The 70,459-nt window shown below is 32.8% G+C and overlaps 9 protein-coding genes and 1 long non-coding RNA gene across 18 annotated transcripts; 3 read left to right on the top strand and 7 right to left on the bottom strand.

Moving 5' to 3' along the window:
• Positions 1-2,460: 2,460 nt before the first annotated feature.
• Positions 2,461-3,551, top strand: LOC7488102 (uncharacterized). The gene has a single exon (XM_002323355.4). It carries the CDS (start codon positions 2,723-2,725, stop codon positions 3,428-3,430), a length of 708 nt encoding a protein of 235 aa, XP_002323391.3. The 5' UTR covers positions 2,461-2,722; the 3' UTR covers positions 3,431-3,551.
• A 5,972-nt stretch (positions 3,552-9,523) lies between these two features.
• On the bottom strand, positions 9,524-10,648 carry LOC7488101 (NDR1/HIN1-like protein 10). Its single transcript, XM_002322759.4, has one exon. The coding sequence runs from the start codon at positions 10,400-10,402 to the stop codon at positions 9,734-9,736; it is 669 nt and encodes a 222-aa protein (XP_002322795.2). The 5' UTR covers positions 10,403-10,648; the 3' UTR covers positions 9,524-9,733.
• A 10,364-nt stretch (positions 10,649-21,012) lies between these two features.
• LOC7488100 (NDR1/HIN1-like protein 1) lies at positions 21,013-22,194 on the bottom strand. Its single transcript, XM_024587844.2, has one exon. The coding sequence runs from the start codon at positions 21,900-21,902 to the stop codon at positions 21,273-21,275; it is 630 nt and encodes a 209-aa protein (XP_024443612.1). The 5' UTR covers positions 21,903-22,194; the 3' UTR covers positions 21,013-21,272.
• Positions 22,195-28,773: 6,579 nt separating this feature from the next.
• On the bottom strand, positions 28,774-35,734 carry LOC18106183 (uncharacterized). 6 transcript variants are annotated; one of them, XR_008057591.1, is made up of 4 exons: positions 35,249-35,734; positions 31,250-35,019; positions 31,082-31,166; positions 28,774-29,596 (listed from the first exon to the last, which is right to left on the bottom strand). It is a non-coding gene; the product is annotated as an uncharacterized LOC18106183 (long non-coding RNA). The 6 variants fall into 6 exon arrangements; XR_008057592.1 differs by having other exon boundaries at positions 28,774-29,587; XR_002978384.2 differs by lacking the exon at positions 28,774-29,596 and having other exon boundaries at positions 30,954-31,166; positions 31,250-31,468; positions 31,756-35,019.
• A 2,127-nt stretch (positions 35,735-37,861) lies between these two features.
• On the bottom strand, positions 37,862-38,683 carry LOC7488098 (NDR1/HIN1-like protein 10). Its single transcript, XM_002322756.1, has one exon. The coding sequence runs from the start codon at positions 38,681-38,683 to the stop codon at positions 37,862-37,864; it is 822 nt and encodes a 273-aa protein (XP_002322792.1).
• Positions 38,684-39,225: 542 nt separating this feature from the next.
• On the bottom strand, positions 39,226-40,772 carry LOC7488097 (uncharacterized). Its single transcript, XM_024587186.2, has 2 exons — positions 40,641-40,772; positions 39,226-40,232 (listed from the first exon to the last, which is right to left on the bottom strand). Exon 2 carries the CDS (start codon positions 40,222-40,224, stop codon positions 39,586-39,588), a length of 639 nt encoding a protein of 212 aa, XP_024442954.1. The 5' UTR covers positions 40,225-40,232; positions 40,641-40,772; the 3' UTR covers positions 39,226-39,585.
• Positions 40,773-43,302: 2,530 nt separating this feature from the next.
• LOC7469953 (exocyst complex component EXO70A1) lies at positions 43,303-48,710 on the bottom strand. 2 transcript variants are annotated; one of them, XM_024587538.2, is made up of 11 exons: positions 48,426-48,701; positions 48,231-48,326; positions 47,929-48,134; positions 47,364-47,612; positions 46,556-46,694; positions 46,259-46,471; positions 45,350-45,555; positions 44,981-45,178; positions 44,792-44,891; positions 43,833-44,083; positions 43,303-43,704 (listed from the first exon to the last, which is right to left on the bottom strand). In XM_024587538.2, exons 1-11 carry the CDS (start codon positions 48,582-48,584, stop codon positions 43,587-43,589), a joined length of 1,935 nt encoding a protein of 644 aa, XP_024443306.2. In that variant the 5' UTR covers positions 48,585-48,701; the 3' UTR covers positions 43,303-43,586. The 2 variants fall into 2 exon arrangements, with proteins under 2 accessions (XP_024443306.2, XP_024443307.2); XM_024587539.2 differs by lacking the exon at positions 43,303-43,704 and having other exon boundaries at positions 43,839-44,091; positions 48,426-48,710.
• Positions 48,711-51,685: 2,975 nt separating this feature from the next.
• LOC7488096 (nudix hydrolase 27, chloroplastic) lies at positions 51,686-54,065 on the top strand. 3 transcript variants are annotated; one of them, XM_002323354.4, is made up of 6 exons: positions 51,690-51,979; positions 52,077-52,127; positions 52,567-52,659; positions 52,812-52,906; positions 53,487-53,601; positions 53,679-54,065. In XM_002323354.4, exons 1-6 carry the CDS (start codon positions 51,740-51,742, stop codon positions 53,817-53,819), a joined length of 735 nt encoding a protein of 244 aa, XP_002323390.4. In that variant the 5' UTR covers positions 51,690-51,739; the 3' UTR covers positions 53,820-54,065. The 3 variants fall into 3 exon arrangements, with proteins under 3 accessions (XP_024443099.2, XP_002323390.4, XP_052303701.1); XM_052447741.1 differs by having other exon boundaries at positions 51,779-51,979; positions 52,094-52,127; XM_024587331.2 differs by lacking the exon at positions 52,077-52,127 and having other exon boundaries at positions 51,686-51,979.
• A 102-nt stretch (positions 54,066-54,167) lies between these two features.
• Positions 54,168-56,817, bottom strand: LOC7469952 (protein CHROMOSOME TRANSMISSION FIDELITY 7). Its single transcript, XM_002322753.4, has 6 exons — positions 56,532-56,817; positions 55,942-56,215; positions 55,750-55,845; positions 55,527-55,595; positions 54,833-55,182; positions 54,168-54,438 (listed from the first exon to the last, which is right to left on the bottom strand). Exons 1-6 carry the CDS (start codon positions 56,705-56,707, stop codon positions 54,297-54,299), a joined length of 1,107 nt encoding a protein of 368 aa, XP_002322789.2. The 5' UTR covers positions 56,708-56,817; the 3' UTR covers positions 54,168-54,296.
• Positions 56,818-58,630: 1,813 nt separating this feature from the next.
• Positions 58,631-61,717, top strand: LOC7488095 (mediator of RNA polymerase II transcription subunit 27). The gene is made up of 7 exons (XM_002323353.4): positions 58,631-59,156; positions 59,347-59,512; positions 59,650-60,115; positions 60,889-60,948; positions 61,026-61,094; positions 61,204-61,247; positions 61,329-61,717. The coding sequence occupies exons 1-7, from the start codon at positions 58,835-58,837 to the stop codon at positions 61,510-61,512; spliced, it is 1,311 nt and encodes a 436-aa protein (XP_002323389.4). The 5' UTR covers positions 58,631-58,834; the 3' UTR covers positions 61,513-61,717.
• Positions 61,718-70,459: the final 8,742 nt, after the last annotated feature.

Here is a 70,459-nt window from a genome sequence, read left to right as displayed (position 1 = left end):
ACTTAACTACTTCAAAACTTAAACTTTTTGTTCATGGAAAGTTCTAGACTTTTTTATATTTGTTTATTATTAGAAAAGTTGGTTAATGAAAAACATTTATAAATCAAAGAATAATTTGGTTTGGTTTTCATGAAAGTGTTTTTCTTTTATTTTAAACGGAATATACTTTTCAAAAGTTGTAAAAAAATATCTAGTTATTTGTTGATTATATCAAATTTGATCTTCAATCTTTTGATTTTTATATTTTTTTAATCCTTTTTATTTATTTTTTTCAATTTCATACCTTTGATTTAATTTGATTTTTATATTAATTTTTTCCTTATTTGTTTTTCTCTTATCATTTTCTTAATTGAAATTTTTTTATTTATCAAATTTGGTCCCTATTCTTTTTATTGCTATTTATTTTATTTGAAATAATTTATGACATTAGATTTTTTAAATTTCATTATCTTTCATCTTTTTTATCTGTCATATTTGATATTCATTCTTTTTATTATTATTTATTTTATTTAAAATAATTTATGAAGTTGGGAAAAAAATTTCATTACATCCTCCTTGAACCTTTTTTATTTGTCAGATTTGGTCCTCATTATTTTAATAAACTTGAAAAAAAAATTGAAACATAAATGAGTTATTTTCCAATTCATTTTTCACCATATAGTCATTTTAGTGTATATGTCTTGTAGTCAATTAATTGGTTACACTTGGAATTGACTTTGTTTATATATTTAATTTTAATAAAAGCTTTATTTATCTTTAATATTCATCAAATATTTAATTAATAAATTTAATATTTGATTAATAAATCTAGAGTAAAAATAAAGTCCTTGGAACAAAAATATTTTGCAATGAAAATTATAAAGTTGTTATAATTATAAGATTCTTATTATATCAAAGCATTGTTTCTAGTCAGTACTTTATTAAGACTAAACATTAATTAGAGCTATTGAGACTGATATATATTATATTCTTTTTTTTATAAAAAAAAGCAGTTGTTCTTATAAATTGAGGTATGAGGGATACCTAAAACTAATGTGTAGGTTTTTTTTTCTGATAACACGTACACTGAACTGATCCTCATGAAAATCTCCTATGGAGAGATTACTTGCGTCTATGAAAATACTTACGTGATAATTGTGCAAGTGATCTATAAACTTAAGATCACTAAGTTATCTTATATAAGGAGTGTTATGCTTTGATCTTGACTATACATTGTCTTAATCAAGGGTAATAAACAGACAAATATTGAGTATAATATGAACTATATGAATGTATTTCAATAATCAATAGAGGATTCATGACCCTAAGTGAATTAAGAAAAAATGTTTCATTTGTTCACAAATAGTATTGATTGTAAATCCTTGCGTAAGGTGGAAGGAAATTTGAAAATAATTTCAAATCTTATTCAAATAACCAATGAGTATGATGTTAAGAACAAACATGATTTGACAAAATAGACACACTTCATGCTATAATGTCTAGATTAGAATATTATTAATGAAAGAATAATAATTACACTAAGAAACTAGTCACCGAAATGTTAAGTCAAATCACTTATGACTTTCCTAATATTTTGGGGATCATGACAAGTTGTTAGACATTATATTGATCTTCAAGTATAAATCAATAAATTGTTGAATTGATAATAAATTATTTTTTAAATTTATTTAATCATATTTTATTTAGGATTGTGATTTATATTTTAGTAAATTTATTAGGGAACCTAATGGACCACACACATAAGAATCATTGATCATAAATTAAAATGAGATGATTAATCAAGTGTGACTTGATTGTAAATAAGTTTTAAAAATTAAGGACTAAAGTGTAATTTATATAGGGAATCACAATTCTAAACTAAGAAAAATCAAGTTCGAACTTTATTGAATAAATTTTTAAAATTATCCTAAAGTAATACATATAATATTATTCAGGGAAAATTAATATTTTATCATTTATTAGATTTTCAAATTGTCCTATAATAGAATGTTATACCTCTTGTTTTCTGTATAACATACAATAGTACATAAACTATTTAAATTACAGAACAACTGAAAAATATGGAAGAAAAGAGCTAACACTCAAAGACATAATAATTTTTCTCTCTTAAAAAAGTTTAAGAGATTTCTCATTGGTGGTTTGTGTGCGACTTGTGAATTGTGACAATTCAGTTTTGAAGCAATTTTTCAAAGTTAAAAAAAATATCTTATCTTCGAGTAATATTCCTATAAACTCTAAACAACTCTAGATTTATATAATATAATTTTTAAGATTCCTAAAAAACTTTTAAATTTATTATTTTTGTGAGAATATATATTTCTAAAAACCCAATAAATCAAAAAACATTTTTTAATTTATTTTTCACTATAATAATAAATATAAAAAAATAACCTTTTTTTTTTAAAATATAACTTCCAAAAGTTAAATTGGCTTAAAATAAGGCAAATCCGCCTCATGAATCACCGTCATCATTAACTCTCCCCAAATTCAGTCCCTCTCACTTATGTTTCCAAGAAATTAAACACAACAACCACCAAAACTCCTCTCCTAACACCGGCAACTTGTAATACCAACTCCTTCTCACCTCTCGTCTCTATCTTTATCCCTTAACACTCACCGGCTATAACCGTTGAAACTTATCCATTAAACAAGATAAATTTATTGTCGTATCTAATGTAGTACTATTATTGTCGCTGTTTTTATCCGGTCTTCGCTGTTAGCTATGAATGCTCTAAACAATCTAGGAATAGTGCTCACAGTTGTCTTCTCGGTCTGTCTTGCCGCTCTGGTCTTCGAGATCCTTTACGTTCTCTGGCGCCGAAGAAGATTCCTCCGACGGAGTGTCACAAGTTCTGGTGCTGACGGGGAATTCAGAAGTAATAGCGATTCACTCTACACGAAGCCGTCTAAAGAGCTTCTCTACTTCTTCTGCTGGAAAAACCAAACGACTCGCATCGAACCTGACTCTACAACACCACAGGAAGCCTCCGCGGTGGCTCCGCCAGTTCCAGCAGACGGTGCAGATGCGTTGGTGGAGGAGATGTTGAAGTTGCAAGGGATGTACGGACCATCGAGAGTTTTGTTTACTATTAAGGAAGAGGAGATGGAGGTAACTGAGAACGACGACTCGTCGATAGAGAACGAGCTTGTTAAAAGCAAGAAGAGGAAAAAGAGTAGTAGTGATTTTTGTTTTGAAGGAGCAGTTGCTAATGATGTGGAGGTTGAGGTTGAGGTTGATGATGTAACGACGCCGTTTTGGACACCGTGTGCATCTCCTCAGTATTATTATACTCCCTCACCTTCTCCTCCTCGTGATGGAAATCTATCACGCAAGAACTCAGGGACTGAAAATGAAGTCAGTGTCGTCGTCTTAGGTGATTCTGGTGAGAATACGACGATGTCGTTTGTTAGCATAGAAATTCATAGTTAGGAGTAAGGAAGCGGTGAAAATGTGACCGGCTGTTTAGCGCGTAGCCGGAGTAATTATTATAAAATGGTATTTATATGTACTTGTTTTAGAAAAATAGTAGCCCTCCTTTATTTATTTGTTTTATTTTGACTCAACAAATGCTTCTGATCTTGCCACGTTAGCATCAAGCTACTAAAGCAGGAAAACGATATGACGTGGCAAGATCAGAGAGGAGGCTGGACATAACTTGGATGTTACTGCACTTTCTTCCATTGGAGGACGAGGCAGGGAGGGCAAGCAGAGACGATAGTTGGTGAATTGGTACCACCTAGATGCTTGCCGCTTTGGTCAAATATTTTTTTTGAAAAACTTCAAATATTTTAAAAACACATTAAAAAATATGTAAAAGCATTCATGACATGTTTTTTATCATAAAGAAAAATCAACCACAAATTTAAAATCTAATATATATTAGATAACATTCTTTTTAAATACTAAAATAATGATACATAAACAATAATTTTTAAAAAAATATTGAAAAAATAATATATTAGATTGACATGAAACAATAACTTCCATAATCCACGACTTGAATCATGAAATTCTGAAAACCTTATAAAAAATAAAATAAAAACTCAATTTTTAATAAGCAAAAATGTTAAAAGACAAAAAAATCACAATTGTTATGAGAATGAGTAGCAGTGATTATTTTTGTTTCGGTTTGGTTTTTATATATAAAAAAAGTAACCAAACCAAAATTTAAAAAAAAAAAAAACCGAAACCGGTTCAAACAGACCAGTTTCGGTTCGGTTCGGTTTTTTAGGACAAAAACCGGTTTGATTCGGTTTTTTCGATTTTGGCTCGATTTTTTCTGGTTTGACTCGGTTTTTTTCCGGTTTGGCTCAGTTTTTTTTTCCAGTTTTTTTCGGTTTAGGTTCGGTTCAGTTTTTTCGGTTTCAAACTTATAAAATCGAAACCAAACCGGTCAGTTTTTTCAAAATTTTAATCGGTTTTTTTCACGGTTCGGTTTTTCCAGTTTTTTTTCTCCAGTTTTCTCGGTTTAATCGGTTTTTCAGTTTTTTTTTCTCACTCCTAAGAATGAGATACCTTATAAAAACAAATTAAAACAAATTTACTAAATTTAGCTCTCAATCAACCCATTGTCAAATGACAAAATAAAAAAAATTATAAAAAACAATACTAGTCAACTCGGGTTTATCTGGTAAGCTCGCGATCTAGGTCATAAGACTAGAATAACTTAATAGAAAGAAAATATAAAAAAATCATGAAACTTAATTCTCAATCAACTAATCCGCAACACAAGTCATGAGAATGGGATTAGCCCTTAGAAAGTAATTTGAAAACAATTATGAAATCCAATTCTCAACAAACTTATAAATAAAATTAAAAAATAAAAAATTTGAAAACAAAAAAAATCATGAGTCAACCTGGGTTAACTCGGTAAACTCATGACTACCATGAGACTATAATAACTTAATAGAAAGCAAATAAAAAAAATATCATAAAACTCAATTTCTAATCAACTAAATTTGCAACTCATGTCCTAAGAATAAAATCACCCTATAGAATGTCAATTGAAAAAAAAATTATAAAGTTCAACTCTCAACCAACTCATATTATTAAAAGATAAAATTGAAAAAGAAACAATTAAAAAAACCCTGCAAACCCACAACCTAGGTCATGAGATTATGATAACTTAATAGAAAACAAATTTAAAAAAAATCACAAATCTCAATTCTCAACCAATTAAATATTGAAAGCTAAATGACAAAAAAATAGCTCGAGTTAACCTAGATAACCCTCCAAACCCGCGACCTCGATCATGAGACTGAAATCACCCCATAGAAAGTAAATCGAAAATTTTTTTAAAGGTCAATCCCTAATTAACTCAATGTTAAAGGATGAAATTGAGAAAAAAAACAAAAAAAAGATAAAAAAAATTACAAATAATAATCAAAAGAATGAAAACTAAATTTGATATAAGAGCGAAATTGACCAAGCAAGGCATAAAACCCAAGGCTAAGAGAGAGAAGAAGAAAAGAAATGAAGAGTGTGAGACGCCAACGACACACCACCGCTTATCCTCCACCATGCACCACCTCATCGTGTAACCCTCACCAAGATGATTTAAGATACATGGAAAAATAACTCTTTTGGAGATTGAAGAGGCCACATGCGCCTTCATAGAGCGGCAACACACCTCACTCGCTAGCATGTGCAACACACGCGCCAGGCATTCAACAACAGCCGTCCAATTTCATCACTGCTCTTGTTTTAGTTTCTAATTTGATCTCTCAAGCCTTAATTGTCTTAAATCAGTAAAATGAAATTTTATTTTGTGACCGAACATAAACAACACCCCAAAATGTTTTCTTGATATTGCAAGATCCTCATAACTAGACAATTAAAAAAATTCTTAAGTCCAATCCCAAATGAAACTTAATGTGGAATGATTGAATTGAAGAAAACATATTGATGGATTAAAAAAAAAGTTGAACTTTCCTATGTCTTGGCATTTCAATTCTTAATTCTAGCAAGAAAAATAGGTTGAATATTTATTAATTATTCAAATTTTGTTGTAATAGCTTTAATTGTTTTAAATCAATATAACTTTACCAAATCAAGCAACAAGTTTTTTTTCTTAACACCACAAGATTCTTTAGCATAAGTAACCAAAACAAACCATTAAGCCTAATCCTAAATAAATACAGTATCAAAGGAATAAATTGAAAAAAAATAAAAGTTGAGGGATCAAAATAAAAAAGCTGAAGAATAAAAAAAAACAATATGAAATACTATTACAATTCCTAATTTTTCTTTCCTGGTGAATAGTAAAAATGCCGCACTCTTTATTTTTTATTCTTTTAAAAAATGTAATTGTAATGTGATTTAATTTTTGTCGTACTAGGCGGTGTGTGTAAAGCAAAAGATTGGAAGTAAATTTTCAGGGCCGTTGGCGTATAAAAGAAAGAAGGGAGAGTGCAATTAATTGTCACGTGGTGCCTCTGGAAGTAGTCTGATTTTGAATGACTGACTAATTCAATTACAGTGGGTCTTTGTTATTCGCTGCATCGTTCATTCATTAAAGCCTGGAGAGTCATTAAGATTTCCATGGGCCTTTGTGATGGCCCATTAAAAACAGCACCTACCCCTACTAGCTACATTTGTCTTTCCTAATTTACGTAGGCTCGTTTGGCTATGTGACTAGTACGTGCTTTTATAATATATTTTTTTAATTTTTTTTAATTTTTTAATATGTTAAAATAAAAATAAAAATTTAAAAAATATTAATATTTTTAAATTAAAAAATATTTTAAAAAATAACCACTACTATAATACTAAATATTATATTAGTTTAATAAAAATGAGGGTTATGGCAACAATTAACTAGTTTCCAAACTATAGACTGTTCCTTTGGACATTGCCCCTGAATCCTTCTTAATTGATTTCAAACGCTAATTGCAAAACTCCTAGATGATCTTATATATATATATTTTTAAATGGATTTGGCTTACGGTTACCCTTAAAACACTTATTAGTGTTCTTAAATCATTAATGTATTTGTTTGTTTATAATTTATTGGAAAAATTTAAATACATTGTCATATAAAATAACAATTATTTAATGTATTTACTTAGTGTCATTGATTTTTATTTTAATATTTTATTTTCATTTCTTTTCGCAACACAATTCAAGTCTAATAAATAAATGTATTTAAAAAAAAACAGATTATAGTTTTTCTCGTTGAATTAGGAGTTAAATATGCAAAGTTAGAGGTAGGGTTACAATTAAAACTTTTCATCTACTTTGATTAATTTTTAAGATTTTTTAATCTTTTAACTAAGCACAATTAATTTTTTTTGATAATATGCATTAGTGAGATTCAAAGTCTAATGAACATAAAAAAAAAAAACGTTTGAGTAGTTTTTATTTTATTTCTTTTAATCTTTTTTCTCTTTTTTAAAAGATTTGGAAAGAAAAAATATTTTCAACTTGCATGTGTTTTTCGAATTACGTGAATTGTTTTTAATTATTTAATTACCGTAAAGTTTTTCTTATGTATAAAAGATATTACTTCATTTCTAACATTTCATGTGCATTGGAATGCAAGAGAAACATCTTTGACTGACTCAAGTACCTTCAATTATAATGTTATTATGAAAAAAAAAACCTTCATGTTTAGAATAATATAATATAATATAATGTGTAAAATTGTTTTAGTCCCTATATTTTTTCTTTTAAAAATTGACAATAACGTAAAACAACAGTAAAGTACATCTGATAGACTGATACAGTACAAGTACAAATAGTGTCTTAGCTCAGGAGAACAATAAATTTGAGCCTACAAGCATAGTTTTGAAACCCGATCCGGTTCGGTAGGTCGATCTAGGACCTGACCAACCCGGAGCTAGAACCGGGCCGGATTGAAAAAAAACAAGAGAAAAAAAAAATTCGGTGTGACCTGACTGACCCGGTAAAACCCGATCAAAACCCGGTTGCAAACCCGTTGACTTTTATTTTTTTTGTTTTTTTACTAAAACGACGTCGTTTTGATTTGAAAAAAAATAACTGACCCGGCCGATCCGGTGACCCGGTCAAAACCTTGAACCCGGGCCTTGGACCGGGCCGGCCACCGGACCGGGTCTTAAAACTATCCTCCCAAGGTCTTCCATATTCCAGGCCGTTAGCATAAATGAAGAATTTCTTAGCTCAGATGGTAACCCTCTTTTTATTAGAGTGCCTGTGAGCCTAAAACGGCTTGGACATTGACTGTATTAAATAGTCACATGGCCCATCTCCATTGCTACCTACGGTTCCCAGCCGGTGATAATCAGTGCGTTTCGTGAGTAGTAGAAATTATTTTTAAAATATTTTTTATTTAAAAATATTTTTTATTTTTTAAAATTAGTATTTAAAAAAAAAATAAAAAAAAATAGGTTCAATGACATTGCCAAACCGTCATTTAGTCCATGACCTCCTCTCTCAGCCCTTAATTTATGATAGTTTATTTTTTATTTTAAAAAATATTAAATTAAATTTTTTAAAATTAAATTGTTTATAATTTTAATGTTGTAATATAAATATTTTTTTTAAAAAAATATTATTTGATATTTACTTTTAAAACTAAGATGCACCAAACACATTAATTAAAAAGGAGACAAGACTAATATTATTTGAGCGCTCTCATGTTCGATTCGTAAGGTGGCTTTAAATATATGAACAGTAGCATGCGGCGTAGGTTGTCCAAACTCCAAAATATCTCATGTTTAATTTGCTGTCCATAATATAAAATAGGAAGATCTGGGGAATACTAATTTATCTGGTTTATTATATATCTACTTGGCACAAAAACTCAGCAACGCAATTGATTTGACTTCAAAATTAAATATAAAATAAAGAATAAAAAGAGGACTTTTCAAGCACATTTGATTTCATGACTCCAATTTAGCATCAAAATATCTCGTCTTTATTATTAAATCACAATTAAACATCAGCAGCCTCTGCAAATAGTTGATCAGAAACATGAAATCGAGCTGTTCTTTCAAAGGTCAATCCATCTTTCTTTCTTTTAGCATTAATTACAGCTGCATGAATGCCTCCATCGCAGAGCATTCTTTTCAGTGAGCAATTAAGATTTAAGGCATCCATGAAGATTGTTTCAAATTATAAAGCTTGAAGAAGAAATCATCACTAATTACTTTGTTTCTGGCACCTCCTGGTTGAATCTTTATGGGATGCGGGTTTTTTCTTCAGCCAATTGTTAAAATGTCACGCATGCTCATTCCATGCGATTGCCAGCACTGATCATTTGCTATTTTTTATTGAAACCTTTTCAAGTAAGGTTTACATTAAAAAAAAAAAAACAAAGAAAACAAGGGCCGATTAGCTGAATTGTTCAAGGTAAATATGGTGTTTAATTATCATAATTATTTCCAATCCGAATGTGATGGTTAAATACATAAAATTAACAATGACTTTGGAGAATTCGGATTTTTATTTTAGTAAGTGGTAAGTTAGTGTAGCTAATCCCCAATCCTGTTCCAGCACAATAGTCCACCAAGACATCAATTTCTAATCAAGATCACAACGAGAAAAAAGAAAACAGAGAGATACTATATTCATTATTTATCATATACATCAACATAAGATACGTAATTCAATGAAAAAAGTAATCCAATATAGTCTCTGCCTATGAGTATGAACATAAGACATGGTAAGGGTAAAAAAAAATAGTACTCCCAAACAAAGCGAATCGAAGACTCAATCAAACATGAACATGAAGTCCCGGAACCATGATCATCATCAGAACTTGATCTTGCACTTGTTGTTACTCTCAGCAACAGAAGGCCCGTTCAAACGAATCTTCAAGTCATCACACTCAACCTTGGGCTTGAATCTTGCAGTCTTGACCTTACCAAGCTTGAACTTAACCCTCAAAGACAACTCCAAGGCAATACTATAAAGCCCACTTGTTTTTTCGCTGTTAAATTGCTTCAAATCTTCACCTTGAAGGGTAACAGGTTGTGTACCAGTAAAAACCACATTCAAGACAGTAGTGTTCTTGTGTCCTTGATAGAACGGAGTCAAGGAACTATAACCAAACCTCTGGCCCTCATAAAAGGCTTTGGCCTCTACCCTGTTATAGTAAATTCCAATCTTCTTGTTGGGGTTGCGGATGCTGACGTTAAAAGCAAGGTTGTAGCGGAGCATGGTGTTGTTGGTACTGTAGTTGAACTCGGTTAAAGCAACGTCCGTGACATGAAACTTGACCTTGTTAATGGGACGGAATATGAGCCAGACAATAAGAACGAAGAGGCCAATAAGCGTGAGCACGGTGATGATCACTTTGAGGAGGAGGGTCACGAGACAGCAGCAGCCACAGTCAGAACCACGGCCAGGGCGGTGGTACTGTTGTGTAGGTGGGATTTTTGGACCATAATAGGCGCCATTCAGGCCTTGTTTATCTGCCATGACAGAGTTGTTGGGCTTGATCAGAAGGCGAAAAGAGAGTAGACAAATATGCTTCAAAAGATAAAAACAAGTTCTATGATCGATATTGTTGAAATATGAGTTGGTCTGCTTGTATATAAATATATATATATATATATATATAGGAGGAGAACTGCCGTAAGATGATTGGTTGGTTACGCGTGAATCTATATTAGTTCCAAGAAGGACACGGAAACTGAGAGATTTTGGCCGCGTTAATCAACGCGGTTACTTAGAGGGACTGGCGTTTTTTTTTTTTTTTATATATATATATAATATAATTTTCGGCTATTTCTAAGCCAGGTACATTTTATGTGGGTGGAGACTTTTCAGATGGTACCCGGTAATTTACGTAAGGGATTGATTTTGATAGATTGTGCTTGGAAACTTCAGCTCTTATTGACTTACGTGTACATGGTTCCCCTTTCAAACTCGGACAAGGATGTTTAAGCTGACAAAGCATAAAAATATCTAACATGCTTCTAACTTCTGTGTAGAACATCTATCAAATATTAACATATTGCTTAGCCTATAGTTTTTGAACAAAGCATATGATACCGTTTACATGTGAGAGCACACTTTAATATATAATTGATAGCCGACATTTAAAGAGTTTAAATAATCCCATATGAATTATAGTCGGAATATTGAACTGAATTGAGACCTGGTCAAAGATAGGAGGGGTTAGTTAAGCAAGCGGACATTGGGAAGAGCTTTCAGACAAATGAGATCGAAGCACTTGGAACTTCTTGTTGCGGTAAGAGAGCTATGTTTTCTGAATTAGGATTGATCATAAGAGAAATTGTTAAATAAATCTATTTCGTCATCTAAGATGATCATGGATTGAAAAATAAATTTATTACGAATCATTAAATCATCGCACGTATCATATATTTACTGAATTAGGATTCATAACATCAAAAGAAAAATCATTCGATGAATCTATTTCGTCATCTAAGAAAAAACATTCATCATGAATTATACTTAGAATAAAATAATTATCAACAAATGATCAGTCATAAAAATGAGGCAGCCAAATTTAGCAAGGTGTGAGAATTTTATTAACTAAGATCATAATCTTAAGTGATAAACTAGATTCACCGAATAATTTCTCACATCAAAATCAAACAAAATGTCTACACACTAATTACAATTCAAATACAATTTGAACTGCACTTTTTACAAATTAAAAAACGTGTCAAAGATGTGTAATTAGCACTGAAGTTAACTCTGAGATGCAGTCATTGGTTGCTTAATATTAATTATGGTCAATTTAGATTATGCAATCGATGATCTGGATTTGGGGTATCGTCACAAGCTAAGATGATGAAAAACCATGAAATCTTGTATTTTACTATTCAAATTGTTTAGCACACCCATGGTTTTTTCAACATCGCTCTTGAGTTTTACTTATTCCCATTGTTCGCACTATGCTACGCACTATGCTACTGTCTTTTATTTTAGTTTGTAAACAGATGAAAAAAATGATATTTTAATTTTATTTTTTTAATTAAAAAAACTTTTTAATGTATAAGATTTTTTTCATGATACTTGAAATTATTTTCGTGATAAAGTATGGAACACGTGTATTTTGTTGAGGGACTAGTGATGTTCATGATTATTGCCTGTTGGAGACTTAGCATGCAGACATAATGTTTAACATGATTCGGTAAATCACTTATATTCATGAAGCACTCTATATTATTAGAGATAGAAAAGGGGTACACATTTATACATCCATGGAAGAGGAGGATTATCAACCCACTTGTCGCACGTGTGCGGCGTCACGACGAATCTTCCACTTTTATTAGGTATTGGTATATATCTAGGTAATCGGGAAAATGGAGAGACAATGAATTCTTGTATTTTATTAGTGGAATGAGGGAATTAGAGTCGCCACCTAATATTTTGATCACTAGAAACCCTAACTGGTCTCAGAGATCGGGCACGGGGACTGGTTGCGTAAAGGAAAGATATTAGCACCCCAAATACACCTTACCTAAAGTAAGCTACATTGTTTAATTGTCTGATATAAGCTAAGGTATTGTTGTGTTTTCTAATTGTTGGTCTGTCTAAGGTTTAAGAGAAGTTCGTCTCGGTAAGAAGATTCTTATCTTATTAGGTAAAACCTAACCGCTCTAAAGTTTATATATAAAAGAACTACCTTTTTAATATCAAGAATATATCTTACGTGGAAGTTCGTAATCCAAGATATTACAAGAAAACAAAATAATTTTTTTTGGTATTTTTGAAATATTGGCCTAGTTCTCATGGCTTTAATAAACTAGTTATTAAAGTCCAAAATGCATGCTAAAACATATTTTTTCAATTTTTATTGTATGAAAATATGATATGATTTTTATCTTTGAGAGACTTGGTCGTATGAATGAAAACATGATATTTTTTGTTTTTTTCGCAATATTTCAGAGAAAACCGAGTATTTTAATACCGGATTCATATCTTTACAGTAAAAAAATATAAACCAATATTAAGCAAAGTTGATAGAAAAATACATGGAAAAATCACAAATTTGAAAGGAGTTTTGGAAAAAAAGTTTATATATATTTTTTTCACTGTCCGGCCTAGTAAATAGTTGAATAACTCTCCACTGTTCACGTGAACAGTGGAGGCAGGGTAAAATGAAGAAGAAGAAGAAGGATAAGGGAGGAGAGTTGACCTACTGATGGCGTTGGCGGTGTTGGTGGCTCATTGTGGTGGTGTTGTCGGTAATGAAACAGAGTGACTGTGGTTCTACTCCGGTTCTTCTTCTTCTCTGTCCAGAGAAACAAATATCTTTTTTTTTCCCTTCTCTTCTTCTGTTTTTGCTTGCTTTTCCTCCTATCTCTGTCTTTGTTTCGTCCCCCTCGTCCTTCTATCTTCTCTTTCTCTTTTCTCTTTTGTTTCTGTCTTTCTGATCTCCTCTTTCTTTTTATCGTCCCCTATTTCCTTCTCTCTATTTTGTTCTGTTTCTCTCCTCTATTCTTCGACTATTTTTCTCTTCTCCCTGGTTCTCTCTTTCTGATCCTCTCAAAATGTTCCCCCTTTTATCTCCTTGTTTCTTTTTTTTTTTCAAAATCTTTCTCTCTCAACAAAACTCCCTCCTATGTTCCCCGTTTTGTTCGTCTCTGTATCTTCTCCCAAAATGTTCCCCACCTCTTTTTGTTTTAGTTTCTCTTCTCTCTAACCTCTATTTTTTTTCGTTCTCTCGTCCCCAAATCCTCTATTCATTCGTCCCAAGTTTCCTTAGCTGTCCTCTTAATTTTTTGTCTGTCTGTCTTCTCTATCTAAAATCTCTCTATATTTTGCATTAAAAAACAATCTTCATCGTTCCAAACTGTCCCCCCCATTTCATCTCTGCCTCCCTTGGTATTTATAAGCACAGGAGGAGAGTGGCACCTTACCCCTGCTACGATGCAAGGTAAGGTGGGTAATGGGGAGCTGCTTGCGGGGCATGATTCCCTTGGTTTTCTTCTTCATGGTGGCAAGGGTATGTGGGTATGGGTTTTGTCAGGGTTTGTGCAAGTGGGAGGGAAAAGAGAGGGAGAAAAGCGGGTGGAAAAATCAAAATAAAAAACTCTTCTTCCCCTGCTACACGTCCAGGTGAAGAAGAAGAAGCACATTGTCGTTTAAAATGGCACTGTGTTGTGGTGTTTTGTTTTTACTTTTTTTTTGTATTTTCTTCTATTTGTGCGGGGACCTAAAAATAGATAACAACACCACTCAACTCATATTTGTCACTCACTCACACTGATACACAAGGCAGCAGGGTCGCTGCCATTAATAACCTTTCTCTCCTTTTCTCTTCTTATGTTCTTCTCTCAATTTCTGCTCATATTTTTCTCTTCGCCTCTATTTATAGGCATCAATGGCAACCACTCTTGCCAAACTTCTACCTAATTTGTTGAAAGTTGTAGCCCTTATTGACTGTTTCATTTTCTTTGTCAATGAATGGTGCCATCCATTATTGGTTGTTGCACATGTGAGTTGATGCATTCATATTAATGACAATAAACCTAACAGTCACCCTTTTTGTCATTTATGTGGGTTAATCATCCTCTTTACTTTTTTTTTTATCACATACTTGCATCTTGCAGCTCTTTAAAGCTTATCATTTTGAGAGCATCTTCGGCCAAGTTTTTAGGTGCTTTCCAAACCTTTCAATCACCAGAGTCACTAAAGCACACATTCGCTCACACCAAAGGATCACTACAACTAGATGGTTTGTCACATCACATTTAAAGAGTGTTAACGCTTGTTTCTAACACATATAACATTCCCCATCGAGCTTATCAATCATGCCCGATCCAGAATGATTTACCAAGCATTTTATCAAGATTTGCAGCACCTTCTCAGGCGAAAGTATCTATTTTTGAATGCAAATAATTAACTGAGTATTTCAATGTGATCATGAGCTTACCATTCTTTCAAGAGTTTACTCATCCAGGAGTTGTGCATGGCTTTTGTTCCTCCCTTGTAACCACACCTTAATTCTCTATTAGTCTCTCCCTCTTAGTCCTAAGAGTCCAACTGACTCTCCACCTTTAACCATGGGGGTAGCCCATTAAAGGTTGATCCATATTTAATTTCATACTCTAAGTATTACAATGTCATTACCAAGCTCACCACATTGACAAGAGTCAACTTGTTCCCATAACCTACGCATCATACCTAGCAGTCACGACATAATGCTTCACATGTCATCCACTTATTGTCAAAAGCTAATGTTTTCTAACTCATTGATCTTTAGCATGGGGGCAATATCCATGAAAGTCAATTCAGCACTTGTCTTTATACTCGTCATTGCCACTCCAATAGTTATCCATACACTTGTCCACTCATATCTAGCCATAACATTGGCTCTGGGTGATCTAAACTTGAGCTTAGATCATGACTCTCACACCTTTTTTCTGAGGTGTCTTCGCCCATTATCATGAGGCGGCTGCATCCTTCTTCATCTGGGATGTCTCAAAATGGATATAAGATTCTCTACCATTATGTGCATTATTGGAGAGATTACTACCATTTTTTACAAAAAAAAAGAGCTGCGATATACTCCTTCTAATCCTTTATTTTGATTTCTATGTTAGGAGCTTCTACGCCTTCTATCATCGTACTTGCACCTATTCATTCGGGATACTTGACAGCTTCATCCACACCTTCACAAATAAGGCGTCTTCGCCTTTTATCACAAGCGCTTGCACCCCCTCAATTTAGTGCCTATGTAACAACTCATCTTTCCATCCTTACATGCATTGGAAATGTCTTCGTTATTATTTTCATTAAGAACACAAGAGACTTTTTATTGAACAACATTGACATAGTCTCGGCTCCGAGCTTCATCTAGGAACACATCTTCTCTTTGCTCTTGTTGTCTCATTATAGTACATCGTTGGATCCTATGGGTACTCCTGCACAATCTTCATATACCCTCGTGCAATTTCTGTTCACCAGGATTTCTCCATATTCCTCGTTTATGTTTGATAGTAGCTTATCTTATCACAACACCTGTCTGGGTCAAAATAGGGTGTCAATCTTTATCCCCTTCTTGTATTTATCTTCCATCATCATGGTCTTCATCAATTCTACCCTCAAGAAATCACAGTCATCAAATCTAGCTTTTTGGAGAAATCACTGCTCCATCATATCCTTTAACATACGGAACTCAATTATTCATTTATTCTGTCATCTTGCTAGTTTCAACTGTTTCATTACAAATTGTTAGTTCTTAGAAAAGATTGGAGGGGTCACACCAGCCCCGCTTAAAACCCAATCTACTAAATATAACTTCTTAGGCCATATATATCGATCATATTGTCTTTCCGCATGTTGTAACCCATTTTTGGGTCCCCGCACAAAAAAGAAGAAAATGCAAAAAATCAAAAATATATTCGGAAGAAAAATAAAAAAAATATAACAGTGAAAAAAGATGCTAGAACACTCGAAAAAATGGTTAAAAAATGGTTGAGGAGGTTCAAAAATACAAAGATTAAAATTTGACAGTGTTCTGTTGACTGATGAGAGCGCTGTTGACAAAGAAAAGTCAATTTAAGGAAGAAAAGTCCAAAATTGGATGTTTATGGACTCAATTAAATTTTATTGAAGGTTTAATTGTATTTATGGAAGGTTTGATGGCAAGAAAAATTGATTTTGAAGTCAATTTGGGCTTTAATTAGAAGAAATTAAAGTTTTTGGGTTAAATTATAATTTTTTAAAGTTAATTTGGTCAAAACATGGGTTTAATTGCATAAATACAGACTGATTTTATGCATAAATACACACAGTGCCGCACGTGTGGTTGGGCTAAACTGAGATTTTTTTCGCCAATCCCCTTTAACCAAAATCGAAATTCTGTGTGGTTAGGCTAAACTGAGATTCTAGATAGACCATTCCATTTTCCCTTGAGAGTGGTGGACGATCGCTGCGACATCGCACACGTGCGACACCGCATATAAAACCATTTACTAGCTATATTGTGGCTTTTCTTTACAAGTGATCTAGAATATCCTAATTATCTACCTGATTTCTCAACATCTGGCGAGACTAGTAGTGCTTCAAATTCATCAAAAATGGTCTTCATCAATTTTTCACTCTACAACCTTGATCTTCCATACTCCACATGAACGGGTGTTCAGAGTATCCTAATTTTACCTTTCTTCAAGGCCACTAAAATCCCCACTTAGCAATTCAACACACGTAATTGGGCTAACATGTGTGACTTCTTTTTCTTCTTCCTCTTCTTCTCAATTGATCACCAAAATGACCTTTAGATGCCTTCTTATCAGACAATCTTTCTTTTTAATTCACCACCACCACTTTTAGTTTAAATATCAACCATCGAATCATACTATTGCATCCAAAATGATCAAATTAGCTAGAAACAAGTATGAAATCATTAAAAATACATATAAATGGCTATGGTTTGATCAAAACAATTCTGGCCTGATGAATAGCTCAAATTCAATCTCAAATCCAGTTGCATGTAGGATCAACTACACTAGATCCTAACCTTCAGCTCACAGCTCAGCTCGGCTCGGCTCGGCTCATACGACTTTGCTCATAGCTTGCTAATATGGATGGTAGGACCCACATTGATGATGTGTCACCTGACTAGATGTTTATTGGTCGATGATGTGGCATACCAATAGTTCTTGTTGACGCCATGATGATATAATTATAATGTCATCCTGATTTGGGTTAGTCATATAGGTTGGGTCTTTTGGTATAATGGTCGGGTCAACCCATTCAAGCAAATAAGATGCATGAGGCAAGTGGGGTGCGTTGGCGCGCATGAACAACCTCATTTTTGTGTGTGCTGGCGCGTGCGGCTATGCCCCACGTCATAATTTTATGTTGTTTTCACTAGCGTGCTCGTCTTGATCTCTTCTATGCGGTGGTATATCCAAAACATTGTTTGAACCATTTTCATTTTTGAACAAAGATCAAACACCAATATGAACAATGCTCTGATACCAATTGTTGCGGGACTAATGATGTTCATGATCATTACTCATTTGAGGCTGAGCACGCAAACACAATGTTTAATGTGGTTCAACAAATAGCCTACATCCATGGAGCAATCTATATTATTAGAGATAGAGAAGAGGTACACATTTACACATCTATAAAGGAGGAGGATTATCAACTCACATTTGTCACTCATACACTCCTGCACAAGGTAGTAGGGCTACTTTCATTGACAACCTCTCTCCTTTTTCTCTCCTCATGTTCTTCTCTCAATTTCTGCTCATATATTGCGCATGCCTGTATTTAGAGGCATCAATGGCAAATACTCTTGTCAAACTTCAACTTAACTTGGTAAAAGTTGCAACTTTTATTGACTGTTTTATTTTCTTTATTAATGGACGGTGTTGTCCATTATTGGTTGTTGCACATATGAGTTGATGCATTCACATTAATGGTAACAAACCTAACACCTTTGACATGAATTTTTTTCTTCTTTAAGAAATTGTCTAAATAACATTGTGTGGGGTAAAATTGTTTTCTTATGAATTTTTGCAAAGCCTGTTTTTTAGTTAAAATTCTCTTTCCTTGTTTGTGTGTGTGTGTGTCTATATATATATATATATATATATATATATATATATATATAACCATAACATTTTTATTCATAGCATGTGTTTTTGAATAAAAACTTATCATGAAAAACAAGTTTTAATAAAAAAAATAAAAAAGAAATATATCTTGATATGTTTTATGCAATTTAATGAAAAAAAATAAAGGGATAATTAAATTGAGATAAGTGTAAAATAAAAATAAAAATTAAAGACTAAACAGCTAGGAATTTTATTATTATGAGAAATTTCTTAATAAGTAATTATGCATACTAAGTTCTTATATAATTATTCTTAAATCAATCAATAACGTCATTATAAAAAGCCTCTAATCTCATTTGAAAAGAATGGTATATCCTATGATTTTAAAATATAATTGTAATTATTTTATTTGAAAATAATTATATTTTAAAATATTACAAAATAAATAAAAAAATAAAATTGATAAAGAGCCAAAAGAGTGAAGCTTAGCTGCGTTTGGACTTCAAAGAACGACGAAGGCATGACTAGGCTTGCAAAGTTATACCTACACACTTGTTCTTAAAAAAAAAGCCAAGTGTGCCTAGCTTTAAAAGAAATCAAAATGAATGATATGTTGTTTGCTAGTAGTGATAAAAAAAATTAGAATCAAAGTTTTTTGACATTTAAAATTTAAAATTCAACTTATGTTCATACATTTTTTTTCTAGATCCTTCATATATTAATTTCTAACCCCAAAACACATTTTAATCAATTTAAAATTTTAAAATCAAAATAAATTTTCTAGATTTGGATTTTTTTTTTTTTGGTTTTATTTCTCTTTTTCTCTCTTCTTGTTGATTTGGTGGGTTGGTGGTGGTTTGTGCTGGAGCTGCTGCCAGCGTTGGTGGTGGTTATGGTGTATTGCTAGACCATCGATGAAGGGGATGATTTTGGTTGAGAAATATAGGAGAGAATGAGAGTTCCGTCGGTTGAAAAATGGGGGGAATTGGGGTTGGTGTTCGGTGAAGGGAGGGGGCCGCAACGTGGTGGTTGTGGAGGATGATTGAGTTGTCAATTGTGCTGGGATCTATCGTCGCTGGAGATAATATTGGTAAAAAGAAAATGAGAACGAGGGGTTGCTATGTCCTCTCCCTTTCTCTCTCTCTCTCTCTCTCTCTCTACTCTCCTTTTTATTTACTTTTTTCTGATTTTTCTTCTCTTCTGTCAATTTTTATTTTTTTTCCCTCTCCTTTTCTTTTTCTTTTTAGTTTTTTCCTACCAATACATAAGAACGGATAAGGGTTATCAGGCGGCCAGAATACTGATAAACACAAGATTTTATGGCACATGAATACTACAGAGAAGATCATCATTTCATATCATACCATCATATCCCTAGCCTTAAGAATGTTTTGGGTGGACTAAGTTGTGATTCTTTATAAAAAAGAAAAAAGAGCCCATCACTTTAAGAATTGGCATAAGAAATCCCTTTCTATGACGCCATTATTAAGTAGTCGTACGTAAGAGGTGGTGATGGATGACAGGGACCGCCACTAAAGCCATGGAGACCTTGCACCCACCCCCAAGAACGCCTCCCTCCACGCTCTAATATCTTTAAAATCTCGCTTATTGTCGACTGGGTTTGTATTACCGTTCAGAACTCCCTTTCTTTCTTAGCATGCGTTAGGTAGAGACTAAATTTCTCCATCTTGAAAGGCCTAAACTATTCACAACGACCCTTTATGCACATGTCCATGGTAGGCCACTCCATAGAAAAATTGTTTCACGACTTCGTCGACCCATTCATCAGCTATTGAGGCGTGGTGTATTTTATTTTTCCACCGATTTGGTTGTTGGTCAAGATGCATGCTAGCTTCTAACTATTCTAATAATCTAACGGCATTTATTTATTTGTTTATTTTTAATTTCCCAATATGGTTCCTCCTTATTGAATTTTTCCATTTGCAAATGGCCTCCTCACATGATAGATAATTTTACCATAAGTAAAACAATTCACCCAATAGTCTAAAGTCGCTCAAAAACACAAATCATAGTAACATGCAAACTCATAGTCACAAGTGCATTCACTCTCCCAAATTAATGCAACAGTTCCTTCGCAACACTGCCCACCTAACATAGCTGCTTCCGCGCAGCAGTGAAACAGAAGAAGAATCGTTTGTATCTTAAAATCCAGATCAAAGGTATCTCTAAAGCAAATCATAAGAATTAGAAAAAGAAGATACGTATATAGAAGAATCGCTTATGGTTGACGAAATATTCCCTTTTCATAACTTTAAATATCCGACTGGAAAAGGAAGAAGAAGAAGACAGAGAGTGAACAACAAGCAAGCACCAATAAAAACAGAATTGCGTTAAAAAATAAAATAAAATAAAATAAAAAACGATGGACAACGACTCGACAACCTCCACTAGACACTCAATTGTTTATCTTCATATATATCAACAAACAATTATTGATCTCGCATTTAATGGCTGACTATACGAAAGAAAAAAAAAAGAAATTGAAATCACACAACTTGCATACTCAGAAGTCGTAACTTTGCTATTTGTTTCAATATTTCATGATTTTTCTTCAATTTATTCACTTTAGCAAAATGTACACTTTCAATTTCAAAGTGTTTCATATGGATCCCTTCGTGTATATATATAATCTATAAAACAGAGACAACGCCATCATCAATTCCACATATAATAATAATACATCAAATTAAACTAAAAATATTAAAGAGTGCCCAAAAAAGAAAATAGTAACTTAACGGCGTTATAGCGTTTTACCATCTTGAACTTGTATCATCCCTTCAAAGGCTCACACTGCATCTCGTTACCAGCTGATACTTAATGGCGTTCTCACCGACAATGATTCCACTGGTTCTGCTACCAAACTGAATATAAGCAGGACACCGAACATTCAAATGATATTTCGCAGAAATAAAGGTTCCAACTTTGAATCGGACACGACCATCAATCTTGATCATCAGCAACACAGTTCCTGTAGCTTGGTCTTGACTTAATGCAACTGAATTGTACGGAGATACAGGCACGGCGCTGCCGTAGATAAAAGGGGACCAAACATCAATTTCTTTGTGTCCTTGGTAAGAAGTAGGTATGGAAGTACGTAGAGTTATTTGTTGGTTACGGTATGTGGCATAAACATCGAGTTTATCATAGTAGATCCCGACTTTGTCATTGGGGTTGCGAGAGGATAAGGTGACTTGGAAGTTGGAAGTGAGAACATTTGGAGATGAAACGTTGAAGGCGTAAACTGTAGCATCTTGGAGGATGAATTTTGGTTTTGAAGGACGGAGGATGGCCCAAACTAAGAGAATTATGATGAGGACTATGAGGAGGAAGATTAGGATTCCGGCGAAGATTCGACGGAAGATTTTTCGGCGTCTGTGGCCGTGGCTGCCGCAGTCTTTGGATGACATGGTGGTGGTGGTGGTGGTGGTGGTGGTGGTGAAGTGAAGAGAAAAAGAGGAGCTATGTGAGGTAGAGTTTCTGAGGGAAGTGTGGAGTTAATAACAAGAGAGGTAGAGGTAGAGAGGTTGGGTTCGTTGCTTTGTGTGGGGGTGCATTGACGGTGCCGTGCGATAAACGCGTTGTGTTTGGGTTTATATTAAGATCTTGCAAGAAGAAGTGGTGGTTAGTGCTTTTATTTTTTTCGAGTTTGTGTAGTAGTGGTGGGACTTGGGAGGTCTTCGGTTAGTGTTTGATGTAATTCATGAGATTAATTTGTTTACTCGAAATGTAGGGAAAAAAAAAAAACTTAGTATAAGGTGTGTATTTGCAATTACCATTGTAACCCAAGATATTTTTGAGAACTTTTGGTTTATAATTATTATTATATTATTATTAGACTATACACTAAAACATGTGGGTTTTCATTATAATAATTCACTGTAAAAACCTCATTTTGATCTTATTCGTATAAGTGATTTGGTTTTTTTGATTTTTTTCGATCAATATTTTTTTTTTATCATTTAATATTAAATTTGTTATTTATTGGTTAATTTACTTTTATGATAATAATCGCAGGTTTGGTGGGTTGACTCGATTGGTTCGAATTTTTTTTATTAATTTTTTTTTAATTTCATCATTTCATATTAATTTAATATTTGAAAATTAGGTTTCATGGTTTATTTTATTTACTTTCTATAAAGTTATTCCGGCTTCATGATTTAGGAATTGTGCTTAACGAGTTAACTAAGTTAACTCGAGTCTTTTTTTTTAATTGATTTTTTTTGTAATTTTATCATTCAATATTAAATCAGTTGGAAATTAATTTTCATAATCTGTTTTGATTTGTTTTATACAGTGATATCTTAATCTCATGATCAGGGGTGCGGGTTTTGACATTTTAACCCTGGTTAAATCAGGTTGGTTTTTTTTTTCTTTCTAAGAGGTTATCTTTGTCTCATGATCCGGGTTATGGGTCATTCAACATTTCGGTCTCATGATCTGGGTTATGGATCCTTCAATATTGAATTTGCTTTTTATTGGGTTGTTCACGTCTCGTGATATAGGTTGCAGGTTTAGTGAGTTGACCTAATTGACTCAGTTTTTTTTAATTGATTTTTCCTCAAATTTCATCATTTAATATTGTGTTTCATTGGAAATTATGTTTCATGATTTTTTTTATTAAGTTATCCTGGCTTGATGACCTGAGAATAGTTCTTAATGGATTAACCCAGGTTGACTTGACTAATTTTTTGTGTTATTTTTTAAGTAATTTTCATCGTTTAACATTATGTCTGACAGAGACGATTAGGATTTAAACTTCATAATTTATTTTGATTTGCTCTTTATGGAGTTATTTTAGTCTCATAATCGGAGTTGCGGATTTGACGAGTTAATTAAATTAGGTTATCATTTTTTCTTTTTATGAGATTATCTCCATCTTATAACCCGGGTCATGAGTTTGGTGAATTGACTTGGATCATTTTTTATGTTTTTTTTAATTAATTTTTTTTAATCTTATCATTCAACATTGGGCTGATTAGGAATTGGACTTCATAATTAGTTTTGATTTGCTTTCTATAGGGTTATTTCGGTCTTATAATCTAGGTCGAGGGTTTGACAGGTTAATTCGGTTCGTTTTTTTAGGTCAGTTTTTTTAATTGAGTTTTTTTGTTAATTTTATTTTTCAACAGTTGGTTAATTATAAATTAAGTTTCATAATTTGTTTTGATTTGTTTTTTATGGGGTTATCATAGTCTCATAACCCGGGTCATGAATTTAAAGTGTTAACTCGAGTTGATCCAAGTTAATCCAATATGTTGTTATCTTAATATTAAAAAAATAAGATGTAATCTGGAATTTTTTTAGTAAAACCATGTTTTTACAGGTTATCTGTGTTGCTTTGAACCTACAAAATCAATCAAGTCATATCGAATCAGTCCCTATACGATTTAAATTATTTTTTTCACGGGGAAAAATTAAAATATTAACAATATTTAAATATTTTTATAATATTAATAAAAAAAATTAACTTGAACTAGAGCGTAACACGGATTAATAATATGGTGAGTGGTATAATTTCTTTAAATTTTGCTCATAAAATTGATATATGTACATGAAAATGATTGTGTGTGTGTATATATTTTGAGTGCAAGTTCTTGTATTGGAATAGTTCACGGTTTCTATTATTTAAGCTGCCAAAAAAACTTGACAAGTACGTCCATAGATATATAGTCAACTAGAACTGAAAATTGCATGAAATATCTATTTCATCTAGTTAATTACTGTGTACGTTGAGACTCCGACATCAATCTGTCTTGTAGATGGAGAAAATAGAATAGTAATAGCAAGATAATTACTATGTTGTCTTGATTATCTTCTCTCCTTTTCAAGTTATATTTATTTATTGGCTACCGATTTTAATCTTTTAGGAAAATCCATGTTTGTATTTTCGGGATAAATGTGTCCCAAATGATTAATTAATTAATTAATATGCCTCATGTTCAATTTATGCTTAGTATAATAACGTAAATAATTGGTGTTTATCTTGAAACCATATTAACATTATGGCCTGCATTTTCTAAAAGTTCGGCCAATAATGCAAAAAAATGCCAGGACGCAGTGACCACCAGAGCATATATAGCAGATTTAATATTGTTGTAGCGGTTATTTTTTAAAATATATTTTATTTATAAATATATTAAAATAATATATTTTTTAATTTTTTAAAATTTATTTTTATATTAACATATTAAAACCATCTAAAATAATAATAAAAAATTAATTTAATACTAAAAAAATTCATTTTTTTCTATAATATTATTTAAAAAACAAACAAATATGCTAGTGGCCAGCATTACTTTGCAACAAAGGGAAGTTGCCTTTTTGTCAATCAAACTTAGGAAGACAAAAAGGCAACAAAAGAAAAATAAAGATGCCCAATACACAAATGAAATCTCAACCGTTGGATTTCCATTCTTTCGTGATGGTGACTCCATTTACTATTTGTTCTTACCATTGCACGTGTATGGTTCAATCGGTCGTCCTTTTCATCACCGATCAAAGCCCAGAGGGACCTAAAAGGGACACGTGTTCTATCAAGGATATACTCGGGGCCCAGTTACCAATAACGAAGAAGTTGCCCATCTCATCTTACCGACTTTTTTTCTGGGTTCTAGAATATACTTTATGGCTACCAGCCAAAGCCTAGCGTGATTGCAAGGGAAAAGAATCGAAGAATTATTTAATATAGCAAAAATTCACAAAATAGATTAAGGTTTTATGGAAATAAATGCATTTGGACTCCAAATTGTGCTTGAAAGTTCACCCTTTATCTTTCTTCTTCTATTTACGGCTTAAAAGCTCATAACCCTTTTTTTTTTTTTTTTTTTATGAGATTAAAAGTTCATAACCTTTCTCAACAGTTTCTTTTACATGGAAGTATTTTGCCCCCTTTCCCCTGAAGAAGTCGTCGGAACCTTCCCAAGAATGGCTTTTATTTGAAATTATCATTTTAAAGAGAGTGCTAGCCACCGCAATTAGAAATTTAAAAGGCTTAGAATTGTTTACTGATATACAAGACGTCTAAAAGTGGTGGTTAAAGCTAGAGAAAAAGTACTCCCACCTCCCACCAATCCATGCAAAAGGCATATTGAGTTTTACCTTTTCTTTTTTTATGAATTATTGTAAATTTATAGTTTTGTTGTTGACTGTATATAATCTATGGATAGCTAGAAGCAAAGACCAATAATTAGTACTGGTGGCTAAGATATTAAAATGAACAAGGGCCAAGGAATATGTTTTTCTATATGGTTTTTAATTCGATTCTCTCCATCTCTGATGATCACGAATCGCAGAATGTAAGGACCCGGTTCAGTGTTCACAAGTTGACCCGAGATACCGTAGATATAAAAAACAAAAATAACAATCACAATTAAAAAAAATTCTGCATTTTAACATACAATTGAAATCTTACCATATATCTATACAGTTTCCTGCTCCCTAAGTAATTTTGGGTAATATTACCTGCCTTCAAAAAGATATGTGTTATTATCAAAAAACAAAAAAAACAAAATTCAGAAACGGTCATCACGTCTGCAAGTGTGCATTTGTTATTGGTGTGAGTTTTCCCAAAGACGTAAAGGAAAACGAAAGAAGCTTGAAGATGCCTTTCCATGTGCTTCCACAAATTCTATTAATTTTAAACCGTAGAAACAAACTCGATATCCCTTTCTCTTCTTCTTCTTCTTTTTTTCTTTTGGTACAAAATTTAGCTTGTGTTCGGTAATATATATCAAAATGTAAGAATTTAATTCATGCAAAAAAGTAAAATAATTAACTTGTTGATGGCATTAATTGCAATATAATTCTATCCGGGTCAGTTTGCGCGCACCTCGACTAATTCCACAGACTCTTAAGTTAACGACCATGTAAGCTTTCAGTGGCTTTGAGAGGATTCATACCCGTAACCATTAGAAAGCATGCCCAAAACTTGACCAGTTAAATTACCTCTCATGATTTATTAATTGCAATTCTTTAATCTGTTTTGTTATGTCACAATTATCAGTATAAATTTTCATATTGCTATCGTTATTAATTACAAATTACATTTTGGAATCAAGGTAAAATGATCTGGTTGGTGAAGTTGGATCACCTAAATAACAATAAACTCAACGATTTAAAGTGGGATTATCATAATGGAAAGGGAGAAAAACTCTTACTATGCTTCTTTCTCAATGTCTAGTATAAATATGATTTGTTGACATCCCACCTAACAATATATTCCAAAACACATAACTAGATATCCCTTTCTCACTTTTTTTAGATTTAGTGTGCGTGATGATTTTTGTGGTTTTTAAAAAAGATATAAATTATAGATTATTCATAACTAAAATTTTATAAATAGAGTTTTTTCGTAAATTTAGAAAAAACTATCTAATATATAATCAAATACTTTTAATTAAAATTATAGTTAAAACAAAATATAATTTCGACTAAAGCTCATCGAACTACCGAACAAGCCCTTAATAGCAATCTTCAAAACCCTAGATTGCAAGTTGACTATTTCAAAAAGAACGGCAAACGTTTGTTTACATCTCACTCAACGTTCAATAATCAGATCGCCTAGATAGCTAGGCAGTGCACTCACATTTGTATTCAAAGTCCAAGAAATGTTGCGTGGAAATTTAAAAAAGTAGCCATGTGAACCCAAGCCTTCGTTTATACTCATTTAGTGTTTTTTTTAAATTTTCTTGTCGGCTCGAAGGAGCCAAACATCAACTGTAGAACAGGTTCTCAGAAACTTCTGCTACATTAATTACTCCGATCAGATTTTATTAAATCAAGGGTCTAAATTATTATTATTATATATATTCAGTAATCATTACAATCTGAGAAACAAAATTAAAATAACCATGGCTTGACTGACTCAAAAACTTGCCAATTTCTTTAATTAAACAAGTCTGATCAATCAAAGAAAATTTAATTAGTGTGGCTGCCTATTAGGAAATACAAGATAAGGACAACTCAAGTAAATGCCACGTGAAACGTTGTCATGGAAAAAACCACCTTGTTCTGACATTTTGTTTAACTAATTATCATCTCCTTCCTAATTAAGAACCTGTTTTTGAGTTGTATTTACATGGGAGTTTCAGTAAAATTTATTTATTTTTACTTAATTTTTTTTTATGTTTCTGTATTATTGTAATGTACTAATATCAAATATATTTATGAGAAAATAATACTTCAAAAAACAACAATTACTACATTCCAAAACATTTAACAGAAAAAAAATGAACACCAGATAATTAATATATATATATATATATATAAACTAATATAAAAAATTAATCGATAATGAGCCTCCTATCATAAAATTTGAGTCTTTTGAAAATAACTCCAAATTTAATGGTATTAAAGCCTCAAAAGGCATACCTATTCATCAAAGATCTTGAAATCCAAGCCATCGACTAACTTCAAAAATTGGATTGTAAATGAGAAGTATCACTAGACATATATCCCATATTAAATAAATAAAAAATATAATTAATATAAAAAATTGATAATGAACCACCTACTATATATATAAAATCTAACTATTAAATTCTAAAATTCGACGAGTCATTAATTTATCTAGCATCATAGAGTTGATCAGATAATTTTATATTTTTAATACATGGTTGGTGCATCTAATGACACATGTATATTGATTTTTTCCTTCGAACAAATTGACTAACCAACTAATTAGATTTATGACTACCCAACATATCAGACTCGCTCTATCAGTCATTAGATCGAGCACTTACTGAATTTCTCAGAATTATATATATATATATAAAAGAATCGTTTAATCTTTACTTAAGCATTTAGTTCTGTTAAAATATAATTAATCGTTGAACATATTTCCTAATCGTTTCCTAATTAATGTATCGGCTGATGAGATACATAGAAAACTGGGAGAGGGTTGAGATAGAATACCACGGGCTTGATTCAGAGCAAGGGCATTTTAGGATTGGATGGTAAGCACAAGTTAGCCATAAAATTGCATTAAGAAAGAAAGAAAGAGAAACCGGCACGGCATGTGGTACACCATGATTGACTCCACAAGTCACGTGAGTGGGGAACAGGAGTAAAAAGAGTAAAATGATGGGACAAAAAGGGACTCTGAATGAAGAAATTTTTTGGAAGTGAGAATATAGCTGGACTTTTTTTAATTTTTTTTGCAACTTATGTGTTACAAAGTAAAATTATTATTAGAAACAACCGCTACTACAATATTAAAAAAAACTCTTAATTATAATATTTTACATTGACAAACTTCAAAACTTATTTTGAACTATTAAATTTGAAATTAATAAGTTTTTTTTCATTATTTTTATACAAATCGGATAATTTAATAATCGATCATTAACATTTTGAATCATAAAAGAATCCTCATTTGAGGAGTACCATGTTCATGGGAGCTGCAAAGAGGATAGCCCGAAATTCTGTGTACTAATTCTGAACAAAAAGAAAGAAATAAAGAGAAGAAAGTAGCCGAAGGATATCCCTCTCCATGTACGTTTGGTAGCTTCATTCCAGTGCTGATTAGAATATCCTCTCAGAGGAAGGAAGGAAGGAAGAGAGGCTTCTTCTCTTCTACTTTGCCATACTGCAGCACTGACATTTAGGCTGATTCCGATCCCCATATTGTTGTACTTCCGAAGTCCCTACAACGGATCTGCTTCGAACCTCTCAAATCCCCATCTTTTTAAGTTTCGAACCATGAATTTCAGAACTCTATCTTCGACGGCAGACTAGCTACTCTGATGTCACAATGTGATTTGTGCGTGGTGAGCACGCTCTGACTTCGTTTCTAGGTTTAACTCGAGGATAAAGTCTCAACATGGCAACTTGGCTAGTGAAAGAGACAAAACCTAAAAGTCAGGTTTGATCAGGAATAAAGGGCATCGGTGAGAACACTTGATTGGTAGGGAATTCTCATGGCAGATAACTCCAAACTGAAAAGGATGGGAAAAAAATGTATGGAATATAAAAGAAAGGGTTTCTTGGAATCCTAAATTATCTCTATCTTTCCGAGCCAATCAATTTCATGACTTGTTCTTGACAGTTCTTCTTTCTTCTTCTTAATGATCAGTTTGATTTTATAATCTTTTCCCTGCATAATCTTGATTTTAACAATAAAAAAATAACACGTTAAGAAAATAGATATATTTATATCACAACCCAAATATCATGTAATAATATTAAATTTCACGCAAAAGATAATAGATTTTTGGATAATTATTAAATTTAATCTATGCAAATCTTAAATAACAGATTAAAGAAGTTAACTTACATTAATTTAAATTTATATTATATTTTTTTAAAAACTATTTTTCTAGACCAACAAAGTGACTCACAAAGAAGGGTTAGATTCTATAACTATTGTTTTTACATTGGCAAGAAAAAGGTTTGAATCCGTACTTAATGAGGGGAGGAAAAGGTTAATGGTAATCTAGCATCACTCTTTATAGATTTTCTTAACTATGTCATTAATGATGATCGAGAAAAGATATTAAAGTGTTATAATAATTATTTTTTAAAATATTTTTTGTTTAGAAATATATTAAAATAATATATTTTTAATTGTTTAAAAATTATTTTTAACATCAACACATTAAAATAATTTAAAAACATCAAAAAGTTATTAATTTAAAGAAAAAAATAAAAAAAATAAATATTTTTAAAAATATTTTTAAAACATAAAAATAAACAAGCCCATATTATAAAACCACTTGGATGTTTTTGGTCGCTATAATTATAAAATTACCCTAAATAGCGTGTTGTAGAACCTCTTGGATGTTTTTCGTCGCTATAATTATAAAATTAAAGAGAACGAAAGGTTGGAAAGGTAGAACTTCACATCAGAGGAGATGACAGCAAAGCAACGTAAGAATATGAGGAGTTAAAAAGAGGTCATTATAGTGCTCTGTCATGATTCTGTTCTACATTTAACGAAACAATAAGTGAAATCTCCACCGACCATTTGCCTTGACATTCAAACAATTGACACTTGTATGGTTTTCTGACTGAATGATAAAGGATAATTTTGATCTCCTCAATCCCCTCTCTCTCGCCTCCTATTTCATGTCCAAAGACTCCAATAATTCCCATATGATGTATAAATCACAGGAGAGTTTCAGTTTGCCATCAGAAAATAGGAACTAATCTGCTAATTCGGACTCCAATTCGCATCCAAATCCATTTGGAAGTTTCCTACCAAACATTCATCATGACACGAAATTAATATTCCAAGACATATGAGATAGAACGCCATCCTCTCTCTCTTTCTCTCTACTAATACAGCCACCAGGGTCTTAATCATGCCTTACTGGGGCAATATAATGTGGCCCAGTTCTTGTGATGGGTATCTTATCATGTTCATAGAAGACGCCCCAGGACCATTTCCTTAGGCACCATAGCTTTAAAAAATAAGTTAAAAGCCAGATTATTTAGGTTAGGCAAACTTATGACAGGGCAGGTTCCTCCCCACTTGTCGAGTAGACCATAGTGGAGTAAATGTCTTATTATAATTAATATTTAAAACAATTAAAGAACTTGAACTCGAAGCAATAATGGCAAGGGAAACAGTAATTTGAACAATGTTTACCATGTTACTGATGTGAATTTAATCAGCGCATGTTCAAGTTCTACCCCAGCGGCATCCGTAGAGGTTGCGAAAGGAGGAGGTTCACCTGGTTTTGAAATAAAATAGGTAACGGAAGAAGATCACTGAAATTAGAAGAGCATATATAGACTGAATTTTGATGAAGCTTACAGTTCTTCGATCCATGTGGGCTGCTATGAGTAACAGCTACGTCCTGTATGAGAACTGAAAAATGAAAAACCTTTTCAAGGATCTGCTTTGATGCTAGGGTGCCACTAGTAACCAAACTTCCACTTCCATAACTATGCAAAGACCTTTATCTCTCATGCCCTCGGACGGAGCTCAACAGTTCCCTGCAACAGCACACCATCTGATATAAGTGCAGCAACGCTGAGGATAAGAATGAGCAAGAGGTCTCCCATCAGCTAGCAAGACCGATAGAACAGATACATAGCACTAACCAACACGTAGACTAGATGAAATTCCCACTATGATCCAAATAATAATATAAGATAAAAACAACAACATGATCCATATACAACAGCTTTGTCCCTCAAGTTCTGTAGTATCAATTGAATATGCAGATGAATTGCCTACGCACATATCTATCAAAAAAAATAAAGTGATCCTTAAAACAATAGCAATGTACCAAGATTTCAAGGTGCCTCATCAACCACCTGAATAGATGGCGCAATCGCGATGATATTAATATTTGTAGCTCATCTCAGATCTCCACTCTAGTAAATGTCTTAGGCCATCTGGCTCTTGTGCTCAACAGATTAATTTTCGGTGCTTATATTACAGATCATGGCTGGTTGATTTCGGGATGGAATAATTACTGTAGAAAGGATGTTTATAGACATTCCACTTCATATCAGGGCTGTAAAAAAAAGAACTTGGCATGACAGTCACCAGGCAATCGCAAAATTAGAAGCAAATCTTCTACAGCAGCAGGCAAGGGTTAACCAAGCTTCAGATCCCTGCGCTCTTCAAATGCAGCAATCAGAAGTCCCACATATATGCACACCAATCAAGATTTATGAAATGCATTCACTAGAATTTTAGTTAATCTGAATATGGGTAAAATGAAAAATGAAATGCTGGAACAAATACCAAAAATAGAGTTGAAAAAATATATGGAATCTTGCAAGCTAAAGCCGTTTCTACTTTCCAATGCAGCACTGTGCCCGAAGCTTGTTCATGTGGACAAAACTAGCATGCGCATCAGCTGTGAGCTTCTGATAAGGACTTATCTTCATCCATATTCAAGAAACCTGACATGCATCTTCTAGTAAGAAAATATACAACAACAAAGGTGAATTTGGCATTTTGCCAACACGTCAAAACCCTTACAGAATGTTAAACTGATCTAAAATTATTCAACCATAAGGCACAAATACATCCGTTTTGACTGCATCACAGTATCATCATATCATAGCCTACCTAAATTTATAATTTTAAAACAAAAACAGGATCAGTACCAGCAAGAAATTAAAATGTGGCGAAAAACCTATAATACAGACATGTTTTGGTTTCACAAGCAATAATTAAGAACTAGCAATATAAAGTGTAAAGTCTACTTATTCAGAGAACTCATTTCAGAAAGCGGGGCACCAGTTCTTTCATGCATCAAACAAGCTGAAATGGAAGAAATCTAAAAATATCAATGAAACAGCAATCATATAACTTGGACAGACATCAATATTTCAGAAAGCTTAGACACAGTTCAAAACCTACATAAGAATAAACGGGAGATACAAAAATGCTAGTCGAATTAAGAACTAAGAAATATATATGATTTTGAAAGATGTAGTTCCTTATGCTAACTTTACCATGATTGTTTGATTGGTATATTATACATGAACGTTCCAATAATTGAGTTAAAAGCACTAAATTAGGCATTTCCTCAAATCTCAACTCAAGCATATTCTGAGACACTAAAGAAAGCAGCATGCCTTTCAAAAGGTTATTAAAAAAAAAAAAAAAACCCTTGAAAACTAGCATTTACACTTGACATAAGAACATGTATTTCCTCCAAACCTCAACTCAAAACTCTCTGACCAGAAAACTAGCATGTATGTTTTAAAAAAAGTCTATTTACCACTTGACATTAACAAAAGTTTTACAGAAAAATTCGTAGCCTGATTGAAACACTCTACTTGCTAGTGTATAAATCACATACATACAGATGTTTAAAATCTAGGAAAAATCAAAGAAAAAAACCAAAAATTCCACACAGCAAGATTTTAGTTGTTAAGGATATTTATCTCTTTTTTTTTTAGTTTTTAAGATTGGTTTAATAAGATAAATGGGATCGACGCGAGAATTGTATTTTAAGATCATTAGTATAAAAATATAATTTTGATTGATGTATAATCTAATATAAAAATACATATGATTATTCAATTCTCATATTAAAGAGAGAAAAAGTTTAATTCTACAATATGCAAGAATTCATTTTCCTCCATTTTTTGGACTACTAATCGGATACATTAGTTCCATTTCAAAAGTTTATGTGCCTATTCAAATTTTATCTAACTTATATCAGTTGTTAAAAACTTAATTTGATAAATTACTTTTGTAATATGTCCACCACATGCAACGGGATATACCTGGGCTTTCATGGGAGCTATTCCCATTTTCAAGAAATCGTTTAGTTTCAGGATTTTTTTCACTCTCAGAAATGACGGTCAGCATTTAGAGAAAATCATGCTGGTATTAAAAATCACTGACAGAATTCAGTCATCAGAAAGTTGAGCATCAACGATTTTATTCTGTTGACAATTTAGTCTGTGATTTTTAATACAGACAGAATCATCGAAAGAATATTCCGTCATTTACAGAAAATCTGTAGGCATTTTCATTTTATTAAAAAAGAATTCTAAAGCAGGGTATACGCTTTTTACAGTGCACCAATGTTCTGAAGACCAAGAACAACCCCAACACCAATTATATGACCAATAACCCCGCATACGAAGCTGGAATTTTAAAGGCTATAATGAAACTTAGACGCAAAAATCATGCAGCACCATAAAATACTTGCAACTATACCGAGAATAATAGGAACATGAATCATGAATGGGAAGGGCTTAAAACGAAATATATTGAGTGCTAATGTTCGATTGTCCTCTAGAAATTTCTCAACTGACAATCCTGGAATGGAGCCACTGGATATTCTGGGAGGAACAACATTTAGTTTCTCTGAAAATGGCTGCCATGCTGCCCCGGTGACTTCATCTGTCCCAGGATAAGGTGTTACTCATTCTTGTACCTAGAACAATATGAAAAAAATTCTGTAAGCATGGAGCAAAAGCTTTCTACCTCAAACAAATAACTTCAGAGAATTTCTCATGCTGAATAATTTGAAATACGCAAGCTACTGAAATCTTTCATCATGGAAACTCATCCTCGTAGTAGTGTGCAACTTAAGTAATGGTAACACTATTGGCATAATATCAGTATTGCAACAGATGACAATCCACTCAAACAGGGCCAAAGAAAATAAAAAGACTAAGAAAGCAACACAGGGAACAACAATCAAACGTGGATCTGCTATATCAATGTTGTTCTTACTGGAAATAATGGGCAGAAGTTCCAGAACATAAAAAAAAAATGTTTTGTATTTTTCTAGCAAAGATAAGCTTCTTTCTAGCAAATTGTTTAGAGTATAAATATTTACACATAGTTGGTTTAGGATCTTGCTCACGGAAAAAATCATTATTTATTCTCTTATGCCAGATAGCTATTTCACCAATCTCATGCCTCTTTTCCCAGCTAAGAAGTTTGGTAACCTCTTCGATCTTCCTCTGTTCCTCCTCCAGTTCCTCTTTAGGACGCTGCAATGCTTGGTAATCATTCTTATATTGTTAATGGGGGACCAGAAAGCACACAATAACGACCAGGTCTAAGAACGTGGTCAATTGCCACCATGTACATTCCATCTGAAAAAGGAAGTTCAAATTTGAAGCTCTCAATGACCAAACATAATCAAAGAATAAAAGTTTAAAGGTTCAAATACAAACAACTCAAAGAATAAGCTCACGATCCATCACTAAATCAAGTAATCAACATGTAATTTAAAATCTAAGTTCTACGGTTCACTTAAAGTACAAACACAAATTCAAAGAATAAGCTAAAAAATGTTAGGGTTTAAGAGCATAAGAATTCAACCTTCAATGGTGGATGAAATGAGCACAAAGGTTGTTAGTGACCGGTGGTTTCATAGGAGGTTCATGGTGGAGCGTCGGTTACAATCTCGGCTTGAACCACCGTGGCTTGTGGCGTGTTTTTCCATATGCCTATGAGCTCTTGGAGTGCGTGAAGGGCCCGCAGCTACATAAACGCTTCCTCTTCCATCTAGTGCAGGCGGTGTATCTCACCGTCGTCGGAGGTGGTAGATCGGCCGGTGGGAAGTTTCAGCCCTTTCTCTATTTTCTTGCAATTTCTTCTTCTTTTTTTTCTTTTTTTCTGCTTCCTTCCTTTGTCTAGCTTGAGGAGTAGGCTTCCATTTTATGTTATTTTTTAGATTTTGAGTGATTAGTGAGGTTTATGGAGAGATTTGAGTGAGAGAAAGCTTAGTTTATGTGTGTGTTTATGGAAGAGAGAGATCACTTGGTGAGAGAGATGAGTGTCTTCTCTAAGTTCTCTTCTTTTTGGTTTTTTGAGCGTTGCGCGCGCGCGCTAGTGAGTGGGAAAGAGAGAGGTGAATTTTTTGTTTTTTTTTAGATTTGTTTTTTTTTGTTTTTCTTGGGAGAGAGTATTTAGACAAAAAATAAATAAAAACATTAAGCTAATTATCTAACTAATTCTATATGAGATTTATCAGTGTCTCATCCGTTCAGGGTTATTACGAATATGTTTGAATTTGAAATTTAAAAAAATTAAAAAAAAAATTATTTTTTTCAAATTAATATTTTTTTTTGTTTTTAGATTATTTTGATGCGCTAATATTAAAAATAATTTTTTTTAAAAAAAATATTATTTTAATATATTTTTAAATAAAATATACTTTAAAAAATAACAAATTAATATATATTCCTTTTATAATTGTTCCTAATTTCTTCCGCGACATTCTATAGACATTCTATAGCTTCCATATATTTTCCAAAACTTTCCGGCATCTTGTGAAAGTCCCCTCCTTTTTAAACAAAATATCTTCCCTCCTTCTGTATTTCTGAAATTTAAAGAAAAAATTTTAAATCCATGACATGTGAAGAGATAAAAAATTACAAAAAACTAGGTAAATCATGTTAGAAATATTTTTTTAATATTTTTGTAAATATGATAAAAATGGAGTAAAAACTAATTATGACAACACTCAACTTTTTTTTTCATTAAAAAAATGTTGAGTTTATTACAAAAATGACATATTACGCATGTGATAATAAAAAGTTTAAATTAATTTTTTTCATTAAAAAAAACACATAATTGAACATGTTTTGAGTTTTATCATCAGTTTTTTTAAAAACAATACTATCAATTAGATTTTATACAACATAAAATATCATCGAGAAGTTCCCAATTTAAAAATTTAAGACCAAATTACCATGAATACCAACAAACCTAAAAAGGTCCGAGGCGGTATTATAGTAACAATATTTTTCATCTCTAACTTCATACTAATTTCATTTTCTTTTTGTCCGGAATTCCCAATAAATAATTAAACCAAAAAATGTGAATTGAATATATCGGGTTAAAACGAACAGGAAGTTTAAAAAAAAATTAAAAATAAGTAGGTTTCTGATACACATATACTAAAATACTACTTTATTGATTCACGCTTCACAACAAAATAATATTATTTTTAAAAACAAATATTAAAAAATTATTAAAAATATAAAAAATATTGTAAACTCCTTAGATTCAATGGTCATGTTATATCCAAGTGAATTGGGTATAGTGGTCATGTCAGACTCCAGAGCTTTGGATATGATAACCATGTTAGACCCATGTCTGGGTTTGGAAATGTTGGCAGACCCACACCTGGTTTTGACAATCATGCTAGACCCGTGCCTGGGTCTGGTACCAAACATTATTGCCAAACCCAAGACCCAAAGATCTTTGGTTTAATATTGTTGTCAGGCCCAAAGTGCTTGGGTCCGGCAACCTTTGCCAGAATCAAGTAAACAACAAACAAATAATCTAATAATTGTTCATTTTAGTTGTCAGGAGAGAAAAAAAACACAAACAATCAATCACTAGCGGTAATCAAATCATGATCTATTTACACATGTTGCACCATGTGAAAGAGGACACGTCTGCACATCTATCTAGACAATGTATAGCTAGATTTAGTCGCTGAGAGGTGTTTCACGCGCCTCCTTAATGGCGCGAGCGCCGCTCACTCGCTAAGGTGTGTGGAACACGTGCCAGCAATTTTTCAAATAAAAAAGATAGTGTGAAAATACTAAAACGCCATATAAGTTTAGACGTACACTAACATTCAGATTTTTACCTATAAAAATAATACTATTAAATTTGAGTATATCAAAGCTTAAAAATACCAAAATCTATATAAAAAAAAATTCATAAATGTTTTTTTTATCAATAACAAAAGATATATTTTTATCAATTTATATATGATATAAATAGAAATTATTTTAAAAACATGTTTATATCTATCATGTCTAACATCAAAACTATGTCCCCATCAACCGCATGAGTTAATCTCCAGATATGATAATTAAGAAGCTTAAGAGGAAATTGACGGATAAAAGAAACCATTTTCATATATTGGCCACTTTTTTTCCCTTTTTATAAAATATATATTAACATACAAATTAACTAGCTAAGAACTAAGCAGTCCCTATCTGCACTGGCTGCAATATTCCCATCACCTGAAGCACCCGCAAAAGCAATTTTAATATCCTCACACACAACTTCCATGCTTCGAGGATTTGATCTAAACCATGAACCCGATCTACTACAAGTCGAGAACACCATTCTAAAATGAAAACCCACCGCCCCATTGCTTCTTTCCTTGGCCAATTTATCCACCACCCTGCTCTCCACCGAGTTATCCGTGTTATTGGCCGATAGCCTGGCATGTATTACGTTTCTTGTCTTTGTTTCCATGGAGAACTTAGGGGAATTAGCTGAAGCAAGGATATAATCTTTGTCGTAATACATATGGCTATGTATTGGACCAAAGTCTATTTTCAATCTGGTATTTGGATTCTTAACTGATACGTATGCTTCCCAAATAGCCGTGAAGGTAGGCATGGTGGCATTAAAATTTAATACAGAAAAGTCTTCAACGTGAAAAACAGGAAGTTCAGGACGCAATGCAAGCAGCATGATTAATTGGAGTGTAAATATAAACATCACCAAGAATATTATTGTTGACAGAATGCCTTGTAAGAAACTTGATGACTTTTGACATCCTTGTTGATGTACTGTAGAATTAACGTAATAGGCTGGTGGTGGTGCTCGCGCATAAGGGTAATAACCGGGCGGTGGATAGGCTGAATGTGGTGGTGGTGGTGCATATCCCAATGTAGGAGGATAACTCATTGGTGGAGGACGCTTATGTCTTCCTGAAGGAAAAAGGGTGCTTTCAGATGGTTGGCTTTCTCCCTTGTTGTGTTGTTGGGATTCCGAAGCCATAGTACGTCTAATTGATTATCTCTCTTTGAACCCAAGAGAGGCAGGAGGCAGAGATTTTAATTTTTTCGGATGAAGTAAGGAGAAAACGAGAAAGATTACAGAGAATCAGGGGTGGCATAACCGCGTACATTGTGTGTTGTATGTTACGATTAAGCTAACATGTTCAAATGGAATTGGTTGTCATGTCACATGATACGGGTCCATTTGGCCATATTGAGCTGGGTTTCCTTTCTTTCTTTGGCACTTGAATACAATAAGGTTAAACAGGTAGTACATATTTCTCAAGCTTCCAAGGAATTGAGAGGAGCATTGCAAAAAAAATCAAATCCAAAAAATGTTTGTAAGAAGATGCGCAATCTATATTGTATTGCTTATTGTGTAGTCAAATGCATGGCTGAATAAATGCTGCTCCTGTTTTTTATCACTTGCTATGATTGAAAATAGTAAATTATGGGTATTGGTTAACAAATTTTATGCTTTACTGTGACAAAGTTGAATCATTATGTTAGATACGGCCAAAGTAACAAAGTTGATGCATGATATGGCCAAGAAAACTTGTACGAGTGATGGGCAAATTTCCTAGAGTTTTTTGCTTAAAAACTATACGAGGATAATAAGTAGGTGTGATTTCCACGTCCAGAATCTGTCGAGAACAGGCCTTCAGGTTACAAAATTTCTTCGCGGCTAGTTTTGGAGATAGGACTAGGTGCATTTGATTCCATGATGTGCCCAGCCCTGGAGGTTGTCTGAAATTTTCGTGGCAGCAATACCAAAACTGCTATAGAAATTGCATTGATTACAGCAGTAGTATTCCTAAAAACAGACAGAACTCAAAACGAAGGAAAAGAAATGAAAAGAACAAGCGAATAAGAACAAGAAAGGAAGTGACAGAAACATCATGATCACTTGAGCAATGGAACCGAGCACGCTCTGGGCTCATCACCGATCATCATACCAGCACCCGGACCAGTTTCAAAGAGCACGTCCAAGTCAGTGCATTTAGCCTTCAGCCAATAGACCCAAGACCAAGGCCCTTTCCTATAAGAAGCCTGAAAATTCAACACCAACCCCAAATGCAAAGTTCCATTATCTCCATCTCTCTTTATCTCCTTCAGAACCCTCTCCTCAACAAAAGGTTGTTCACCCCCTCCGCACCCAGAGGCATTAAATTTGATCTGCACCAATTTCTGCTTTTTAGGCCCCAAATGAATTGACTCCACTAATGCACACGACAGAGCATCTTGATGATAATAGTAAACAAAACTTTCAAAACTTTCGATCGAAATCTCAAAATAACTATGCCGGTTCCCGAACAACAACACGGCATCCCAATTGGCCCCAGATATGGAATTCGATACGTTAAGGTCTGATACAGAGAAGGAATTGAGTCTGATCACTAGAGGCTGTTTCTGTGTCCGTGGACTGTACTTTGAATTCATCATAAGTCCTAAGGTGATGATTGATATTCCGGCCAACACGGCAAGCAAGAAAAGAGCAAGCTGGCAAATGCTTCCACAATCTTGAGACTTCAACGATGCCATTGTTCTTTCTGCATAAACCATGAGCGTTGATTCATTTCAGTTCCTGTAATATTCTCTATCCTTCCAGGAAAAACCATACTAGAAAGGAATCGAGATTTTAAGAGACGATGGTAATATTTAATTATCCAATCCTCTTGAGATTTATGATCTAAATAGGGCCGGAATTTTCTAACAACGTTAATTAACATATATAGCATTGTGTTATTTTCTTTTTTTAAAAAAAAAACTAAGAAATCAACAGAAAACAGAAGGAAATGGAAAAAAGATGAAGATATATAGAATTCATGGCTTTAATTCACGTCCCATCCTCTTTCAGAATTGGTTCAATACATAATTCTAACGTAGGAAATACAGTGAAGATTTTAAGAACAATAAATAAAAAGAAAAACTTGTAAAGATATTGTTGGATTACGTACCTTATAAGTACTGAACTTGTTTTTTTTCTTTCAAGATTTATGAATTCATAGTACAAAGTAGTTGTTGATGATGATGGTGTTGCTTCGGATTAGAAGACTATAACCACCAACTTCAAATTGTGAGAAGAAAATAATGTTTACAAATATACTGGGGGTCACAACGGTTTGTAACTGTCTCAAATGTTCTTTAGGAGGGAACGGTTTTCGATAGGCTTTTTTTTTCACTATTTTACCCTTATTTAAAAATATATTAAAATAATATTTTTTATTTTTTTTATATTAATACATTAAAACGATTTTAAAATATAAAAAAATAATTTTAAATAAAAATTTAAATTTAAATTTTTATTGTACATAATTTTAATCGCATTTTCAAATAATTATTATATATTTAATTCCTTTATTTGTTAGTGTTTTTTATGTGTAGAAAAGTTCAGAAAATTAACATTTAACCCCAGATATTTTAGGGAGTTAAATGTTAATCCATGGGGACGGGTAAAAAAAAAAAAACTTGTGTTGCTCCTTGTTTGGACCAAAACTTCTTGATGTGTTTTTGTTTGCTGTCTCAAGAATCTTAGATGACAAATTAGCATCAATGTGATAAATATGATAAATATACTTTCGATTCATGTTCAAATTTAAACCAATATAGATTCCAAAATTTAATTATTAAGGAAGGAAAAATTATTCAAACCAAAATGTTCACCAATCCAACTAAGAACACCTGAAAGTATCAGTTCGAGTTCCATAAATCTCAGTACTATTGGAGACTTACATGATTGTTAACTTCAAAGCCTATAAAATTAGTCGAGATACACGTAAACTAACCCGGACATTCATATTAAAAAAAAAAAAAACTTGAAGTCCTCTCCTAGAAAACAATCAATTTCTCAAGATAAAAAGGGGAAAATCAAACAAATTGTAAGAAATTTAATCCAACACTTAATCAATTAGATGCTAACATTATAAGAATCGAGCAATCTTTAACGATGTTTGGAAAATGTTATTTTTTAAAATATTTTTTATTCAGAAATATATTAAAATAATATTTTTTTAATTTAAAAAAATTATTTTAACATCAACACATTAAAATATATAAAAACATTAAAAAAATTAATTTGAAACAAATAAAAAAATAAAAAAAATTCAAATTTTTTCAAAAATATTTTTAAAACATAAAAACAAAAATCCTTTAATCTTTGCGGCCACCACAATTCCACCTTTCAAACATAAACAATTAATGATTTATAACAACAATCCTTATCCACCCGAAACCTTATACAATCTGCCTTATGATAAAGTAGCCAACACAGTAAAACTCTATAATCCACTCTTTTAAATTCCTCCTTAATCTCCCTCGTTACTGCATAGTCCACAAGAGGTTGATCACCCTCAAATCCTTTTGTTTCAAATTCCATGTACACGTTTTCTTGCTGTATCAACCCCAAATGAAACCCTTCAACAATAGTTGTCAAAAGAGCATCATCTTGTTCATAAAAAGATGTAACTATCTGATCCTTCCAAGGAAATATCCAACCCAAGTTAGGATTAAAGGTTGTGAAATTCGATCCACATTTTGCAGCCAAATTTGTTCCTGATGAAGAGAGAGTTGAACTGGATTGTGGGAGATTCCGGGTCAAAAGAATACACCATCATGATCATGTCTAGTGACAATTTAACGATTATTATTGTTGAAAATAAGGCGGGGAGAAAGAGAAGAACGATTTTGATGATGCTCCAGGACTCGTTGAACCCTGAAGGATATGGAGAATGGTTGGCGCTGATAGGAAGTAATGGGGAGTAATTAGCATAGGCTTTCACTTTTTTGGTTTGAAGATCACCTGAAGAAGCCATGAATTATTTATAACTTAACATGAAATTTGTTTATCATTTTGGCCATTATATGTAGGCGTCTTCAAAATGGTCAGATAACAGCGAAGTGTTTCGGGAAAGATTGTTTGAGGCTTTAAGATAAGAATGCTTGACGCTAGCTGTAGGATGACGATTGATATAAGCTCTGGTACCATTTTTGGCTGGACAGAAGCTTGCTAGCTTGGCATCATCAAGCAGTAGCCATGGCGCGATGACATACCCAGATATAAACTTATCTAGAAGATCTAGTTGGCTATAGGATAATTTTTGACACCCACAACTGACGATGGCAAACCCAGATATAAACCTATCTAGAAGATCTAGTTGGCTATAGGATAATTTTTGACGTCCAAAAGTTGCTGTTGCTAAAGGAAGAGAAGGCATCTGTGTGTTTTAGGGTACCAATTAAATTCAGAAAAGCTGGAGAGTTTTGAATTATTTCTTCAAGGGACCTTTGGAATCATGGTGTCAAAATCTAACTGGTTAAAGAATTATGGAGGCTCATTGGTTCAAAGTTATTAGAGCAAGTCATTTCTTATTCCAAGGATAACATGGAAACAATAAGAATCCCCTGAACACCTGCTAAAGAAATATGAGGATGAAGAGTGTGAGCAGATTCAAGAACGCCTCAGGAGAGGATGCCTTTCCCATTCACGGCAACATAACCGCCAAGACCTGCCGCTTTACCTTTCCCCTCAGCAAGGTCCTCTGTTATTTGAACCGAACAACGGGTTTTATAGATTTTGGAGCTCCCAAGCAGTGAGTAATTTGTCACAGAAAGAAAAGGGCATGAAAAATGTATACACTCTTATTAAATAGCAGCTGTTTTCATTTGTTTATCCCCATAGGAGAGAGGTTGTACAGTTTGTGAGTACAGAGTGTGCATATGCATGCATGCCTTGAATGAAACATACTCAGACTCGATAGTTGGAAAAATAACAGCAAAACTTTGGCAGAAGAATCCAACCCTAATGCGGATCGTGACACGAGTATATCAAGCCACCTATTATTTGACCTTGTAATTGTACAAGAATATAAATGGTGGCATGTACCTAGATTCGTTCTAGCAAATGTTTACCGTTTTTGCTCATTCCATGTCTTGCCCTCAAAGAATTCATTCATCATGTGGTCAAGATCCTCAGGAGAGTATCTAATGTACTTTTGAGGGTTTTTTCCATTCTCGATCATAGGCCTGTAACAATGCAAAACAGGGTTTGTTCCTATGAGTGAAAGAAAGAAAGGATGAATTCTTTTCATATAAAATGATGAGTAGAAGCCAGAAGAAGAGGAAAAAGCAGGTCAGAAGGATGAGAACCATACCCAAAACGCTTTTGGAAAGACCTATATGCGGGCAAGAGAATTTCGGCAACAGCCAGCCTCAACGACTCACGCAACTCGCTGTCAGGAACGGTCCATTGAGATTGCCTCTGATGAAGCTCCTCAAATTGGACATTGAAGGTCTTGAATCTATCCTTCACTGCTGCTCTTGAAATTCCACTGGCACTACCATCACCTCCGATTCCACCACCGCTGCCTGATCCACCACCCTGAACAGAGAGACACTGCAGAATCTGCACATCTAAGACACGAACTGCTTAACATGGAGTCTTATTGATGAGAAAACAAAAAATTCTCACTAGAAACCAAATAACTGAATACAATTTTGGGTGGGAACTAGTTCCTATCAGTTATACGCACAATTTGCCAACCCTAAATTAGATGAAAAGAGGAGCAATTCAAGATGTTGCAATTTCTTATGACAAAAGGTTAAGCAGTCAACACGAAGATGTCACCACTAAACGCTGCAACGAGTGATTCCAAAACTAACACAAATAGCATTGCAACTGGAGAAGTTCCCTGGTAGGTCTAGTATGACATGCAAAGTAGGGGATGGAGTCTAGGCCACTTGATCCTAAGGCAGGTATCCAGACATTTCCCATCAAAAGATAACAATCTTCACTAGATATGAAGACATCTTCAAGGAAGAGTAAAGATTAACTTGGATAAGCAAAAAGGAGATGCGTAGATACTTGTACAGTAGATATCGGGCAGTTGTAATTATTATAAAGGATAACTAAAGCTCCACCGAGTGATTGTAATAAAATAATACAAATCAACATAAAGATTCAATAAATAGGTCCATATCTATAAAAAAAATTAAAATAAAAATAAAAATCCTGAGAAGATGGTATTAGCGGGTTCAAGTGATATCCCCAGCATCCTTGTCAAGGAAAATAAAGAGATTCTGATGCAGAATAAGTCTAGTTAAAGAAACAAACCTTTGCCCAAGAAACTCTCTTATACTGATTAGCATGCTGTTGCACAATCCTTCTGTGTATTTGCACCCAATCATCACCCAGTAAATCCTTCGCTTCTGACCTGTACTTGGATGTTAAAAGGTGGCAGGCAGAGCATGTACAGATCATCAACGCCTCTTATATAAAATACAAAAATAATATAAAACAAACCTCCGCACAGATCTCACTATATAGTGAATGTTGTTCATGAGAAATAGTTGAGTCAGCGCAGGGTCTTTATACTGCTTTGATTTCCCATCGAGATTATTTTGAAGAGCCTGCATAATTCTTGTAGTCACAGATGTCAACTGAGAATCAGGATCGCTTGCATCAAACTCTTGAAAGAGCTGTTTCAGTGTAGATTGGTAGCTGCGCAAATTGAAAGAGCAACTGTCAGATGCATGATATTTATAAAGTAATCTAATATTTCTAGATCTTCTGACCTCATGAACAAGTAGCAGACTTGAAGAAAGTATATTAAAAAATGTCATGATAAAATTGACAGAAAAGAAACAAGAAAATGCAGCAATAATAACTTACTCAAAAAGAAACTTCACATAATTAATCACATAGCTAGTCAAAGGATGGACAGTTCCATCTAAAACAGCAGTTTTGGTAGCATCTTTTTCTACAGCTTCTTCAAAATCACAAAAGGTCTCTTGAGCCGTTTGAGCTAGTCGCTTTGTTAAACTCAATGCAGAGTCCCGCATTTCAATGCAGGCTTTACTTCCAAAGAGTACTTCAATCTGCAGATGCAATCCCCAACATCAAGCCGAAAAACAAAGAAAAAGAAACAAAAGAAGATCATAAACATCAAGAAGAACTGAAGAAAAACAAGGAGAAGAATGAGAAATCAACTTGTCTAAACATTTTTCCACCATAGGATTCATACAGTATCGTTTCTCTAATGCTTTGTGATTAAAAATAACAGTGAAATGCCGTTAGCTCCATCATAAAGAAAACAGTTGGATTTCTATATTCCAAATGTCATTTTAGTCGTCTTTTCTAACAAATAACCAAGAACCGATACCTGAAGCTACATCCGCAGGCTTTTTATGCATTTCAGTTTGCTTGAAATGGATTTTCATCCCCATGGATTGTGAGCTCCATGGCGACCTTGCATACCATGTTCCATTGAAAGTCGCATCTCAATCCCCCCCCCCCCCCTTTCATCTCTTCCACTGCAAGACTATTTCCCCATATATAGGGTCTTTATTTACTTAACATTTCATTTTTTAATTCATTTCATGTACATCTGCGACTCATGGTTTATGGTTTCAAGTCTGAGAAAAACTCGCTTTGAAATGACTTTTTACCATCATCATAGATTCATTACCTTGTTGATAAATGAGACAAATTCCATACAGGGTTATCCACCAAAACTGTTTAGAATTCTCATGATTTTTAGTATTGATAATATTTCGCTGCAATTAGTAAAAGCTTCCATACCTCTGAGTGAAGTTCCCGCATAATCTCATACATATCTAATAGAACAAATAGTTTTTCAGGTGATCTTTTGCTTTTGGCTATGGCCTCCCCAAAACTAAGAAGCACAGACACGCTGTTTACAGTGACTTCAGCAAAACATTGATCCCTGAGAGAATCAACCCCATCAAGTATTTGATCACACAGTTTCTTTTCCCCAGCAAACAGCAGTTTGACCTGTTCCAAGCAGAAAAAATAAATTGAGAAACCAAACAACAAAAAGAAACCTTAACAACAACAATGGAACAGCTAAATCCTCACAGCAATCCTCATATAATGTATCCAGTTCCCGATCTTAGCCTCCAAGACCTCCCACTGCATTTTCTGGACATCATCCTTACTGAGTCTCTCAACACCTAACTTCCTGACGCTCTGTTCCAAAACTGAAGCACGAGTGTCCCTGGAGTTTATAAACAGAAAATATCATCATCAAAATTCCAAAGTCAATGATAGTAAGAACCATATGATGATAAGAATCAGAATGAAATTTTACTTTTGTTCTTACATGTAATTTATTAGCGAATAATCATTTCAATAATAAAACCGATGTTCTCTTCCTCCAGTGTCTCTTAGTTAAGCAACAATTTTCATAACTCGTGTCTTGAAAAGTAACGCGACCACTATATTGCTAGATTTCCATTTAAAGTAATTGCATTTCCTATTAAATCCAGCAAAGACAGGTAGAGATTCTCCAAACTTATATGCATTGACAAGTCCACTACTCATTGTTGAAGAGTAAAACTGAAGTATGTTCAAATTTATACTAATCTACACTAGATTACTCAAGAGAGATCACCCAAAAATAACCAAGCTAAAATTTTCTTCCAATTTCAATGTTTTTATCATGGATCAAGCAATGGCAGAGCAAAGTAGATTCCTTTTTATATTCCAAGTTTCAAGCTTGTTATTAGCGGTAAACGATAAAAACACCAGAATTTGAAGAAGTCAATCTTCTGACATGTATTTGTCTTGAGAACTTGTAAGACAGAAGACAACCTAGTTAAGATAGGTCTAAGAATGAAGAACATGAGCAATGATAACAGCAGCAATAAGAAAGGGAAAAAATCACCTGTAGATTCTAAATAGCTGTTGTTGGTGACCAGCTTGAGCCATTTGTTGAGCTAAATCATGTAGCAATGGAATAACCCTTGGCGGAATAAGTGTTGGAAGAGTGTAAACAGCATTTTCTAAGCTCTTCCCTTGGTGCTCAGTGGGGCTCTTGCTGTTATCATCACCATGCTTCCTAGGTGATCCTGATGATGATGGACGTAGAGAATTGGGAAGACATTCAAAAAGTCGATCAGGTTCCACTGGCTTGCTGTCATTCGAAACAATTCTTAACTTATTTCAAAAGCATTGTTGAGGATCATGATAAATCAAAGCTTGCATCAGGCACACAACAACAATCAATCTTTCACAATTAATTGACACTTTTCAGCGGCAGAAGTCATCGCCATGTCCAATATTCGATTCATTACTCGTTTCAAAACACCAGAAAACAAGACTTTTCGAGTGCACCGTACAGTCAGATCAAAAACACTAAACAATTAGCATAACTTCTATGTCATTCTCCATTTCTTGGAACAAGACACAACAGGATTTCATTACAAAAACAAGAAGCCAGGAAGACGAACCTGTAATTTGTTAAAAGCTGTCTAAACTCCTCTTCAAGCTTAGAAATAGCTTTAGCAAGTAATTGATTGGCATGATTAAGCACACCATCACTGCTTTTAAAACTCTTATTGCTGCTAAAAAATTTCACATTGCTTCTTAGCTGATCAATCGCTTCTAAATAACTCTCTAAATCTTCATGTGGCCCTCTCAATATCTTAGCCTCTGCCTACAACATTCAAATACATATATATCCAGTCTAATTAATTAATAATATTACAACAAAAAAACATCATTTAGAAATTATTTTAAAAAAAAAAAGTACCTTTCGCGTGAGGTCAAATTGAGATAAAATAACCTCTGCTGCCTTCAATGTTTTATCAATATTTTCATGTGCTCTTCTAATCGAATGCGTCCTTATCTACAAAAGAAGAAGAAGAAGAAGAAGATTTCCTTTAAAAACAACAATGCAGATCCGTTAAAACAGAAATATGAAAAGTTGGGATGATTCTTAACGTACCTGCGTGGGACGCATGGCAGTTTCTAAGGCGGAGAGCCGGTGGTCGAAGGAGCCAAGAATGGTGGCCATGTTATCAGTAATGATTTGGCTTTTTTGTAACGATTCTTTAATGAAATCAGCTCGTTCTCTTAGGGCCTCCATTGTTTGAGGCACCCCCATTGTTCGTGTGGTTTGTATTTCTGTTGAAGGATTTAGGGGAAGAGAAGGGACAAAACATGAAGTAGTTACGAAGGATTCTTGGGAAAAAGGGAATTTGTTGGGTTTTTTTTTTTTGTTTTCCAGTCAATGAGTGGGCCAGGTTTTTGTGGACCCTTGACCTAACAACATCCTCTGTTTTGTCATTTTGTGCACCACTTTCCTCTTCTTCTTTTTTAAACCAGGATGAAGATTGGTTCCTTTCATGCACTCGTAAATTTATTTCCTGATGGATGTTTTTTTCTTTTTTTTCGTATGCTTACCATGAATTAGTCTCTATCCATATCTGTTGGTATTTTTGTCCGAAGGGTACTTGCTATATTTTGAAGGGTAACATGATGTTGTTTTGAAGAAGATTTTTAATTAAAAAAATATTATTTTGATGCATTTTCGAACGAAAAACACTTTGAAAAGCAATCGCTACCACACTCTCAAACACCCTATAAAAATACTATGAATAAGGTTAAAAAAGCAAAAATAATAATAAAAAAAAATTCATAAACAAGTTCAATCTTATATTGAAAAGAAGACAGTAAAGTGTGTCAAACATGCTAATAAATTGCAGAAAATAGTTTCATTACCGGAAACTAATCTTTTCGCCCCTTACCGGGCATTATTCTCACTTCCGGAAATCTAATCTTGTTGTCCATTACCGAGCATTAGTTTCATTACTGGAAACTAATTCCTTCTGTTTTAATTTACAATTCTAACACAGAATATTATTGCATCATCAAAACTATTGTAATAAACTAAGTAAAGAAAAAATATTGAGGTGTACGACAACTATCTATTGTAGAAGCTCTAGTGATACCTTCACATGACTTCTCTTTTAGCAATAGATACACCACATTATTTTTCATTCTATGTACATTCCCCATATTAATATTCTAAATCAATTTATTTCATCTTAACCTTTATTTCTCATTCAGTCCTTATTAAATTTTTATTTTTTCTTAAATTCATTTTCTTAGTTATCTCAACAAAAGAAACTCTTATAACTCGTATGCACATATATCTTCTCAAACTATATTTTTATAACCATTTATGATTTAAATCTCATGTAAAGGACAACTACAATTAAACAAGCTACTAGGCACATAATTTTTTTTTCAATTAGGCTTACAAAATTCATTTATTTCTTAACACGTTGTTCCAAACACATAAAAAGTTCTAACAAAACTCATTAGCAATATTATCAACATCTATAGTTTTGCATTTGTATTATCATAGTCATAAATGTATTATATCACACAAACATTATCACATTTACATCAATTTTTCGATGTATCCTTCCTTTGCATGAGAAGTCAAACACATTTATAATAATATTCATTTTTAGGTTCAATAATTCTCCCTAAATTTCAACAACATAAATGCTTAAGTCAATCTACGAAACGTAACAAAATTCCTTTAAAATCATTTCCTTCATGATATATACATTAATCTACTACAATATCACTTAACTACATACAATTCTACTTCATACAATATAACCCCTCGTTGGCTGGCCATGGGGCTCTTAAGGACCCCATGGTTTTCTTCATCATTAAATTAATATCCAACACAGCTTATTCTAGCCTAATTGATCAATTCATAATCAATTTACATTTTCCCCAAAAATTCACTATAAACCCTAGCATTAATTTCATGATTTGAACCTAAATAGTTATCAATTTCATATGAAATTTCTAGGTTAGGTTTAAAACTCCTTACCAAATGATAATCGAGTCTTCAAACCCTAACAAGTCAAAATATTTCATGTTTTTCATTTTTTTTCTACACTTCTCTCTCTAACTCAATCTTTTCTCTCTTTGATCTTTTTTAATTTCAAAAGTAGATGTATTTTTGTCTCTTAAAACACTCTCTTTTCACTTCAAATTTCACTCTCTAGCCTTTAGAGGTGTAAGAATAAAAAAAATGAAAAATAGTCTCTTCTCCCAAAACAACACCTCATTAATTTTATAAAGACAAAAATCAAAATGGTCTGATTGTTTTGAAAAATGGTCTGACCGGTTAAGCAAATTGACCTAGCCATTTCTCAAAATGACTAGACCGTTTCAAAATGGTCTGATTGTTTTGGAAAATGGTCCGACTGGTTAAGCAAATTGATCTAGTTATTTCTCAAAATGACTAAACCATTTTTGCTACTGGAAAATTTGATATTTTCGACTAAAAAAGTTTTCTTCTTCCATCTTCTTAACACTTCTTTTCCTAGTTTATTCTTTTTATCATTTTTTTCATACAATTAAACAATAATTACAATGATTTTATTATTTATTTATTATTTTTATTTATCCTTGGGTTTTCATTTCCGGTAATTACAATATTTCAATCACTCTTAATGTGAAGACTTGTCAACTTACTTGAAAGATGTTGATGATTCTGATTTGAGGATAAATCACTTTTAATCCGAGGATGATGATATGTATCATGATCCTAACATGGAAGGGACTTTTTCTAATGTGTACAGGCATTCAAATGGTTCAATAACAAGAGTTCGGACGAAACAACTACAAAAAACCTTCATAAGTCAAATTAGTGTGATTAAAGCTTGAATAAGTTTGGAGGCTTGTGAACTGAATAAAAATAATTCAAATATATTTGTTGGTTTTCAAATAAAGCTTGGGTCATAATCTGAGAGTTTTGAATAGTTTGAGTTTGTTGTCAACTCGTATATCAATTTGAGCCTGAATTTTACATAAATTAAGGCAATAAGGGTATTTATATAATAGAAAAATGATAGAAATGTGCGAATTATCCTAGAATCTTAGAGATTGTTTGGTATTGTTGTAATTTTTATTTTTTTCTCAACAAAAAAAAACCGTTTTGTTAACCAAATAACTTCTGCTTTTTACATTGGACCTCACATATAATTACATTTAAAATCTTGATTTTATAAAAATTAAAATAATTTATTTTTCATTCATAGAAACTTTTCATTTATTTTGCATATAAAAATTAATTTCATAATAATTTTAATCAAAAACATAATTTTTTAAATATATTTTTTAAAATGCAACAAAAATATATTTTGTATGCTTACACAAGGCTAAAAGCACACTTATAAAGGTCGTAGATGCTTGGAGACCAAGATATTTTATTTTATAAAACCACAAATTATGGAGTTGAGTGATAGTATTGTCAGAAATTCGTATATTTATCGGTATGTAAGCCTAAATTGCTGTGTAAATTTGAACAAATTTGCAAGTGTGCCACTGTCCGGATCTTCTTGCGCCGCCGTATCGTTAACAAGGAGTAAAAGGAGAAGCAGGAGAAGAGAGTTGCCGCCGTCAATGGAGACGCCACCGGATGGGTATAGAAGGAATGTGGGGATTTGTCTCGTTAATCCCTCAAAAAAAGTAATTAATTTCGCTATATGTTTCATTTGAATTTGATTTTTTGCTTTTCAATTAAATTTGTGATTAGGGTTTATGGTTTTGGGTGTTAATCTTGTAGATATTTACTGCTTCCAGGATAAACATTCCGTACACGTGGCAGATGCCTCAGGTAGTAGTTATTTTCAATGCTGGAATTTGAATTCAATTCTATTTTGGGGGATTTGACAGGAATTGATGAGAATTGGTTTTAGTAGATATTTCTCAATGTGGATTTTGAATTCTAATTTATGGCAAGAGTTGAATTTCAATTATCTTGTTAAAGGAATTGCTTGTTGAATGGTGTTGGATTGATGGAGTAGAGCATTTGATTTTGAGTTTTACATGTGAATTGTTCATGAAATGATTTAGAGCAGACAAAACTTTAGATGTATGGTTAAGGCGTCAGATATGTGGGTTTCTAGCAGAGGTATGGGTGTAGGAGGTCTTAACTGCTTTTTTTGCTTGTTGCGATGTATGGTTAAGCTTAGTATGGGCTTTGTGAGGGATTTTTGTTGGAAATAAAAAACGATATGAAAATGTATAGCGGCTGATGAGATTGTGTATCACAGGGTGGTGCTGGTGAGGGTGAAGAGCTAAGGAATGCGGCAATGAGGGAACTGAGGGAAGAAACAGGAGTTACTTCAGCTGAATTTGTTGCAGAGGTGGGTTTTTTATTCCCACTTGTTAAGTGTTAACAATGTAATCTCTAACATACAATCTTTAGGTTTGTGTATGACATGAACATCTAAGAAATCAGAAAGATGAGCTTTTTGCTACTTGTTTGAGTGAACTGGTTTTGATATTGGATGTGTAGGCACCGTACTGGCTCACTTATGACTTTCCATCACAAGCCAGAGAGAGAATTAATCGTCGATGGGGTACCAATTACAAAGGTCAAGCACAGAAGTGGTAAGGATACAATCGCTTAGAAAAAGACCATATAATGAAAGAGAATTTTGTCTATTGACATGCAATGGAAGTCTGTTAAGCTAATTTGAGTGTCAACAATAGTATTGTATATTGTTCCTGATTACAATTTCTGGTTGCTCTTAGTTCTGCTTTTGTTATGACCACTGCCTTTTGCTCCGTTATTCACAAATACAAGTGATTCCATGTACTGTTTTTCTTATAAAAAAATGGTTTCTTTGAGCATCTTTTGTTGGGTAACATGAATGATGGTAAAGTGGGGGCATGCCCCTGTTTCTGCCTTTGTATAATTCTCAGGATTGAGTCTTTTTGACAAATTGTCTTTACGTATCATCAAAATTTAACTGTTTTCTTCGTACTTGCTTTAAATATATATCTATAGTTCCTGATAAATAATTGCAGAAGTATGGGGCTTGCCCCATTTTGATTCAAAGACCAAGCTGCCGGATGTTTCACTAAGTTTTCTTTTTTTTTTTTTGTCATTTTCTGGTAGTGAGCTCTTTCTTTCCATGTCATGCTATTCGTTCAGTGCTCAGTGCTCATATAGAAATTTTGAAAACAGGTTTCTTTTTAAGTTTACTGGGAAGGAGGAAGAGATCAACCTTTTGGGTGATGGAAGTGAAACTCCAGAATTTAAGGATTGGGCATGGTTGTTACCTGAACGAGTATTGGAGCTTGTGAGTAACACATTACTTGTAACATTTAACCGGAAATCCATGTTTAGATGTTTGATACTTCTTTGTTCATTGAGCAGGCTGTTGGTTCCAAGAAGCCAGTCTATGAACAAGTTATGAAGGTATTCGGTTCATATCTTCAGGCAGATGCAGATGAAGGTAATTGTGCAGGACAAAACGAAACCGAGGCCAGGGTGCACGTGGAGTCAGCTCCTGTGTAAAGCGTGAAGTAGCTGAATTTTTCATTAGCAAGTCTCATGATATAACAAATTATGGCACTTTGCTAATTTTTATCTCAATAGAAGCCCCGCATCAAATAGATCATTTATCCATTTCAATGGATGGTTGGGATGTTGGTTTTAATTTTACAATGGTTAAGATTTGAACCTGTTCCAACTGCTTTCTTTGTTTGCTAAAATATTTTGATGGTTATATTTACAGTATATTTTATAAGAGTTTATTGATCATTTCACAGTCTATCTAAGAACTAACATTTGCGTTTCTAGATGAACTTCCCCTACACTAGAGGAAGAGCACAAGTGCGGCGTTATATTTGGATACATGCTCGATGCAAAGTAAGTTTTCCAGTTCATTTGAACTTCACTAAGGCCATAGTGTAATATCATTAATAAAAACATCAAAATTCAGGAAACTAAGTAAAACGAACAATAAACATCCTACCCATGTAGGAGGAACATTTAACTGCCCACATTTTTAGGTTTGTACGCCAAGAATGATGTAGTGCCAGCATAACTAGATGCCAATGCCTTCCCAGCTGAGGTTGGTGGAGAGAATGCCAACTGAGATTGTTCGAGAACAACACCCATGCAAAAACTTCTCCTGCGTTTAGAAGAGAAATGGGTTAGCCGCAGAAATGTAAAAAACTGAATTGCGACAGTGAAGTAGCTAAACAAATCTATATATCCAACAGAAGGGATGCTGAGAATGGGAAGACAAAACACATACACTCTGTTGAGAAACTCGGCACTCCTATTTAAAGATTCCGTAAACAATTAAAGAGGAGGAATCAAAGCGTTACCAGTTTGCCATGAGAAAATGAAAAAGACGACAATTGAACTGAAGGTTTACCATAACTGAACTAGACAAAGAATTAAGCATATTCCGAGATAACATGCAGAAGAATGATCATAAACTACATGAGTTTACTGCAGGAATATAGAGGAAATCACAAATTTACAATTGAAATTAACAGAACTGGAAGGATAAAATTTACCTCGCAGCATCCAGTAATTGGCTTGCAATGCGTTTTCTTCTGTTAGAGGGAGTAACCCAGATTGCTCTGATGCCACAGAGAGCAGGTACAGCTTCCTCTTCACAAACAACAGCTCCATTGTGGTTCCCATTTAATACGTTAAGAGAATCAACTGCAGTAACTTTTCTCATGGCTTCCCTTTGTAAGATGACTTCACCAAATTGGAGAGTTGTGGAGTTTGGTCTTGAATTCTTTTTAGCAGCGCATTTAGGTCTTTCATCCACCGAACATGTAAGAACTTTGAATGCTTCTTTTATTGGTTCAGCAACTAGACAACCAGCTACTCTCTGGGAAGAAACAAATACATATACCTGCAAATACAAAGGTGCGTAATATTTTAGTAAATGGTTGTCTAAAGCAAACCAATCTTGAAGACAAAGCTGGGCTTCAATAAGTGTTCTACTTTCAAAATACAGGATTAAGGGTAAGGAATCCCATTTTTTATACAAAACTAATCAAACTATATGCAGGTAAGGTGGAAAGAAAATTCAATGAACAAGAAACACCATCAGGATAAGTAAGCAAATAAACAATTCTATCAGAAACCAGAAACAAATAATTGGTTCAAGTACAGTAACTTAAAAATTCAAAAGCCTGAACATTTGGAGGAAACAATTTGATTATAATCCAAAAATTCTTAAGTCTGTTACCTTACCTTACAAAGCTTATGAAAAATCCATCCATCTCCAAGCTCAATCTCCATCATCTGTATAACCTCCTGTAGCTGCCAAATAAGTTCATCATCCAGATTAAGATCCTAACTCAATTTTCTTAAGAGCAAATTCAAGCATCAAAAACTACAAAAATTCCCTGACTACATTACAGCTCCACATATAATGGAATTCAGCAACCAAAAGAGAGAGAAAAAGAACCCAAACCTTATTTCTCAGTGCAGGAGGATCAGAATCCAGCACCAAAACAATACGCCCCGCTTCACTACAAGGCATATGCACAACCCTTTCGCTCCGAAAAACCTATAAATAAAATTAACTTTTCAATTCAATCGAAACCAACATAAAACGAAAAAAATGATAAAAAATATAGAAATTCCAACTGTCTAAAAATGCAACCTTGAATTGAATTCCATGAGTGTAATTCTTGTGAAAGATTTTATGTTCCTTCTCATCTCCTTCATCACCCGGTGCATATTTAACCCCACATGTTGAACATGCACGGAGATTGAAATCAGATTGACCTAAGTCTAGATGAAACTGTGCATAGCTTCTCTTCTTGTTAAGCACTTTCCCACAAGCCTCTGTTTCTGGTTTCGAACACGGATCTTTTGATATTGGTTTAGGCAACACCTCACTCCGTTGCCCTTTATTTCCTTCACTCCTCTGGTCCCTGACCAAAATCCCAAAATCAACAAATAAGTAATACAACCAAGAGAAAGATCCCATCAGAAATAACCCATGTTAGCGAAAGCAGTATTAAACACTGAGTTCTTTTCGTTAAACTTAAGAATTTAAGACAAAACATCCGAAATTTCTTCTATTTTCCTTCGCTTTCTCGTCAACCAAGAACCCAGTTCTCCAAATCAATAAAACAAAATGGGTTTCAAATCAAGCCGTACATTAAAAAAAAATTACAATAACCAAATAAAAAGAAAAAACCCATTAGCTGAAAAGAAAAGGGAATATCTTTAAAGAAGAGTGTATACCCAAGAATTAATTTTGGGGCGGCTCGACGTGCGTAAGTATTGACAAATTGGTGCTGGGAATTCTGCCATATAGCCAAGTCAACGTCCGAAAAAGAAGGTGGGTCTTCTTGGAGGCATTTTGGCGGAGAAGAAGAAGAAGAAGGGGACTTGAAGAAGGAGCTTATTTTGGATTGCATAGGTTCGTCTCTCTGTTACTCTTTTGGCCTCTCTGAATTGAGATCTCTCTCTTTCTTTTGGTGCTATTTTTGGCGGCAAAGGCAGTGTTTCTTCAATTTTGAGTGGTGAGTTTCCCTCCTCCGTATTTTAACCCTCATGTTTTCTCAAGTGTGGGTTAATATTTAAAAATAAATTAAAATAATTTTATTTAAAAAAAAAACTTGTTTTTGACTAGACTGCAGGTAAAACTTATTAGGATACGTTTGGAACCAAACGTGGCTGCGTTTCTAAAAAATTTAATTTTTTTTTTGTTAAAATTTAATATAATTTGTATATTTTGGATCGTTTTGATGTGCTGATGTCAAAAATAATTTTTAAAAAGTGACAAAATATCATTGACATGCATTTTGGCACGAAAAGTTATTTGAAAAACACCCGCAAACACACTGCCAAACACACTCTTAGACTTCCCACTATAACAGGTGAGATTTAAAATATCTTTATTTTAATCTTATATTGAAATATTACTTTTTAATTATTAAAATTCAAACAAAAACAAGAAGCATTTAAATATCATAAGTTTTCAAAATTTTAATTGGTATATTATTTTTTGAATAAATATTTTACCGGTGAAGCATTCCGAATCACAAAAATAAAATATAGCAGATCAGAATGTTTTTAAAAGAAATTAAGTTTGTTGATAAGTAATGATCCAAATTTGAATATCATAATACTATAAAAGAAACACTTTCGGCTTTTATCTATATTTTACGAATATAGATATGATACCAATATTTAATTTTAATTTTTTTTAAATATAATTAAAGGTATTTAGTATTTTTAAATAAAAAGATTAGATTATGGAATGGGATTAATAAATTATTGAGTAAAAATAATGCCATAAGAAGATTTCTATGTTTTTTTTTTTAAGTTTTCTATATAAGTTTGAGAATAGAGTATACTAGATTTATATCTTATAACCTGGAGCTCGTGGGCTAAGTCAGAACACGTGAGGTTTAAGCACAAATTCCACCTTGTATAAATCCTCACTTCTCTAAAAGTATTGGTGCTTTAGAGACACATTTTTTTTTAATCTCTTTAACTTACTATTATATAAACTATAAATTATAAGATGTCTAGGAGTTGTTAGTGTGTTTTTTTTTTTTAAAATATGACTCAAGTCGTGGGCTAAATTGAGTCCAATAAAATAATTTCATTTAATTAAATGATAGAAAAAACAACGACAATAAATATATAAGATTTTAAAAAAAAAAATGATATTGATGACCAGAAAAAAAATAATGCTTATCTAAAAAGAAAAAAACTATAAAGCTAAATTACAAGATAACCCAATGTTAAATGATAGAATTGAAAACAATTAAAAAATAACAAAGTAAAGCGTCTCGAGTCAACCTGAGGTAGCATGACAAACTCGCAATCCAAGTTATAAGACCGAAACAACCTCATAGAAAAAAATTTGAAAAAAAAAATGATAACCACTTCCCTACAATCCAAATGTAGAAGGATGAGATAAAAAAAAATCAGTCAACAAAAAGAAGCAAAAAAAAAACCCTGCAAACTCGGGTAAGACTGTCAAATCTCCGGAATTGAATCATATGAATACGAGAACCTAATAGAAAACTGAAGAAAAATATAAAACAAAACGACTCAAAAAAATAACTGAGTTAATTAGTGAAATCTGTTGTTCAAGTTATGAGATTGAGATAACCTAATTAAAAAAAAAGTGTAAGAAATCACAAAGCTTATTTTGTAAAATAAACAACATTAAAGGATGAGATGAAATAAAAAAAAAATCAACCTCCCATGAAATATCCATTTCATGTTTTCTTTTGGTCAAAAGAAAAGGAAAACATGAATTAGCTGATAATAAAAAAAAAATTTAATAAGTCGGGCAGAGTTTTATTAAAACTTGAACCCGACCCGAAATCCTTTCCCAATTTAGCGGTGGCTCGCGGCGCCGGCTTTAGGTTGCTCTATTGCAAAATATGTCATAAGTTAAAACCTAGGCTAGGCCCTCTTTTCAATCCTCCGACCAAAAACGAGAAATCACTGCCTTCCTTCAATCTTAAGCTCGAATCATCGCATTACTACACATGTATTAATTACTATTAACCACACAAAAAAAAATGGACATGAAACCACATCCTCTATTGATACAGCAGCAGCAGCAGCAGCAGCAGCCGATGCAGCTGCAAGAACCTCCTGCTGCGGCGAGCCAAAACCCTAACCCACCGTATTCTGCGGATGCACCGCCGAAACAGGTGGCTCTGGCTATGGAAAGGCTAGGTCAAGCCTCCCGACTCATCGCTGACGTCAGACTAGGCGCTGATCGCCTCCTCGAAGCGCTATTCATTGCTGCAGTTCCTCACCAGAGCAATAAACCTTTGCAATTGTTTGTTAAAGAAGATGCTTCCATGCGCCAACACCTCCAAGACCTCCGCTCCGTTGGTACTTGTCTCCACTCCCCATCTTTCATATTCAATTCTGTTTTTTTTTTTTACTCCAGGTTCTTGCTGTTGAATGTTAGTTATTAAGACAGTAATGTTATAGATTTCTAAGCTTAATTTGTTTCAATTTGCTTGTTTATTGTAAACTGGTTGGTGGAAATGAATTTTGGGATGTTGTTAATGTTTGTTAGGAAGGCAACTAGAAGAATCTGGAGTTTTGAATGAAACTCTTCGGTCACGTAGTAATTCGTGGGGTTTGCACTTGCCGGTGGTGTGTCCGGATGGTGCTGTTGTTGCCTATGCTTGGAAACGACAGCTTGCTGGACAGGCTGGTGCATCTGCAGTTGATAGAACCAGGTTGATTTTAACATCTTGATTATTGGAACCGGCTGTTCGATGTTCTAGTAGTTTTTGCTGTTTCTATGTTAGCAGATTTAGTTGTTTCTATGATCATATTGATTATGCAATCATTTTTCTGTTCTAAATGTCTGCAGGTTAGCTCTTAAGGCATTTACAGATCAGAAAAGGCGATTTTTTCCTCACCTTGATGAAGGACAAGATGTTCAAAGTACGGAACCAGCATCAAAGAAGCATTGTATTCCGAAAGATCTACTGCTGAATTATCAAGAAGAGCTTAGTGATTGCAAGACACTTTCGGATGTTTTAACATGCTTGGAGAAAGAAATGCTGAATTTGAAAGTTCTCACTTATGAACGATTGGATTGGTTTAAAAGAGCTTCCTCTTTACCAGCTTCAGCAAGTGAGAATCCTCTAGACACATCGAAAGACCATGGTTTTCATAGTTTAAGTAAACTAAGAACAGTATCGCAGAGTGCTGCAGCTACTGATAAGATTGCTGTTATCGAGTTGTTCTTTCCTTCCGTGTTCAGAGCTATAATATCATTGCATCCAGCTGGTTCCATTGACCCAGATGCAGTAGCTTTCTTTTCACCCGATGAGGTATTCTAATTCATTGAATGCATGCTTTCTGACTCCTAGTTCTTACAGACTTGTTAGTTCTATTGCTTCCTTTTAGTCCCCTACTGTGTTCTGTATCCATGCCAAATTACCAGAACTGAGAGTCTATTCTTGACTTTGTTGAAGGTGGTCAATGTTTGAGTTCTGCTCATGTGTGATCCTAGGTTAATTAGTCAAGCTTTGTCTTGGATTATCATCATTAATTGAACGTACGAGTCTAAAGTTCTTTCTAATTCTTAGCCTTGGAGATGATAAAGGTTGGAGTGGGTGTTTGGTTTGGAAGACCAGCAAGTTATACAAGTCTGAATTGGACTCAAACCTAGGTGTTTTGCAATTGCGTTTATTGATATTTGACAAGTAATAATCTGAATGAGCTATCAGGAATTTGGATTAATATTCTATAAATAAAAAGTTCAGACCTAGATACTGTGAAATCGCACATCTTCGTGTTAACCGCAGGGAACTTGAAAGAAACCAAAACATGTTAAATTTTTTGTGTCATTGTGCAAGTCAGTTCCTACTTGAAATGTTCATAATATCTAGAGGGAAAATGCTTTCTGTAAATTAAAAACCAAAATCATTTCAAATAATTTATGCTTTGTGTTTTTTTTTTCTTAATCTGAAGGTTCTATGGTTGGGAGTTGCTCATGACATATGTATCTTTTGTGATCCTATCTTTTCCTTTCCACTGATATATTCTGAAAGATGCACAGCTGCGTTTTGTTGACAATTTGTTCCCCTTCATTCATCAACAGGGAGGCAGCTATATACATGCAAGAGGTTTTTCAGTTCATCATGTATTCAGAAAGATATCGGTAACCGCTCTTGTTTCTATATCTTTGCTAGATGGAGCCTTTTCAATTACAAACTAAAATCTCCGGTACTTCTGCAGGAGCATGCTGCTATGGCCTTGCAGCATTTTCTTGGGGTCAGCTCTAGAACAGCCTTATATTCTATCGTGGTATGGTTCCTAACTTGTGGATTTCCCGGTATAATTTAATTGTTCATGAAATCAGAAAAAGCATCTGGCAATCCTCATTTGTTTCCTATTTACCCTTTTCTTTTTGAAGCACTGGATATGCTGCTACCAGACACTATTTACCAAAGTTTGCAGGTGAAATCCTCTTCTTTTAACTGAATAGACCTGTGTTAATAAATTGTGAATTTATAAATTTGGAAGTTGTTATTGGTGCAGTAAGTGTGGAAAGCTACTGGCAATGGACCGAAAATCAATGTTGCTACTACCCCCAGTTTATCGTCCTTATCTACACTTTTCTACCTTGCAAATTGCATCAACTCAGACCAATTCCTCGGCCAAGGACCACGGTTTGGAGAACCTGGGGGCATTTCATATTGGTTGCTTTACAGAGGAGCTGTAGCTTCTGCCACTGACATTTCTACTCAAAAGATACTGTAGCTGATTCGAGGAGGTAGAAAGAGTTCTTCTACTTGGTGTGGAATCTTTATTTGTCAATGATCATGTAAGATTTTTCTTCACTCAAATGGTAAAAGAAATATGTTAGTATCATGTTTATGTGCCCAAGCTTCTTTTTATTTTTTATCAAATGCTATAGTTTTGCAGGAGTTTTAATATTTACCACATTGATTGTTGATGGGAAACGCATGAAACATGTATTTTGAAACTAGAGAAGTAGAGAGGGATGTAGCTAATCCATGTAGAATCCACGACGCCCTAGAAACTATTTGGCATGATTGAATTCCATATTCATTTTAGTTCATTTTGTATTACAATGGAAACGAAACGATTTTGAAAAAAAAAAAAAAAAAAGGTTTTGAGACACCGTAAAGGTTTGCTCGTTTTAGGCTAAGTTTGTATAGTTTAAAACTAGCCACGCTCCACCACTCGCTAAGGGTAGAATTTCCAATGCAAGATAAAAAGGCTGCGGTGGTGTTGATATGTTTTTCAGCATCATATGAATTGGAAAATATATGTTAACATGTATCATAAGTATTGTTTTTTAAATTAAAACTTGTCATGTTCTTTAAAGCAAGTTTCGATAAAAAAACAAAAAATCATGAATAAAAATTTCTACATAAATATCTAAGAATATAAAATCTAAGAAAAACTATATAAAATATTTACAATAGAAAAATAAATAAAATAGATATATTATTTGAATTAATTACTTACGAGGGATTTTTTTTAAAAAAATTCTTTTAAGCATATTAGACTCTTATATAAACATTGAGAAAGTAATTCTTGATCATAAAAGCTATAGTATTATTTAAAAACCATGATATAATCAAATAATTATTTAAACATCATTTGAATAAATTTATTTAAAGGCAACCCTATTATAAAATGTTAAAAAAATTAACACCATTTAAAAAAAAGCCAGGCACACTTGGGCTAGAAAGTTCGGCTCGCGCGACTGATGTAAAATTATGAAGAAGCTCGGGCACATATGGACTTGGAAATATATGTTCGTGTGCTTGATTTTTTTTATTCTAAAAAAGAATATTACATGTTGTTTGCCTTATATATATTTTTTTAAAAAATAACATGGACAGCGCACCATTCGCCTACAATATTTTCCAAAGACTAGAGGTGGATTTGATGACTGAAAAATTACGGTTCAAGTTTTTGAACCCAAAAAACTTAAATTTCAACATTTTTGTTTCACCCAAAAACATGGAAAAACTATCATATGGACCTCTAAAATCCTAACCACAAAATACATTTTAATTGGACAAAAACTTAAAATCAAATTAAATTTTTTAAAAATTGAAGTTCTAATATACTTTGAAGGCATCATTAAAGATAAAAAAAGGTACCAAAATTGTACCTTGAAGTTCTAATATACTTTGAAGGCATCATTAAAGATAAAAAAAAGGTACCAAAATTGTAGTTATTGTTGGTTGAAATTTAGTATCTGAGAGCTTTCTCTCCCCTTCTTTTTTCCAACCACTTTCCCTTTCTTTTCTAGATATCCAGGACTTAAAACGCAAAGAAAAGGAATATAAGGACCAAATCATAAAAATCCTAAAGAATAGGGACCAAATAAATGAAAAAGTGAAACTAAAGGGACCAAATTGAACATTCCTATGCCATTTAAAGAGCAACTTAAAATTCATTTTTGTAAAATTAGTTTTTAATTCGATGTAGAAATATTTAACGACACATCAATCGATGCAAGACTAGAGACCCTGCAAATCGAAGCCAGACCATAGACCCTGCAAATTGAAGCGGATGACAACCATTAGCAACATAACTTGTAAAGATATAATTGAAAATAACTAAGGGTCACTGATCAAAACAATAAAAGATTAAAATTTCAAGACCAAGAATGAGAAGAAAATGGCTAGTAACAATGATGTGAAAAGTGAAATGAAAAAGTTGCTACAATAAATGAACAGTGAAAACTTCAAATCTTTTAGTTTTCTTCTATAATTACAATTATAATTATAATATTTTTCTGTAAAATGTTTTTTTTTCCTTCTTATATTTGGCTATTTTAAGAAAACTTGTTCAATATAAATTATTTAAGGATCAAATATCAAATGAAAATTAAGTTTAGAACAATAGAAATAACTTAAGACTGTCTAAAGATAAAAAAAAAAAACAGTATTTTACAAGATTTTATTTATTATTTTTATATATATGAAAAAAAAGTCCATGAGGTTGATTGTTTTTAACTACTAATGTATTTCGAAATGCATTACTCACATAATATTTTTCTGTGATGACACTTTACATGTTTTTTTTTTAAATGTGATAAATATTGATTAAATAAATTAAAAGAACTTATATAGATTAAGATTTAATCAATATATTTGGTATAGAGCAAGACTTTATATAGTAATAGGATGGTAATTTAGAGGTGTTAAGTAATTAAGCATAATCACTGTGTACAAATAATCATAAAATCAATTTATTATCAATATTAGAGTCTGTACAGAAGACAATAAGTTGTTGATTGCGCATGCACACCAATTATTTTATTTATTTTCAAGGTAATATATCATTATCTCAACTCAATGTATTTACTTTATTAAATTTATGTTTTAATTATTATATATATTTAATTAGGTCCCTGTTTGTCTAAAATTTATATTTTAGTTCTTATACTTAATTTTGTTTTCATGTCATGTAAATTTAAAAGTTAATAATCAAGCATACCAATTCAAAAATAAATTAATCATTAGTTGATAAACTGAAACTATATTCTCAAATATCAAACAAATCATATTCAGTTTATATAAATAAATAAATTATATTTCCTTCTTTCCTCTCTTTCCCTTCTAATCACCCATACCTCACTCCCTTGTAAAACCTATACCCACTTTCACAAATATATCCACCACAACCCACCTACTCTCACAAGGTCTAAGCTTCCCTCCCTTGATTTTTTTTTTTTTTTTTAAGCTTCACTCCACCAAGTAATTAAACCAAAAACACTCATTTATGCTTTAAGTTAATCTATTGAAATTTGTTCATAGTATTGATAATTTGTTTGTATATTTAAGTGTTTTACTTGTTGTATAATTCAAACTTTAGGGTTTTATTATAGGATTTGTATTTTAGGGTTTGTTTGGGATTTGGGTAAAATAGATTTAATTTGTCACTTGATGAAATTGAGTGTGATTTTGTAACTTAGGTGTGTTAGAATTGAAGAAACGATGAGTAATTTAATGGGTACAAATTGTTTATTTTCTATTTAGGGTTATATTGAAAATTTAAGGAAAATTAAATTTGTGTATAATTGATAATAATTAAATGCATTATTAAATAAGATTAAATTAATGAAATGATAGGTAATTAGTTGGGTCCTAATTAATTGTAGTCAATTTATGGTTTTTTTTTTAAATTTAGAAAAAAAACATATTAACATGTAATTGATAACAATTAGGGTATTAATTGATGTTATTTATTCTTAAATTGAATAAAAAATGGGTAGTTTGTTAGGTACCAATTATTTTTTTGTAAATTTTATGATTAAGTTGAAAATTTAAGAAAAATTTAATTTGTGTGGAATTGATAATAATTAAAAGTATTAATTTAGTTTGAAATTGAATAAATGATATAGGGTCCCAATTAATTTTAGTCAATTTAGAGTTTTGTTGAAAGTTTTTTTAAAATAAATTAATGTGTAATCAATAATAACTAGGGTATCAATTGATGTTATTTATTCTTGAATTAAATAAATAATGGGTAGTTAGTTGGGTATCAATTTTTTTTTTAATTTTATGGCTTGGTTGAAAAATTGACTCAAATTGGATTTGAGTGGAATTGATAATAATTAGGGTTAAGTATGTTTCAACTTATAAAGTGATTAATAGTTATTAGATTTAATGACAATGAAATTAGATGTGAAGTGCAAAAATAAAAAGTTCCACCATAAAGATGTTGTGACGATGTATCTACTTAAAAAAGAATTTGTTGAAAAGTACCTAAATTGATTTGCCCATGGAGAACCCTATGTTCCTTACGAAATCATGTTAGAAATGATTGTTAGCTCAACTTCTGCTTCTAATAATATGCATGGGTTTGTGAGGGAAAACTCAAATCCTTGTAGAAGTATGGTGATAGATGCAATGAGAATGAATCAAGATTATTCAAGTGAAGGTTCACATCTAAAGAGATTTAACCAGATGTAGATACAACTAGATTTTTAGAGCTTTTAAAATATTCTTATGAACCATTATGGGAAGAGTGCACAACTCACAACAAATAGTCAGCTATAGTACAAGTGTTTACCATCAAGTTTGATTTAGGGCTTAGCGAGGCTAGTTATGATCAAATCCTCAAACGGGGGAAAAACACCGAGTGTAAAAACTATTAATAATGACTTTAAAATTGATTATTATAGCAAGTTAGAAGAGGTGATTTAATTGGTACAATGTTTTTATTCAAATGCTATTGGTGTGATACCAATAAAAGAATTAGAGTTGATCTTCATTATGGTTTAGTAAAAATAAATAAAAATGATAAACTTCAAAACATCAATGATGTTTTTGTTTTTTTCCAAATAATACCAACAAATATATTACACATACACTACTTCATTAGTTATTTGTTGTCAAAACAAAACCTAGGAGTCGGGTCTAAGTAGTTGAAGATAGTAACAATGAAGTAATTCGGGGAGACAATGTCTTTCAAATGGATTAGTTAGTTTATCCATACCAAGTAGTTTCATCTACCCAGTTAGAAAATCCTTAATGAGAATATTTATGTTGATATTGATGTGTTAATGTAATATTGAGTAATAATACAAATATATAAGTAGATGAAGATGATGAGATAGACCATGAAAATAACAGAGAAGATTATGGTGGACATATATGACGGTGATGAAAATTAAAAGGAAGATTTTAATTAAAAGACGATGAATTCTTTCATTTTTTAACAATATTGGAAATACATAGGACATTTATTTGTGCTTTATAATTCATTATATTTATATATGTTGGATAATTTTATTGTATGTTTTTATAATTGGTATTCATTGTTTCCTTTTAGGTATCATGTTTTCAAAAAACAAAATGTCAAAGTCCAAGTCCAACAAGAGTGCTCCTACTTCATCAAATAATAATGTCGATGATCGTATTGTGAATCTAGGGGAGGATTATGAAGAGGCATCTAATGGAGAAAGTACTAACCAAAGCTCAACCGTAAAGGAAGATAGATTGGGCATCCCTTCATTGATATAGCCTATTTTTGGCAAATGGATAACATAATAAAATAATTGTTGTAAATAATGAAGACTATTTTAAAAGGTTTTTATTTAGTATTTAAATAGTGAACTTTGATATGAGTTTGGTGACCTCGATAAACACAAGATCCTTAGGTTTGACAATCATACCACACCCAAGAAAATATGGGTCTGATGAACGTGTTAGATCCAAAATACTTGGGTTTGGCGATCAACCTAACCCAATACAAACATGGGTCTGAAAATTGTGCCAAGCTCAAAGCACTTAGATTTAAAGATTGCGGTGTTTTTGTCTATGTCGAACCCAAGATAATCTCCTAAATCAAAGGTATTGGAAGTATGGTAAAGCGTCATACCTATCATTGGAATTAATTTTCTAACAGTCACAAAATCCTAACAACTTCTTTTTTAAAAAAACTTTTTTTAACACCTACAACTCTTTAATTTTCTAACAACTCTTTTATTCCTTTAATTGGTGTATAAATTTTTAATTTTCTAATTTATTTCCTGCCAAACTGTTACATGTTAGCAACCTATATATACCATGCATTTTTACAGTCAAAGGGTGCTAGAAAAAAAATATAGTATTATTTTTCTGTGTTTGCAAGGCTTGCTGATATTTCTTTTCTATCTTGGTCAATGTTTCTGTAACCCTCATTTTTAGAGGAGAAATGTGTTGGATCCTAGATGATAGCCTTAGCTTGAGGAAATATCTTTAAGGATAGTATTTGTACATGCCTTAAGTTAAATTTTGTTTTTGTTCATTGCATTTTAATTACAACAATAACAACCTTTTAATATAATTTTTTTTTCTCATGATGTTATTTATTTTTATTGAGTTTTTTTAAGTTTTACAGTGTATAAAAATGACTTTTATAAATTGGTTTTTATGTTTATCAATCTTGAATCTGCTCGTTTCATCATATTTACGATAAAGTTATCATTTGAAGAATCAATGTTTCAATGAAGTTAGCTTGATGGTCATCCTAAATAGACTTATATGGTAGATGCATGACGAGAAAAGTTTCAGGTTAGATAATTAATCTCAAATTCTAGCTATTAGTTTTAAAAATTATGAAAAATATTTCAGGTATGAAATCAATTAAGGAGAATTTTTTTGCGGACTGAGAGTAACGAGGTGCTTGTGAGGAGAATATGAGAAAACCACGGTGCAAATAGGTAAGTTTAAAGAAACAATACTCAATGTGTTATTATAATTAAGTATTATGTTAATGTTATATTATTCTAAACCTTTATTCCTTTATTTTCTTTCCTAGTTTCTATATAATAAATTCAAATCATATATAAGCTAACTAATGGTTATACCAGATTGTGTGATTTTTGGTACAATGCTCATGTAAGAGCAATGAAGAAGGCCAGGTCACAAGAGATAAAGAAGTGGAAAAGGTATAGACCAAAGTATGTCATAGATCATAATCAAGCAATGTATATTCAGTTTGTGGAAACAGAAAGGTTTACAATGTGCTCGAAATCCAGTAAACAAAATCAAAATAAAAAAAATCATTGTTTGATAAGTAAGCACATTGGACGAACAATTATGTTTACTCACCATGCAAAATGCCTAATAAAAGTTCACTGTGATATATTTTTTTTTTCTTGAAGTTTTAATTACATGTTTATTAGTGAGACTTTTAACAAACTATTTAATTTGTAGGAAAACACTTTGGTCGAGAATCGATTTCTATGGAGTTATATGAGGAAACTCATATCAAGAAGAGGGATAGGGGAAGAAGAGAAAACGTTTATTGATAAAAGAGCGGACGTGTTTGTTGTAAGTGTTTTGATAATTATCATTGATTTTAGATTATTTATTTGCATCGATAACATGAAATGTAATTGATTTTTTTTAAAAAAAAATTTTTGTTTATAAAAGAGATATAATGCTAAAATGGTTGAGAGATTCGGTGAAGATACTTTCACTCATTCTCCTTACGATCTTCAAGTGTGGTTGAAGAATGCTACAAGTGATTGACCCATTATGAATCGGGTTTAAGATTTGCCTGTGGAATCAGCCCGAGAACCGAGGGAGGGTCATATTGTTCAACTTTAGGTACACCATATGTCAGCCCAATCTATTCATCATAGGAATTTGATGAGATTGTGCCAAAAAAAAAAAAAAGTTCAGGAACAAGTGATTGTTAAATTTGAGAAGATGAGTGCACAACTCCTAAAACAAAACAAGAAATAACAAGCTCACTAAGTACAGCTATAGGTGTACATTTTCCCCCTGTCTCCAAGAACTTCCATTTCAACATCTTTCCTTCCCCTCCCTTTTTACCCTCAACACTTCTGATGTGATGAACAAGATTAACAGTTTTGTTGAATAAGAAAATCACAAAATAAACAAAACAAACAAAAAAAATTAAAAATTGTCGATAGAATCTCCAACGAAAAGAATATTTCATCGGAAATTATGTTGGAAATCCCACCAAAATTTTGACACATTTATGTCAGAAAAACAAATGGTGACAGAATTGGAAATGTCTTCCAATTTTTTTTTGTTGCTTAACTCGTAGGCATTTTAAACACCAACAGTTTTTCAATGGAAAATGGGGTGCTAAAAGTTGATTTTGGGCATGAATATTTCATTTAAGATTCCATTGATGTTTAAAATGTCAACAAAATAGGCAACAAATAAAAAAAACCTAACAAGTTAGTTTTCGACAGTAGTATCTCATCGCCGTGTAAAACACTGATAAAGTCTTTCTTATGCATAGATGAAATATTTTGGCAGTAGTTTTCTAATTTTTTTTGTAGTGACACCTTAAAAATAAACGGGGTCTAAATCATATATCCCACCACTAATTAAATCTTTTCTTAGCATTTATGTTTTATTGGTACCAATACGAAATAATTATTTTCAAGTGTTTTCATCAACATAACTAAAAAATAAATAGAGTTCAAGTAAAATATTTTCCAGTAAATTATTTTACAAGAATGAAACTCATTCTTATATCAAAAAGTCTTAACTTTGCATGGCAGAATGAAGGCTAGCCCTCCATCCTTTTGTTTTGGAGATTTATTTGTTCTTGAGCTATAGAACAAAGGATAGCCCTCCTCCATTCCGCTTGGCAAAAGATAAATGGAGGGGAAGGAAGGGAGGAAATGGAAAGTAATTAATTAGCCCTCCTCCCTCCATCTTGTTTGCAAAAAAAATCTTCTGATGGAATTTTAAACTTCATTCCCTTCTGTTTTCTATAATGTCTCCCTCCCGAAATGAGGGTAATGGAGGGGAGAAGGCAACTTTATAATTGTGCACCCAAAATTTAATTATATATTATTTATTATTTATTTGGAAAATTAAATATCAAGAACATGTTCATGTGTGCCAAGATAATCATCTCTTATTATTCAAATATTTCTTGAACATTTGCTTTTATAATATGAAGTATTCCTTCAAAAAAACTGAAATAACAACGTATTATTTAAAAGTAGGGGTGATTATTTTTGGTTCGGTTCGGTTTTTATAAAAAAAATAACCAAACCAAAATTATTTTTTAAAAAAAAAAACCGAAACCAGACCGAAATCGGGTCAAACCGACCGGTTTCGGTTTGGTTTTTTAGGGCAAAAACCGGTTCAAACCAGTTTGGCTCGGTTTTTCCGGTTTTGGCTTGGTTTTCTCAGTTTTGG

The sequence above is a fragment of the Populus trichocarpa genome, chromosome 16 (assembly GCF_000002775.5).
Source record: "Populus trichocarpa isolate Nisqually-1 chromosome 16, P.trichocarpa_v4.1, whole genome shotgun sequence".
Lineage (NCBI taxonomy): Eukaryota > Viridiplantae > Streptophyta > Magnoliopsida > Malpighiales > Salicaceae > Populus > Populus trichocarpa.
This window is presented reverse-complemented; position numbering and strand designations above follow the sequence as displayed.

Excerpts from the sequence above, each read along its gene's own strand:
- LOC7488102 (XM_002323355.4), top strand. The coding sequence starts at position 2,723 with ATGAATGCTCTAAACAATCTAGGAATAGTGCTCACAGTTGTCTTCTCG.
- LOC7488101 (XM_002322759.4), bottom strand. The coding sequence starts at position 10,402 with ATGGCAGATAAACAAGGCCTGAATGGCGCCTATTATGGTCCAAAAATC.
- LOC7488100 (XM_024587844.2), bottom strand. The coding sequence starts at position 21,902 with ATGTCATCCAAAGACTGCGGCAGCCACGGCCACAGACGCCGAAAAATC.
- LOC7488098 (XM_002322756.1), bottom strand. The coding sequence starts at position 38,683 with ATGGCTTCGGAATCCCAACAACACAACAAGGGAGAAAGCCAACCATCT.
- LOC7488097 (XM_024587186.2), bottom strand. The coding sequence starts at position 40,224 with ATGGCATCGTTGAAGTCTCAAGATTGTGGAAGCATTTGCCAGCTTGCT.
- LOC7469953 (XM_024587538.2), bottom strand. The coding sequence starts at position 48,584 with ATGGGGGTGCCTCAAACAATGGAGGCCCTAAGAGAACGAGCTGATTTC. Across the intron at positions 48,135-48,230 it reads AATTTGACCTCACGCGAAAG|GCAGAGGCTAAGATATTGAG; the intron begins GTACTTTTTTTT and ends TGAATGTTGTAG. Across the intron at positions 43,705-43,832 it reads TCTTTCCAAAAGCGTTTTGG|GCCTATGATCGAGAATGGAA; the intron begins GTATGGTTCTCA and ends GCATTGTTACAG.
- LOC7488096 (XM_002323354.4), top strand. The coding sequence starts at position 51,740 with ATGGAGTTGAGTGATAGTATTGTCAGAAATTCGTATATTTATCGGTAT. Across the intron at positions 52,128-52,566 it reads ACACGTGGCAGATGCCTCAG|GGTGGTGCTGGTGAGGGTGA; the intron begins GTAGTAGTTATT and ends TGTGTATCACAG. Across the intron at positions 52,907-53,486 it reads AAAGGTCAAGCACAGAAGTG|GTTTCTTTTTAAGTTTACTG; the intron begins GTAAGGATACAA and ends TTTTGAAAACAG.
- LOC7469952 (XM_002322753.4), bottom strand. The coding sequence starts at position 56,707 with ATGCAATCCAAAATAAGCTCCTTCTTCAAGTCCCCTTCTTCTTCTTCT. Across the intron at positions 55,846-55,941 it reads CTCATGGAATTCAATTCAAG|GTTTTTCGGAGCGAAAGGGT; the intron begins GTTGCATTTTTA and ends TTTTATTTATAG. Across the intron at positions 55,596-55,749 it reads CTCCTGCACTGAGAAATAAG|CTACAGGAGGTTATACAGAT; the intron begins GTTTGGGTTCTT and ends CTTATTTGGCAG.
- LOC7488095 (XM_002323353.4), top strand. The coding sequence starts at position 58,835 with ATGGACATGAAACCACATCCTCTATTGATACAGCAGCAGCAGCAGCAG. Across the intron at positions 59,513-59,649 it reads TCTGCAGTTGATAGAACCAG|GTTAGCTCTTAAGGCATTTA; the intron begins GTTGATTTTAAC and ends AAATGTCTGCAG. Across the intron at positions 61,248-61,328 it reads CTATTTACCAAAGTTTGCAG|TAAGTGTGGAAAGCTACTGG; the intron begins GTGAAATCCTCT and ends TTATTGGTGCAG.